We start from the raw sequence: 72089 nt of genomic DNA on the forward strand, positions 1-72089 counted from the left end.
CACCAAAAGAGCCCTCTCCCGGAACTTGGCGGTGATCTCCGCCACAGTCTCCATAGTCTGTCTCATGTCTAAAAACTCCCTGGCCAGCTGCTGAAGCTCTACAGCTGGCGCGAACTCCGCCCTGAATCTGGTCACAAAGTCTGACCAGGTCATAGCCTTGACGGCCGGGGCTCCCAATGAGTCACCAACCGACTCCCACCAATCTCTAGCTCTGTCTCTCAAACATCCCGCCGCAAAGCGGACCTTCGACCCTTCCGGGCAGAAGCTCGTCAACTGTGCAGACTCAATGTCTGCAATCCATCTTCTGGCAGCAATGGGGTCCTTCGCCCCGTGAAAATCCGACGCACCACTCTCTCTGAAGTCCTTGAAGGACGGTGTGCACGTACTCGCCTGGCCAGACGCCAAATCACTCTTGAATGCTCGGAGGCGATCCTCCATCAGCTCGATGATCCCCTCCTTGATCGACCCGAAAATGACCGGGGTCGCCTCAAGGATGCCTCTCGTAATCTCAGACGCGATGAACTCGTGTAACCCATCATCAACCTGCTCGGATCCCGCGCCCGAGCCCGATCCCGATCCTGACCCAGATCCTGAGCCTCCTGCTCCATGTCGTGTGACCACCATACTGAGAATAAACACATAAATGTCAAGGTCAAAACATACCCCGAGAGGTCTCACACATTATCCAAGATTCATGGTTCCATCGCGGCCCTCCTTGACTCGAGTACGGATCCTCTGCTTTCAGTAGTACGGTCCCATACTACCTTCCACATCTATCCGTACTTTCCTCAAGGATTGCTTCGACTTCACCAAGTCCCTTAACCAATATCTGTCACACCTCCAAACCAAGGATGGCGGAAACGTCCGGGGGTGGCGGACTTCATGTGTAGTATCATAACAACGAGTATAATAGTGATCAAAGAAAATACAACCATCATAAATATAATTGAAAAAGTTACATCATAGTATGTGATTACATGTTTCAAAATCAATTACATTATGATGACAAAAATGAAAAGTTTGACGTCTTAACGTCCCATCCCCAAAAGCTGTTGATTACCTGTTTCACTGATTTCCTGAGAATACAAGTAGTTTAAAAAAAAGTGTCAACAATTAAGTTGGTGAGTTCATAAGCTTTTGAAAGTAGAGTTGAAAAGCCTTTGCTTGTAATAGTATTGTATAACCAAGAAAATCCAATATTTTCCTTGAAAAGTGTTACGTAGTCTTAAATCCCAAGACTGAATGTAAGTGTAAGTTTTGTACTAGTAATGATATGTGTAGTTTTAAATAAATAAAACCCATTTTCAATGTAGTATTTCCCCGTAAACTTTATGTTTCGTTAACTCCCTATGTGAGTCGTTATAACCATACTATGACTAACTGAACCTACTACGATGTTTTTCAGGCGTCGGAAAGATATGACATTTGTCACTCCTGTCCTGCCGACCGGACTGTTGTGAACAGCTGGCGTGTGGGGTGTAAGTCCTAATATAGATCTATACACAAACTATCACGTTCTCCCTACAAGAGACTCTGGTTATAACTATCAGGAATTGAACCCGTACTCTAGGAGTACTATGAAGAATGTCTCACAATTTACGTTAACGAGTTTACGTGTGTGTGTATATAAAACCCTTTATGTGTAGTAGAAAAATGAATCCCATTTATGTATGTGTTTGAAATGTGAAAAACCATAACTATACCTAATATAGTTCGTTGGGTGTATTTATAATGTGAAGTCCATAACTATGCCTCTTATAGTTCATTTTATGTGTTTGTAAAGTATACAATACTTATCATGAATAACCACTTCTGTTTAGGATGTTAAACTAACATTAAATACAATCAACATTTAGAAACTTATTGATTTACACTTTGCTCAACATGTTACAAAGTGTTAATAGAATTGTAAACTATTCACTAAACTTTTAACCTTTCTGCACTGTTTTGGAAAAATCACAGGAAAATCATACGGACTCGAAAACTAAATCCGTAAACTCTGAGAGTTTAGAAATTGTGTCTAGTTTGTACATAATTTTTATTATAATTTTTAGTAACCTCTAACTTGTGTGACAATGTCTATATTCACAGACTGGTCCGAATTGTTTTTGAAATGATAGGCTGTTTCGTAAAAATTACCATAAATTGTAGAAAAATCGTATGGAGATGTGCAAGTAGTCATTTTAAAGGTAAAAACTTGAACTATTTGCATGTGAAACAGTTTTGAAAGACAAAACGTTTAACATGTTTAAAACAGTCCGTGAATGAGACCCAACTCTTCTGTGAAGAGCTGAACCATGAGTTTAAGTTGTATTAAGGTGTTTTAACTTGTATTCCCCCCCTTAAAACTTGAAGAAAACATGAAAATGTTGGGGTATGAACTCACCTTTACTGATTTCGTGGGATGGATGATGAAGAAAAGAAGTTTCCAAGTCAAGAACACTTGGAAGATGTTTGAAGATTTGAAGATCTAGGAACAAATATGACGATATTTGTATAAGAATTCCATGATTTAGGTGAAAGATTGTAGAATATTCAAGTGTAGGAGGAAGATACTTACCAAATGTGGAGGAAAAGCTCAAGATCAGCCTTGAAATCTCGAGTTTTGAGAGAGAGGAATTGAGAGAGAGATATGTTTGCTTTTGGTGAAAGAGTGAATATCTTGGAGGAGAAGCTTGAAATGAAGAAAATGAATAAAGGAGAGGCCTTTTTGGCCGTGAATTAGAAGGAAGGGGGAAAGAGGTTGGGTAGGGTGGATGGAACGAGTTATGAGGGGTGGTAATGGGGGAACGTGGATTTAATTAAAGGTGTTCTACTTTTAGGGTTTGTGTAAGTGCATATATGTGTCTTGTTTATGTTGGGGGAACATTGTTTTAACTAGTGACTTTCTATAAAAAAAAGTCAACCCTTTATAATTTCTTGATATTTTTATAAAAATGGTGTTGTTTTATAAAATAAATATGGTATAAAGGACGTATAAAATATTTAATTTGAATTATAAATATTCAAACTTTTATAACAAGCATTATCATCAAAATAATAATACATTATATGAAAGTTAGGTTGAATTTCCAAATTTTGGTTCGTTAAAAGTTTGTATTTAGCCGGGTATAAACTTTGTCGTATTTGGTGACGAATTTACCAAAAGTTTGTGTTTGTAGCCTTTGCTATGATTCTTGCCCCCTAGTGTTAGGTTTATGAACCCTACTACATTGTGTTACGAGTATTATTTATTCCTAAATAGTATATAGCTGAATTATCAAGTTTTTACGTTACTAACCCTAACTAGGGTTTATATTTGATAATTGGTAAAAAGATAGATACTTTGTATTATAATTGCAAGTTGTACATTAGGAACATTAAGAAAACATAGTGCTTATCCTAAAATCTTAATACTAGTCGTGTTGACTTGGTTGACTTGTTGACTTTGTTTGACCCAAAGTTGACAGTTGTCACATCATCCCCCCGTTAGAAGGAATTTCGTCCCGAAATTAGCGTTTCGACTAGGACTTCAATAATTGGGGAAAAGATGTGGGTATTTTTGTTTCATCTGATCTTCGCGTTCCCAGGTGAACTCGGGTCCTCGTTTAGCGTTCCAACGGACCTTCACAATAGGGATGCGACTTTGTTTCGTTCTTTTGATTTCCCGATCCATGATTTCGACCGGTTCTTCTACGAAGTGGAGACTCTCATTGATTTCAATTTCGTCGAGGGGTATTACGAGAGTCTCGTCGGACAAACACTTCTTTAAGTTTGATACATGAAAAGTCGGGTGTACGTTGTTAAGTTCTTGTGGCAGTTGAAGTTTGTACGCCACTGGGCCAATCCTGGCAAGGATTTCGAATGGCCCGATGTATCTTGGGTTTAGTTTCCCACGTTTACCAAAACGTATCATCCCTTTCCACGGTGAGACCTTTAGTAGTACTCGGTCACCAACCTGGAATTCCAAGGGTTTGTGTCGCTTATCCGCGTAGCTCTTTTGTCGATCTCGAGACGCTTTCAGTCTTTCTCGAATTTGTACGATCTTTTCTGTTGTTTCTCTTATGATTTCAGGGCCAGTGAGGGTGCTGTTAGGGACTTGCCCCTTTGCTAGTTGTGTATCTCCCACTTCGGCCCAACATAGTAGTGATCTGCACTTGCGTCCATAAAGAGCTTCGAAAGGAGCGACCTTGATGCTAGTGTGATAACTGTTGTTGTATGAAAATTCAATGAGTGGTAAGTGGGTATCCCACGATTTACCGAAGTCAATCACACAAGCTCTTAGCATGTCCTCCAAGGTTTGGATGGTTCTTTCGCTCTGCCCGTCGGTTTGTGGATGGTAGGCCGTACTCATGTCTAGCCTGGTCCCCAGAGACTTCTGTAAAGATTTCCAGAATCTTGAAGTAAATCTACTATCTCTGTCGGAGATAATGGATATCGGTACACCATGAAGTCGCACAATCTCTTTGATGTACGTCCTAGTCAGTTTTTCCATCTTGTCGGTCTCTTTTATTAGTAAGAAGTGCGTGGACTTGGTCAGTCTATCAACGATCACCCAAATGGTGTCAAGACCACCTACTATTTTGGGTAATTTGGTTATGAAGTCCATGGTTATTCGCTCCCACTTCCATTCGGGTATCACCGGTTGGTGAAGTAGACCCGAAGGTTTTTGGTACTCTACCTTTACTTTGGCGCAAGTCAAACACTTGCTCACGTAGGTAGCGATTTCGGCTTTCATGTTCGGCCACCAGTAGTGTTTCTTCAAATCTAGGTACATCTTGTCTGAACCGGGATGTACGGAGTATCGAGTTTTGTGTGCCTCGTTCATGACGACGTCCCTGAACCCACCGAACTTCGGTGTCCAAATTCGGTTCAGGAGATAACGTGCTCCGTCGTCCTTGGCTTCTAGGTTCTTATCTATTCCTCTTAATGCCTCGTTTGCCACATTCTCTGGTTTCAAAGCCTCCAGCTGGGCATCTTTGATTTGTATGGATAAGTGTGAATGGATTGTTATTGTTAACGACTTTACTCGACGGCCCGAGTATTCTTTCCTGCTTAAGGCATCTGCCACTACATTGGCCTTGCCCGGGTGATAGCGAATCTCGCACTCGTAGTCATTTAGCAGTTCTACCCATCGTCTTTGCCTCATGTTGAGTTCTTTCTGGTTGAGGATGTGTTGAAGGCTCTTGCGATCGGTGAAAATCGTGCACTTGGTGTCGTAGAGGTAGTGTCTCCAGATCTTTAGGGCAAACACTACTGCTCCTAACTAGAGGTCGTGAGTGGTGTAGTTAACTTCATGCGTCTTGAGTTGTCTCGAAGCATAAGCGATGACATTTCCTCTTTGCATGAGTACGCATCCGAGACCTTGATTTGAAGCATCACAATAAACTATGAAGTCTTCCGTTCCTTCAGGGAGGGACAAGATCGGTGCGCTGCATAGGGCTTGTTTTAACGTTTGAAAAGCACCTTCTTGTTTGTCCTCCCACTTAAACACCACGCTTTTCTGTGTCAGCGAGGTGAGTGGTTTAGCTATCTTGGAGAAGTTTTGAATGAATCTCCGATAGTAACCAGCGAGGCCTAAGAATTGTCGGATCTCTGTAGGCGTCCTCGGTGCTGACCGGTTCTCAATCGCTTTGATTTTTGAAGGATCGACATGTATCCCTTCCTTGCTAACCACGTGGCCAAGGAAACCCACTTCTCGGATCCAGAATTCGCACTTTGAGAACTTCGCATATAACTTCTCCGCCCTTAGGGTCTCCAATACTCGTCGTAGGTGCTGATTGTGCTCTTCCTTGCTTCGCGAGTAAACTAGGATGTCATCTATGAAGACGATCACGAACTTGTCTAAGTAAGGTCGGCACACCCGGTTCATCAGATCCATGAATATCGGGGGTGCGTTTGTCAATCGGAAAGGCATTACTACGAACTCGTAGTGACCATAGCGAGTCCTGAATGCAGTCTTTGGAACATCTTCCTCTTCGACTCGAAGCTGGTGGTAACCAGACCGTAGATCGATCTTTGAAAAGTAGTTCGCCCCTTGGAGTTGGTCGAATAGGTCGTCGATTCGGGGTAGAGGATACCGATTCTTGATGGTGAGCTTGTTCAGTTCGCGGTAATCGATGCACATGCGAAAAGATCCATCCTTTTTCTTTACGAAGAGGACCGGTGCTCCCCAAGGTGAGAAGCTCGGTCTGATGAATCCCTTGCTCAACAACTCGTTCAGTTGACTGGACAGTTCTTGCATTTCAGTCGGTACGAGACGGTATGGTGCTTTGGCTATGGGGGTAGCACCAGGGATTAGATCGATTCGGAATACGACTTCTCGCGCAGGTGGCACTCCGGGAAGATCTTCTGGAAATACGTCAGGGAATTTACAGACCTCCGGAATGTCTTTGATTTCTTTCACCTCCTGCTTCTTGTCCACAACATGGGCTAAGAATGCGTGGTACTCCTTGCGGAGGTACTTTTGGGCTTTGACGCAAGAGATGATTTGTAGGTTCGCACTAGGTTTATCGCCATAGACGATGAGAGTTTTGCCATTCGACAGATTAAGGCGAACAGCCCTTTCGTAGCACAGAATTTCAGCACGATTAGAACTCAACCAATCCATGCCAATAATGATGTCGAAGCTTTTTATTGAGATTGGCATGAGATCTATTTTGAATGAATGGTTATCTAGAGTGAGGGTACAACCCGTATATACATCGTTAGTGTTTTCTATCTTTCCGTTTGCCATTTCTACGGTGTATTTGTCTTTTAGTGATTGTGGATTTTGTTTAAGCATATGTTTGAATTGGTGGCTAACAAAACTCCTCTCCGCTCCACTATCGAATAGTATGCATGCATAAGAGTGATTAAGGAGAAACGTACCTGTAACCACTGTAGGGTCTTCCATTGCTTCTCCGTGTCCTATGGCTAAGACCCTTCCCACGCCACCCGTATTGGCGTTCTTCAACTTTGGGCAGTCCCTTTTGAAGTGCCCTGTCTCACCACAGCCATAGCAGGCTCGACTTACTCCAGCATTGGCAGCCTGGTTGGTTGGTTGTGCGGGTGCCTTGCAGAAGCGGGCCGTATGCCCCTTCTTGTTGCAGTTGTTGCAGTGCATTTCCCGACAAGCGTCGTTATGGTGAAAGTTGCACTTGTTGCACTTCGGAAGGTTCCCAGCATATTGCCTCAAGGGCACTGGATCGGCAGGGGTAGTAGCAGCATGAACTGCCACAATTTGTTGTTTCTTGGCGGGATCTTGGGTCGGTTGGTTCTTCTTGTTGTTCCAGACCTTCCTTTTATTGTTTCCCCTGTTTGCTTGTTCAGGGGTGGCCGCAACAGTGATCTGGCTGATCATGTGGTCGATAAGGCTTTGTGCCAGATCCTTGGCACTTTCAAAAGTAGAGGGCCTTGTAGAGACCACGTTCCCTTGAATCTGAGGAGACAGCCCCCAGATGTATCTTTCTACTTTCTTTTCTTCCGGGGAGACCATCCTGGGACACAGCAGTGCCAAATCATTGAATCGAGCAGTGTAGGCAGTGAGGTCAGAGCCAACCATCCTGAGATTCCAGAGTTCTTGCTCCAGCTTTTGCATTTCCCCCCTGGGGCAGTATTCCTTCAACATCATAGCCTTCAAGCTCTCCCAGCTTAAAGAGTTAGCGACTGGGAGTGTCAATGTCTGGACATGGCCGTTCCACCAAGTGAGGGCCCGGTCAGAGAAGGTGCAAGCCGCGAATTTGACTTTGCTTGCCTCGGGACACGCGCAGATTTCAAAGACTGATTCAGTCTTTTCGAACCAATGCATGAGAGTGATGACGCCCCCGCTCCCATTGAAGGGTTTGGTTTGCCATTTGTAAAGTCTTTGTAGGAACATTCCCTCGAACGTCCTTGGCCCTCTCCATGGTTGGAATTAAAGATACCACTTCCAGACCCACTCGTGCCCTGGTGGTTAATCTGTGCTATGGCAGCTGCTACGGTGGCAGCTATCTCCGCTCGTATAGCCGCGGGATCGTACTGAGGAGGCGGCGGCGGAGGTGGTGGTGCGTTGCCGGAAGGCCGGGGATTTTTCCGTGGTGGCATGATTCTGCCACAAGTTTTAAAGATGAAAAGACGGTAAGCCCTTGATAAAAAGTGAAAAGTCAGGTGTTATTGAATTAAATTATCTGCATTCTGATTCCTAACCATCCACCCTTTTCTCGGGTTCGGAAAGTAGGGGTTGCCTGGTAAGTAGAATCTTGCCATGATGTCCGTGCGAGAATAGACCGGGTAAGAGGCATATAATAGTCATATTCCTAGAATTACTTATAAAGGTTTGATCCTCTTTAGTAATTTCTACAATGACATAGTGCATACTAGTTACATATAACAAAAGATATGATAGACCTTCGAATAAGTGATCCTACCCTAAGACCACATCCAAACAAGGAAAAGGAAGTAAAGAAATGATCACAGATTCTAAGTCTATGACCTCTCAGTTATATATAACTTTAGCGTATCCACTTAGTGATTATAGACCTACTAATAAGGATCTCTTTAGTTTTCACATAAGTTACAGTATAACAAGATACTCCTATAGTATTTTAAATGTTATGTTTGGTTCTTAGTAACTTTCTTGTATGGGAAGTTTTTAGGCTTGTTGCTCACTACGACCATGCCCCGACATACATTAGTCACACCTCAGATAAATATAGTTGATCAGGCTATATTCATCCCAAGTCTGATTAGATATCCCAAGGTCTACTCGTAGTGTCCAACTCCTCATTTTGCTTTTGTATTGTCCTAGATATGACACTATACTAGCATGTATGCATGTACTCATACTTTTTAACAAGAAACTATTTCATTTCTAAAAGTATAGTTATTTTCAAAATGTTTAATTAGAGACTTTTAGTCCCAATGCATTTATAGTTGTATATCTTATGTGGTTCGATATACTTAGTTCACTATAAACAATGCTCTGATACCAATCTGTCACACCCCCAAACCAAGGATGGCGGAAACGTCCGGGGGTGGTGGACTTCATGTGTAGTATCATAACAACGAGTATAATAGTGATCAAAGAAAATACAACCATCATAAATATAATTGAAAAAGTTACATCATAGTATGTGATTACATGTTTCAAAATCAATTACATTATGATGACAAAAATGAAAAGTTTGACGTCTTAACGTCCCATCCCCAAAAGCTGTTGATTACCTGTTTCACTGATTTCCTGAGAATACAAGTAGTTTTAAAAAAAAAGTGTCAACAATTAAGTTAGTGAGTTCATAAGCTTTTGAAAGTAGAGTTGAAAAGCCTTTGCTTGTAATAGTATTGTATAACCAAGAAAATCCAATATTTTCCTTGAAAAGTGTTACGTAGTCTTAAATCCCAAGACCGAATGTAAGTGTAAGTTTTGTACTAGTAATGATATGTGTAGTTTTAAATAAATAAAACCCATTTTAAATGTAGTATTTCCCTGTAAACTTTATGTTTCGTTAACTCCCTATGTGAGTCGTTATAACCATACTATGACTAACTGAACCTGCTACGATGTTTTTCAGGTGTCAGAAAGATATGACATTTGTCACTCCTGGCCTGCCGACCGGACTGTTGTGAACAGCTGGAGTGTGGGGTGTCAGTCCCAATATAGATCTATACACAAACTATCACGTTCTCCCTACAAGAGACTCTGGTTATAACTATCAGGAATTGAACCCGTACTCTAGGAATACTATGAAGAATGTCTCACAATTTACGTTAACGAGTTTACGTGTGTGTATATAAAACCCTTTATGTGTAGTAGAAAAATGAATCCCATTTATGTATGTGTTTGAAATGTGAAAAACCATAACTATACCTAATATAGTTCGTTGGGTGTATTTATAATGTGAAGTCCATAACTATGCCTCTTATAGTTCATTTTATGTGTTTGTAAAGTATACAATACTTATCATGAATAACCACTTCTGTTTAGGATGTTAAACTAACATTAAATACAATCAACATTTAGAAACTTATTGATTTACACTTTGCTCAACATGTTACAAAGTGTTAATAGAATTGTAAACTGTTAACTAAACTTTTAACCTTTTTGCACTGTTTTCGAAAAATCACAGGAAAATCATACGGACTCCAAAACTAAATCCGTAAATTCTGAGAGTTTAGAAATTGTGTCTAGTTTGTACATAATTTTTATTATAATTTTTAGTAACCTCTAACTTGTGTGACAATGTCTATATTCACAGACTGGTCCGAATTGTTTTTGAAATGATAGGCTGTTTCGTAAAAATCACCATAAATTGTAGAAAAATCGTATGGAGATGTGCAAGTAGTCATTTTACAGGTAAAAACTTGAACTATTTGCATGTGAAACAGTTTTGAAAGACAAAACGTTTAACATGTTTAAAACAGTCCGTGAATGAGACCCAACTCTTCTGTGAAGAGCTGAACCATGAGTTTAAGTTGTATTAAGGTGTTTTAACTTATATTCCCCCCCCCCCCCCCCTAAAACTTGAAGAAAACATGAAAATGTTGGGGTATGAACTCACCTTGATTGATTTCTTGGGATGGATGATGAAGAAAAGAAGTTTCCAACTCAAGAACACTTGGAAGATGTTTGAAGATTTGAAGATCTAGGAACAAATATGGCGATATTTGTATAAGAATTCCATGATTTAGGTGAAAGATTGTAGAATATTCAAGTGTAGGAGGAAGATACTTACCAAATGTGGAGGAAAAGCTCAAGATCAGCCTTGAAATCTCGAGTTTTGAGAGAGAGGAAATGAGAGAGAGAGAGATATGTTTGCTTTTGGTGAAAGAGTGAATATCTTGGAGGAGAAGCTTGAAATGAAGAAAATGAATAAAGGAGAGGCCTTTTTGGCCGTGAATTAGAAGGAAGGGGGAAAGAGGTTGGGTGGGGTAGATGGAACGAGTTATGAGGGGTGGTAATGGGGGAACATGGATTTAATTAAAGGTGTTCTACTTTTAGGGTTTGTGTAAGTGCATATATGTGTCTTGTTTATGTTGGGGGAACATTGTATTAACTAGTGACTTTCTATAAAAAAAAGTCAACCCTTTATAATTTCTTGATATTTTTATAAAAATGGTGTTGTTTTATAAAATAAATATGGTATAAATGACGTATAAAATATTTAATTTGAATTATAAATATTCAAAATATTATAACAAGCATTATCATCAAAATAATAATACATTATATGAAAGTTAGGTTGAATTTCCAAATTTTGGTTCGTTAAAAGTTTGTGTTTAGCCGGGTATAAACTTTGTCGTATTTGGTGACGAATTTACCAAAAGTTTGTGTTTGTAGCCTTTGCTATGATTCTTGCCCCCTAGTGTTAGGTTTATGAACCCTACTACATTGTGTTACGAGTATTATTTATTCATAAATAGTATATAGCTGAATTATCAAGTTTTTACGTTACTAACCCTAACTAGGGTTTATATTTGATAATTGGTAAAAAGATAGATACTTTGTATTATAATTGCAAGTTGTACATTAGGAACATTAAGAAAACATAGTGCTTATCCTAAAATCTTAATACTAGTCGTGTTGACTTGGTTGACTTGTTGACTTTGTTTAACCCAAAGTTGACAGTTGTCACAATATCCCTTTCCAACTATTCTCATCCTAGGCTTCCCTAGGGCACTCTCCGATCTACTCCCCGCTATCAGCTGCACCAGGAGTCCTTACCATCCTCCCCTAACTAGCTTGCGGATACTGCTACATATCCGCTCACTGGTTAGTTGAAGTTAGCCAGGACCCCTATAGCACAAAGCAAGCAGCATTCGTGCATCGAGTAACCATATCAAGCATTACCTACCCAGGCCATCCTACTGCTGACTAGGTAGTCCTAGCATGCAGCTCATACAGCAGGCATATAAGGCATCATTCCTAGATCCTCAGCCCTAATCTAGCATGCAGTTCTCAGAAACATATATCAGGCATAAAAGGCATCCTCATAGATCCTTAGCCCTAATCTAGCATGCAGTTCTCAGAGTCATATATCACATAACATAACAAGTATGGGTATCTTGGGGAAAACTCACTTGAGCTCGGCCGGTCGCACGCATCACACACCTTGTTCTTTCCCAAACTCATTTTCTTAGATTTAGAAAACCATTTCTTAAAAAAAAACCTTTAGCCCCACGGTCTGAGTCCAGACACCCCTGAGGGTGTGTCCGAATCCATCAAACCAGGGCTCTGATACCAACTTGTAACATCCCAAAATTCAAGGCCAAAAATTTCGTTTTTAAATAAATTATAACATAAAACCACCGGTATAAAAACATTCATAATGATGTCTCATTTCACAACCAACGTGTCAATAATCCAAACCATTTTGTCGAAAGTAAAATAAATCAGAGTACATTCCCAGGAAGCTCCATGCGGAAAACATGTGTGGGTGTGATGCGTTGCTACACCGCCGGCTCCTTCCCCTTAGACGAAGAGGTACCTGAAACCAAAACTGAAACTATAAGCACAAAGCTTAGTGAGTGCCCCCATCATACCCATAGCACATAATCATCGGTATCTTTCAACCGGTAACCGGGAGCTACCCTCCCCTTCGGTATCTTTCAACCGGTAACCGGGAACTATCCTCCCCTTCGGTATCTTTCAACCGGTAACTGGGAGCTGCTCTCCCCTTCGTTATCTTTCAATCGGTATCTGGGAACTAACCTCCCCTTCGATATCTTTCAACCGGTATCTGGGGACTATTTCACCCCTATCCCTATCACATATTACGGGTCATAAATATATTGGTTTCATATTAACACACATAAGCATACTGAGTCACATAACGACATATCATAATCATACTACTATACATGCATGGGTTTTATCCACCCCTTCGGTATCTTGCAACCGGTAATCGTCCTCGGTATCTTTCAACCGGTAACCAGGTCTAGTGTGCCCTACTACTACTTAACACATACTCAGCACAGATATAGCAACCAGACAATTATCACAAAGATAACTATCTCAACCATAATCGCTTACTGGTGGGCCGGCATTGGTGCCTTAGACCCACCCCTACTGAAAGGTAACTCACCTCGTAAGGCTGACTGCTGAAAAGCTGATCGACAGATGTCTGACAGCTGCTCCGGTGATCTCCGGCTATAATTCCCATAAAACACTTAGTCAGACACTGATAACTGTTCTTAGGGTAAAATGACTATTTTACCCCTGACCAAGTCAAAGTCAAAGTCAACCTCCAGTTGACCTGACTCGCCGAGTTGGGCCTCCAACTTGTCGAGTCCCTACCCTTCATCTATCCTTCTTCACGCTTCTACTCGTCGAGTTTAGCAATGACTCGACGGGTTCTCCTTCTAAAACAACCTCGAATGAACCTTCATCCGACTCGCCGAGTTGTATGAACAACTCGTCGAGTTCATCCTCGTCCTACAAACAAGTCCTGACCTTGACTCGCCGAGTTGTATGAACAACTCGTCGAGTTTATATTCAACAGTTGGGAGAATGCCTTGGACTCGCCGAGTCTAGGTTGTCCAAGTCTCATTTCTCGATTTCTGATGTACAACACTTGTCCAAATGATAGATCTAGGCTCCTAAGATCGATCTAGCACGTAAAGTTACGAACTTTACGTGCATGCATGGGATTATGAGCTAAAAAGATCCTAAAAGAAGCTCTTGAGTTGCATGGGGCTTTCCATGGGTGCAAAGGCAGTCCCTTTCTGCCTTCCAACCCTTTAATGAGCCTGGATCTGAAACCTTAACCCCCACCATGCTTGCAATCATGGTTGGTCACCAAGAATGGCTTATAAAAGCCCTAAATCTCCCCAAAAAAGGATCTAATACAAGAAGGAGCAAGGTGTCGACTTTATACCTTCCAAGAACTGTAGATGATGCACAAGCTTGACTCCTCTGGCCAATCTCTTGTTTCCTCAAGCTTCTCCTTCCTTCTTGCCACCACAAACCACCAAGAATCACTAAAAAGGCCTTAGATCTTCACCAAGGACGATTAGGGTTTAATGTGAGGGGGTTCTGAGAGCATAAGAGACGAGGGAGGCTGAATAAGATGTTTAAATAGGGTGCAAACTCTTGGATTAGGGTTTTGTCCAGCCAGAGTCTACTCGTCGAGTCATGCCGCCGACTCGACGAGTCTGCCACTTAACCCCCGGGTCGAAGTCGCTACTACTCGACGAGTTGTCCATCAACTCGCCGAGTCTTAGTCCAAATTGAAAAACACTTGAATGAAATACATACCAGGAACTGGGTGCTATAATTTTAACAAGTAATCCCAAAATATAATCAATAGAGCCAAATGTCATATTTTAACTCTCAAGATTTAATATCACCACCCTCAATATTTATCATTGACCTATGAAATAAAGCGTATCATCAGGCTCAAACTTCGAAATAACACTACCCATTGTGTATTTTTAAGATGATACCAAACATTGTTAAAACCTTATGTGCAATCTGTAATATCATAAAAATGATAGATAAGTAAAAGATTTTATTTAATATGAAGAATTTTAATAATTTATGTTTTATACTATAGTTTGAAGTGATGTCATTAGGGCAAACGTCTAGATGGTGTAGTTTAACATTTCTTTTTTACTATTATTTAACGTTTAAATAAAAAAAGAATAAAGGTTATTATAGGAAAAATAAAAATAACTAAGTGATGGTTTTATTTTTGTCTTGAGGGCCTTTTTGACATTTATCTAGAATAAAGGGTCTATTTGACTATATTTGATCATTTCTGGTACCTACTAATCAAATTCATATCTGCGTATGAAAATATACATCGGGGAAACGTAGTCCGGAAGAATCTACGGCGAAGATGCCGACGGCGTCTTCTAAATTCTCATCGGCCGTTCTTCTTCAACATCTGTTCATAGCTGCTATTGCTTTCAATTGTTTCGTGGTTTATGCTTCTTCAGATCCATCCGTATCACCCGAATTGTAAGCAAATCATTCTCTGTAATTATCATGTTATAGGCACAAAAATGATATAATTCAATGATTATTTCACAATAACCTAGTAATTTTTACTGATCAACAAGTGTATGAGGATTTTGATTCGGTAATTGTGCAGAGAAGGAGGACGAGAAATAGGAGTAGGGCAGAGAGGTTTGAAGACCTTCAAGGAAAAGGCAACTGGCACAAACATAACCTTCGATTGCTCTCCCTTTGGTGCTTGCATACCCTGTCTTTACTCCGAAAAGGTCTCTTCTTAATCAGTATTATTATGTATTTATGTTTGTGTTTTTCATCTATGTGATTGCATATTTTGATGTATGCTAAGGGAAGGTAGCATATAGATGTGATTTTAGTATGTTGATGCATTTAATTGATTAGCAGAATCCAAGATGATACTCTTCCTTTCTAAGAATGATATCTCCCTCCCATAAATTGTTCAATAGATATGAAAGATTAAACCATGTAGATTGCATAGAAAGATTTACAGGTTAGATATAGTAAGTATATTGGCTATAGGCTCCATAGGAGCATTAAAACATCAGTATAATTTGTTGTTCTAAACTACATGCTTGAGGGTCTATTTGGTCATCTCTGCATACTTTTTTTTTTCTCTTTAGTTCTTAATCTTGTCTGTCTTCTTTTGAACTAGTGAATGCCACTACCTAGTTTTATAACTTAAGGTAATGTTGGTTAGCTAAACAACATCATGTTTAAGGCTATTTAAATACTTGTAAGATACATTTGCTAAAAGCTAGGGCTTCAAAATGATTTTACTATATATACATTTACTTATATATATAGTAAAAAATAACTACTACTTTGATCATTTTTCAATTTTGATCATGATAATTTCTAGGTTAATATAGGTTTTGATTTAATGTTGCTCTAAATATTGTAATTGTTAATCAAATTAAAAACTTTTTTTGATACTTTTATCTTTTTAAGAAAATAATATGTAGATATTATTTTCGCTTATTTAACATTTAACACCTTATTGAAATTAACAAATTTAATACATTAGTTTGGAAATTGAGAAGTTATTATTAAAATTTAGGATAAATAGCACAAAAGACACTAAGTTTATACCAAAATTCTAATTTGACACTGTGTTTTTTTTGTCTCAAATTTGACACTGTGTTTTCCAATTTGTTACAATTTTGACCACTTGACCAGTCAAAATTGAATTTTTTTACCACAAAAGATACTAAGTTTTCACTTTTTTCAATTTTGACACTAAATTTAAATTTTTTTTTCAATTTTGACACTTTATTTTTTTGTTCCAAATCTAACATCATTTTTTCCAATTTTGTTTAATGTTGACCATTTTCCATTTGAAACCGTGTAAATATTTTTTATTACATTTTAAACCGTATAAATACATTTTTTTTTCATTTAAAAACCACAGTTTTATATAAATACAAGATTTTTTTTTTACATTTAAAGCATAATGTTATGTATAAATATGTATTAGTCATATCATGAGAACCAAACTAACCATAAGCTTCGAATAAGAATAACAAAATTTTATCAATTATCGCTTGTGAAATATTATTTATTTTATTTTTTGTTGTAGATTTTACACATATTTTATTTACAATTAAATAATTCTATTAGGTATATATTGATGTTGCATCTAACGTTCGTAAGAAGCCTGGAAGAAGAGGTGGGAAATATAGAACAGAATACCAAAATTTAATGAGAATACTAAAATAGATGTAATAATAGCGATATTTATCCTTCATAAATATTTTTGAAAAAATTGAGCTGAAAAATATTATTTAATTGGAGTCATACCATGAGATTCAAGATGTTCCTAATAATATTATGCATATGACATGTCAGCATGACATGTCAGCATGACATGTCAGCATGCCATGTGATCATGCCACGTCAACAGGTAACCGGATTGACCGGTCAAGTGGTTGGAATTGTAACAAATTGGAAAACACAGTGTCAAATTTGAGACAAAACTAAACACAATGTCAAATTAGAATTTTGGTGTAAACTTAGTGTCTTTTGTGCCATTTTCCCTAAAATTTAATTAATAAAGAAGTTCAATGCATTTACAAAAAAAAAAAAAAACAAATTAATATGGTTGATAATAGTCGTTATCTTGAACTTCATGAGAAAGAAAGCCTCTATTATAAGAGATATAGAGATAATTTATATTGATAAATAATACAAGGTATAAATAATTAAATATCAAGGTGTTTCATTATATTTACTTGAGTAAATTACACGAATGGTCCCTATGGTTTAGGGTAATTTGCGCGTTTGGTCCCTAACTTATTTTTTTTAACTCGGAAGATCCCTACTGTTTGTTTTTGTTACGCGCTTGGTCCCTGTCTTACCTAAAAAGACTATTTTCCCTTGATTTTTTAATTTATTTAAATAAACACACCCCCAACCCCACCATCTCACCTTATCTTACCTACCCCACCATTTTTTCCTATTTAAATAATAGTCTTTTTAGGTAAGACAGGGACCAAGCGCGTAACAAAAACAAACAGTAGGGACCAAGTGCGTAACAAAAACACAGTAAGGACCTTCCGAGTTAAAAAAATAAGTTAGGGACCTAACACGCAAATTACCCCAAACCATAGGGACCATTCGTGTAATTCACTCTATTTACTTCTTAAGAAATTTAGTTGGTTATATATTAAGAATCAAGATGCTACATCTTAATACTCAAAATTTTGTTTTAAGTTGATCTGTTTTGTTGTTATTACAGAAAGATGAAAATTTCAGGTGCAGTGAAACTGGGTATCGAATTCCTATAAGATGTATAAAAATTATAAATCAAGCAGATGAAGAAGAAAATGAGGAGAAGAAGAAGAAGAAGCAAAAGGGCCGAAGTTTATTGGAAGATTCCTCTTCTTCTTCCTCTTCATCTTCATCTTCATCTGGATCTGGAATAGAAGTGGGAAAAGAAGTCTATTTAACTTACAGAAGCTGTATACCTGCCATTGATGAAGAAAAGCTCTCCTTCATTGGCTTTGAGGTTTCTTCTCTTCAATTCCTTCTCATTTTCATCAAAATGTTTTGTTCTTCATTCTTGATTTGAGAGTTAAGTGACTGATTTTTATTAAAACTTACAGGCAATAATGTTGGTGATGCTTGCATGTAGTTCATTTGTAATATACAAACGTAAAGGAACACTGGGTATGCAAGGAGGATTCATCAGACTTCCTACCAATCCTCCTAGGTTTTAAGATCTCACATGATTGGGATCATGGACTCAATGTTTTTTTTTTCGTTGTATTATGATAGAATGTAACAAGATGATGATGATGATTCTTTATTATTTTTGAAAGTGAAACAATATCTACCCCACAGAAAAGTTTGTAATTTTGAGTGGAAATTTAAAAGTGTAGAAGAACTATCTTTCACAAAAAGTTGATTTAGTGAATATGCATCTTCTTTCACAAAAGTTGAATTAGTGAAAAGTTTGGATTATGTTTTATATTTAATATGTCAAACGAGTAAAAAAAAGTTAACAAGGAAACAAGTCAAATAGATAGAAAATCACCAAAATAATTTGTTTTGTTTTGCTACTCCTCTATATAGTGACTAGTGTATGTCGCTTCAAATTTGATCATTTTAACCTCACCACATGTTTGTTAATAATATAAAAAATAGAAGTTTTGTGAATTACTAAAATATGACTCACCAAAATAATCGTTAAATAGTGTTCCATAATTATTAAATACGCTACAATGTTTTTTTTTTTTTTTTTGAAGGAGGTGGTCAACAAGAGTTGTGAAATATATATCTTGACGTTCATTAATATATTTATTGCAGCAAACTAATAAGAAAAAACATATTCAAGTACAATAACATGACATGACAGTTTTTAAAAAAAGTACAATGTCTTAATATGAAAATAAAAAATAAAAAATAAAAGTACACTGCTATAATAGAAAGAATGAAAAATACAATACTAAAACAAACTCAGCATAAACACCCTATATCTTTAGTTTCTATTAATTCCCATGCTGAAAATTGCCAAAGGATACACATAACATAGTACATACTACATACCAACTCTTTCTTTTTTCCCACATACAAATTACCATCTTACCCTTCTCTGAAAAACATATACAAAAACTTGTGTTTCTCTTTCTCAACAACACCATGATTCATGAATGATTCCAAACAAAAAAATATGACAACATCGACCATCACAAGTACAAGACCAACTCCGAGGGGTAAAATAGTAATTACAAAAAATAATCAGGTGTCTTTCGAGAAGTATCGGGTTCAATTTGCTTCGGGGCTGGATCAAACTGAAGAAAGTTTTGTTCCATGTTGTCACTAATTTCCAAAATAGCCGCCATGTTTCCACATCGATAACAGTAGTTTGGTGCACTAAATACTGTCACCACATTTTTATCCTAACAAATAACACCAAATATGTAATAAATAAATATTTTTAAAAAAATAATAAAAAAATAAAAAAAGAAATTTGAAAAGACACCTGGCACCAGTTGAAACCCTCCATTACAAGCTGGTGTGCTCTTGAGATGAGAGAGAGGCCATTTGTATGATTAAACTGTGTTGCTATGTCTTGTCCAAATGTATACCCCGCGCCACGTGGCGATATCCCCCACCCACATCTGTCATCTGGATCAGACCATAACAGATCACACATTGGCCCTTCATGTGGGACCTACACACACACACACAAACACACACACTTTAGTTGGAAAATAGCAATGTACTTTCCTAATTTTTAAATAAATAAATAAATTTATGTACCTCTTGGATTCGGTTCAAGGCTCGGATATTGTCTAGAGTATCCAATGATGGGGAAAGCCCGCCATGTAAGCAAAAGATCTAGAAAAGACGTATGACGTGGATAATAAAAAAAATAAAAAAGATGGATGACGTGGATAAAATACAAACATTCTAACCTGGCTTTCAATGAGTGCTGTAAGAGGTAAGTAATCAAAGAGGTCTGTGAAATGCTTCCAAACATTTGCATTTCCGTATTTCCTCAAACATTCATCATAGAAACCATATCTGTTTTTTTTTTTAAAAAAAAAAAAAAACGAAATCAGTATTATAAAAGTTGTTCAAATCTGACACTTTTTAGGTTTAAGGTTGTTACACTTGAGTAATTTGGCGACTTTCATGATTTCCTCTAAGAATTGTAAGCCTGTCTCTATAACGAACTTTTAGAGCCACCAAGAGTGTGACAGTTTCCACTGAATAATACCCGCGATCTGCATCAATAATTTTGTTAAAATGATTACAAAATAAACAATTTGTTTCCTAAACAATCAGTTTTTTCGTTACTTTCTCTCTAATTAAGCAGCCTACTCTTCACTTTTTTTTCCATAAATAAGCTGCCTTTTCTTCACTTCTTAATAAGCAGTCTATCAAGGACTTAACGCTATAAATGCATAAACAACCTCATGGTCTAGGCTCCCCATATTCAAGAATGAGCAGGAATTTCAGTCGATCATAAACTTCCATCAATGGACAAAGAACTTCAATATCTAGAATTCTCTAAGTTCAATTGCAAGAAGAAAAGAAGCGACATCGAAAAAGTCTCATCAAACCCTAAATCCTAACAATACCTCATTAAGCAGACGTACAAAAGTAAAAACAAAAGATAAACTCACCAACATAATCTCCCATGAAGAGATAATTCGTATCGGGGGGATTTCCACCAATCCGGAACAGCTCAACCAGATCGTAAAATTGACCATGAATATCACCGCACACCGTCACCGGACACTTCACCGGCTGCACATTCCATTCCTCCACAAGTATAGTCCTGGCCTGCTCACAAAGCGTTTTTACCTCCGATTCCGTCAGCGGCTTGCACTCCATCAGCTGCTCTATCTGTCGATCTAGATCCGCGTGCGACGGCATTTTCGCCCTCTCTATTTCCCCACCAACTATAGAAGATCTGATGACCAAGGACTAAATCAACACAATACTTCTAACTCCTATAAAATCCCACAATCTACCAAACCAAAGCGAATCAACATTGAACAGAAAATCTAGGGTTTGAATTCAGTAAAAAAATTAAATGGTTACAGAGATGAGAGATTCCTCCTCGTTAATTCAAACCATCAAATATTCCTCCCACAATTTGATGTTGATTAATCTGTTTGTAGATTGTAGAATGTGTGTATTGAGTGCGGTGTTCAAAGCAGGAGTGAAATGAAACTCAAATGAAATGCAGATTTTAGGCGCGTCGATTTTGACCGGCTCAGGTGACGCCCTCGAGTCAAAGTCATTTCGGAGATGGTTTCCACGTGGCATTCAAATGCTAACATGCACCGCTTCAACGATTCAAATAACGCACACACGATACGATTAGTTGAGTCAGATTAGGTTTTTAATAATAAGTATTAATTTATTAATTTATTAGTTTATTAGGTTAAAACCCATGAAACCATGGTGTTAATTTTAAATAGAATTAAAAAATTAATTATGTAATAAAATAATATATCATTAATTTATAAAAATTATGAATTATAATATTGTATTTTTTTTAATAACTTTGTGATTTGTAAGTATTTAATTACAAAGTAATTTGGTGAGACAAATAAAAATTGTTGATATATAATAACTTTGTGATTTGTAAGTATTTAATTATAAAGTAATTTGATTAGACAAATAAAAATTGTTGTTTTTGTCAGTTTTTTTCAAAACTTACCTATTTATTTACTGCGCCATGTGTTTCTTTTTTATCTTTTTGACCATAACCTTGAAATCCGTGCAATGGTGGTGTTTTTGTTAGGATATGTTCCCTATTTTAAGTAACTTTGTAAATTGTAAGTATTTAATTGACAAACGGAGATTTTTAAAACCCTTCCTTTTGTTGCATGATTCTTGTTGAATATACGGAGATGATGATGCAACCACAAGGGAGCACATGGAAAGAAAGTAACTTTATAAATTGTAAGTATTTAATTGACAAACGGAGATTTTTAAAACTCTTACTTTTGTTGCATGATTCTTGTTAAATATACGGAGATGATGATGCAACCACAAGGGAGCACATGGAAAGAAAAAACGTTTGTTGGGTAAAACGTCACTTTTGTTATTGTAAAGTGAATTGGAATAATTCCATAGAAAAACACTATTTTTATTTATATTTACTTTTTTTATTCAATTTTTAAGGATTATCGTGTTTAAATTTTCATTTGAACTAAATCTGTTCAATTATATTAGTCGGTTAGTTCTCATCAATATGAACTTCAATTTTATTAATCAAGGCATCAAATTTTATGTAACATTATTATGTTATCATATTGCATCAAATTAGACATTCATTCTAAACGTTTTTTGTTATGAAATTTTAATAGATATTTTGATTAATTCGTTAATGTTTATATAACAAAAATCAAGGTCGAGATATATAGTATTATAAAATGGCAAACTTTTGAATTAAACCCACTATTGAATATGATCTTGAACATAATTTTAATATTAATTTGTGACTGTAATGATAACATGATAATTATTTTATAAACAAAACAAAAATCACGTAAACAATAAAACATATATCTTAAAAATATATAAGCTACATTACTAAAAGTTATAAAATAAAACACTTCATCCATGTAAGTTAAAACTTTATACTTATTTAAATATACAGTACAATAGCGACAGAAGCCAGAAAGGGCGGAGGCACAACACTTCTGAGCCACAACAGCACCACAATGCTGCCAGGAATGGCAATGAACTTATTGGAGTAATATGAGCATATAACTTCTTTAACACAACAACACCAGAAAAATGCATTCTACCAATAATCAATTGTAAAAAAGTAACCACAAACTTGTATTCAACACAACGTAGGACTTCTACATCACATAAGAAACATAAAAGAAAAAAAGACATATTTGCCTCTATGTATAGTTACACACTGTAATTGCTTGAATTACCTCTTTTACCCCTTGTAGAATATATCAATTTTAGTAGAGGCATAACATAAAGTTTATCTGAGAGACTAAATTGCGATTTTTAGACAAAATATTTGAGCTTGCCTTTGAAATTAAATAAAATGTAAGCAAGGTTGTAGAACTCGTTACTCGGTACCTGTTCGGCCGACTACCGAGTAGCGAGTACTCGAGAGTACTCGGGAGTACTCGGGGAGTACTCGAATTCGGTATTTCATGTAGAAATATTTTTAGGGAAATTATATATGTCAAAATCATAAGTTAAAATCATAAGTTGATAGAAATATATAAAAAAAATCAGATATATGTGAATACACAAAAACTAAAAAACACATAATGGTCTCACTTCATGAATAATTACTGAAAAATTTAAGATATATATGTAGTAATAATCACATGTGTGTGTTAAATAATAAATCATTAAGTATATTATACATATTAATCACTAAGTTGACCGAGTTTTACAACATTGCTCAGTTCAGTAAGGGACCGATCGGGGAGTACTCGGGATTCTGTAACTCGCCTCGGTAAGGGGCCGAGTAGCGAGTACTCGGAGGAGTACTCGACTAACTCGGCGATTTTTACAACACTGAATGTAAGTAAGATAAAAACAAAGTTCTTACCAAAAAATTGGAAGAATTCCACTTCGAAAATTAAAAGCTTGTTGAACTTAAAAGTCATAGTTGGAACACGAAACTTGAGAAAATCTACACAAAGTGTGTTACCAATGTCCAGTTCACCACTTACATGTATATGGAAAGTTGCAAGCAGAATATGAAGATGAATTTAATGGTTATTTAAGGATATGAATAGTTGTTTGTTGGGAATTCAAATCTTTAGAAAATAGGATCTTTTAGTTTTACATAAACCAAAAAACCAATAAGAATGGCCCATCTTTGAAAGACTGAAGTATCTAATTTTTAGGTAGAAAAGCTAGCTGACTACTTAATTTAAGTGGATGACGTAGTTGCCTTGACCTTCCCATAACGTTTAACACTGACATAACATGCATTAAAAAGCTCCATCAAACATACCACCAGCATCAACAACAAAATCTAATTCCTATTGGCAGAATTGTAAAGCCAACAACAATAGCAACAACCATCAGCGACAACATTCCAACATCAAAAACTAAAATAGGCAATAGGCACAAAATGTAGCAACAAAGCGCACACATGACACATCAACCAGTTAACCAGTTTCCATGAAACCTAAGAAAAACTGGCAATCTAAGTCAATATAACAAAAAAAAAATACTAAAAGTAGTAACAGATCCCTGGACTTTAACTGAGAACATAAATATAACTAATCTTTATAAAATATAGCTAGTGATCTTCATTGCCTTAAATTCTCTTTTATTTCTCTAATATTACACACATAATGAGCTAAAATGTCAAGAAAAACAAACCTTTATACCAAGATGTTTCCATATCAATGGACCAATATAACACATGATGATTGCCGATTGCCATTTGTGGATATCGATTGCTCATAAATCTTTAGGGTAACTATCATGGTGATGGTCAACGGAGAGGGAATTCAAATCTTAGAAGACTCATTTGTAGATCAAAATGGGAAATCAAAAACCATTCTCTAATGAGAAATCGGAAAACAGAAAAAAAACAAACAAACTTTAGACTTAACATGGAACAAAAAAATGTCTGCTTTATTTTCTCCTACCAAAAAATCATCAATGCCCATACATATTCAAACCCCTACAATAAACTTCACAAAAAAGACACGTCATTTCAAATAATCAATGACATAAACCTTCCTCTCATCAAAATATAACAAATTAATGGATCAAATGTGAAGGAAATATTTGTTACCTCATTGAGTAGTTTCATCGAACACTTGGTGTTCGACTGAAAGCCAATGAATCTCCTCGAACCTTTTCCTAAAATTTAAACCTTTTTGAGAACAATCGTAGGGGCTTCTTATGGTGTGCAAGATAGGTCAAATGGAAAAAATATTTCTCTACATATCTTTCGGTGCATCAAAACCCACAGACAAAAAGAAAATGGAGAAAAAGTTAGAGAATGTTCAAGACATTGCATGAAACTACATAATGAAACCTGATTTTCACTTCCCAATGGTTGAAGCAAGGCAAGAGAACACGATTTTTTGAGTAAACACCTGAAATTATAAGTGATTTCTTGGCACATTCATTTGATTTGATGCTTCCATTCTTATACCACTACTACGAAATCCCTGCAATTTGCTACTGAAACTCAACCTAAATCGATTGAAGATGTTAGCAATTTTTTCAAGTCACTATAACATGAAATTAGATACAAAAGCCAATTAGGGAAACGAAGAACCCTAGTAATTGGAGGAGCAGAGAGAAGCGTACTGTGATAGGGGATTAGAAGAGAGAGAAAGTGATGGGTGAAGATTGTGGAGACCCAAAAGGGGACTAGAGTATACTAAGATGAGAGACCCATGAACTTGAAATGCGAGAGACAAAGGTGAAGGAGATGCTTAGCTTTATTGGAGACGAAGGTGAAGGAGTGAATCTTTTCTATGGAATTCCTGATTTCTTGCTATAGAATTCAAAACTGATTGTCGATAATTTGGTATATCAATTCAAAAGTAAATGCATACCTATTAAAGCTGAAGCAAGAGGGACATTTGGGGAAATTCACTTGGGTATTTTGAGCGAGAAAAATCGAATTGGGGGGCTTAGAGAATGCCATGTGGCAAAATTGGTTTTATTTATTAGATTAGGGGATTAGTTTATTAGGCGAATATCCGCACGTTGCGCAGAATACAATTATAAATTTAAAATGTATGTTGTTTAAATATAAAAATGTCGTAGTTAACTTTGATATAATAATTCTTATACTAATTTAGTATAAATATTGATTATTTTAAAGTATATGATCATATATAAATCTATTAAAACTATATAGTCTCTGTCGTCTCAATGACCTTTACCAACATGTTATTCATAAATAAAATTAAATAGAGTATATAAATTAATATTATTTATAGTTGTTATGATTAATTAGTTTAAAAAATAAATTTTAAAAAGTATATTTGATTAACTTTTTAATTTCTATTACTTTAGTTATTGAAAGTATCAAACATTGTTTTTGTTTTTAAAGGTAACAATATTACTTTTAACTATTATCGTTGTAAGTTATTTGTAAGCTACTTATTTAGAAATTATTAATGTTTATCAAAATAGTTTTAGGAAATATTTTAATTGATTTGGTATTACAATTTAGGTTTTTCGTTTAACACTATAATTTATAATTTATAACTATTTACAAAATAGTCATTGATTTTTCTTTAAGTTTAATTGAAATTTCCATTTAAGTTAATACTTTAACACTATATTTAAATTAAGAATTTATGTATTTTATAAATATTATTCAAAAGTTGTGACTTTAAACTGACTATTTAAGAAATAACATAACAAAACTAAGAGTAGAAATAAAATGTGTTAATTTAATATTCAAGTTTAGTTAATTTTAGGATTACAATTTAGGTTTTGCACCTATTTAACATTATTAACCAATTTATAATAATTATTAGAATGAAATTGAAAAGTAATGGGGGTTTCAAATACATGTGGTAAAAAGAAAAATATATTTTCATATTTACATGGAAAATTTAAAATATTCATGACTTTTAGTTAGTTACTTTTTTGAAGCAGAACAAAACAAACAATCATATTTAACAGATCTAATTAAATATTATCCACATCACGGTATATAGCATATGATTGGTAACATGTATCTGGTTTAATATATATTAGCGATTAAAGCACAACATACAACAATTGTATTAAAAGAATCCAAAACCAAGAAAAATATAAAAATAATTAGTATATACCAAACTTCCAAATTAAATGCTATAACATAATAACATATCTCGAAAAGTGGTCATAAGACCTCAAACCAACACAAAAACCTTTAAACTTGTTTTCTTTGTGAAGTTTGTATGTGATTTGTATGCATGTCTACCCAAAAGATTGATCTTTTTATAGTAAATGTTTCCTTAAATGCTTATTAAACATAATATAAGTTATAAAACATTTGTTTGTTAAATCATTATTAAGAAGACTTTTGAGTTGTATTAGTTAAAAGATGGAGGTTTCAAATGAATGTGGTTTGAGTAAAAATACTTATATTATAAGATATATAGATAGATGATGATTATAAATTGATGTTAAAATGAAGTTTTCTAACATGTGTTTAGAGGTTTTTGATAAGTTAGGAGGAAAGTAATTTATCAAAAATAAGCTTTTTTTAGGGATTATGTCTGTAATAGCCATATTTTGGATATGGTTTTCAAATTATAGACATAAAGAAATATGTTTATACAAATTGACATTGATTCGACAGAGGTGACCTCCGAGGTGTTAGGGTCAGGATCCTCAAATGTCCAGGATCCTCAGCTACCTCAGGATCCCGATTATCACCGTTATTATTTTTATTAATATTTATAACGGACATTCTTTTATCCATAACTAAAACGTGTACATAAGTAATCAAGGGAAGACCAATTCTCAATGAAGAATCATCTCAACTATGCTGAAGACCCGGAATACTTGGTCAAATAACGTTCGTGAATCTGGTCATAGAAGATCCCAAAAATATTGGACATCTTGTTGGCTGGACTAGACTATAAATTGACACTTGTATTCTGCACACAACACACTGTTTTTCACTAGAAGCTTACTCTACGAAATTGTTTACTTGTTCTTACTTAAACATTCTCTGTAAAAATCATATTTCATCAATAAAATCATCAAGGCAGGTGATCATTATCGCATCCCAAGGTTTTATGTCGGAGATCCTAGCAAGGATCAAGGGCTTTCCTTGTAAACCATTGTGTCACTTTCTTTTATCATTTTGTATTACACAATCTGAACATCACAGCCTCTCATTCAATTTGGTTGATTAATACTTGTGTAATTTTGACCAAAACAATTTGGCGCCCACCGTGGGGCCGTGGTGTTCAAAATCCTCAAAAAAATCATGTCTACACAACCGATCCTCTCTTCGTCCTCTGTCCCTTCCATTCCAACCAAAAACTTACCACTTCCTTCGAGTAGGCCCCCTACTCAGAGGAAAACTCCCGACACTTTCAAGAAAAACACCCCCTCGATCACTAATCTAGGAAGCTTAGGATCCTCCCGGCTCCAGGATCCGACTGCCTCAGTCACTATTGCAGAGCTTTTCGCTATGATGAGGAAAATAACACAGCAGGTGACCCAACAATAGGAGAAGAATAGAGCACTTCTCAAAGAAGTGGAGAGGATGAATGCGGAATTTCAGAAATCCCAAGAAACAACCCCCACAGTTGTGCAACCAAGGATCCTGGAGTTCGATAATGCAAGATCCTCAGAAAATCGCCAGAAGAACACGGTTCCTACCACTGTGGCGTCACCCTGGGGGAAAACTATGGACAACCGAGCATCTATGATCAATGATCTCAATGAGCCTTTCAATACTCCTAGAAACCTTGATTCTAGTAACTTCTTAAACAACAATACTACTAATACTAACTATACTAACGTTGATGCAGGAATAAATCCAAACATGGTCAAGGAACTTCAGCAGTTGAGACAAATGATCTCAAGCGTACCTGGTGTGGTCCAACCCATACCGGAAGCGTCTCCAACAAGTCACATGATCTCAAGATTCGCTCCCGCAATAGCCGATACCAAAGTTCCTAAGCGCTTCCAAACTCCTAGCATGAAGCTATACGATGGAACTACGGATCCTGAGGAGCACATAATGCAATACCGAGAAAGGATGGAGATCATTCCCATTCTAGGGCACTTGAAGGAAGCTTTCCTATGCAAAGGATTTGGCTCAACCCTTACATGATCAGCTCTCAAATGGCTGCTAAACGTTTCCCCATACTCTATTACTTCTTTTGTGCACTTAGTCAATATTTTCAATAACCAGTTTTCTTGCAGCAGAACCTTCAAGAATATCACTAGTGATCTCTATCGAGTGGTCCATGATCCTAAGGAAAGACTTAGGGATTTCGTTAACAAGTTTTTCAGGGAAGCTCTGAGCATCCCCAACATCGACATGGCTACTGCTGTATAGGCCTTCAAGATGGGACTAAGGAAGGACTCACCCTTCTACGAAGACCTTGTGATGACCCCATGCAAAAGATTGGACGAAGTCAGGTACCGAGCGTTAAGGTTCATAAGGCTTGAAGAGGAAAAAGAAATACAGAAGAGAATCGACCCCTCAAGTCTATATGAGAACCCCAACAGGAAGGTCGAATCCTCGACCCAAAGATCCTACAAATCGAAGCCCTATTCCAAACCAGATCATCACATGGTTTTGCCCTTGAAGATGAAGGAGAAGAAGAGGAGATTCCTAAGATCACTGACTATTGTTTTTTTGTGGATGTTTCAGGTATAATTCATGCTATGTAGGATCTTGGAGACAAAGCGAGATGGCTAAAGAGGGACAACAAGTCCACCGCTTGGAAAGAAAAGTCCGAATGGTGTGCTTACCACGAAGACTTTGGCCACATGATGGAAGAATGCATAGCCCTAAGAAAAGAAATCATCTACCTCCTTAGTAAAGGACACCTCAAAGAGATCCTCAGGAGAAAAAGAGAAAAATCCAAGGAGAACAGCCAGGATGGTCACAGGATCCCAGAGAAACTAGGATCCCCACCCTCTGACGCTAAGATAATTAATGTTATCTCAGGCGGATCTAACATATGTGGTACTTCTTATTCCTAGGCGAAAAGACACGCCAAGATCTCTAAAACATAAAAGGAAGAAAAACCACGAAGGAATACCATGATCAGCAATGAAAATTAGATCACGTTTGACGAGACGGACATGGAAGGAATTCAGGATCCTCACCATGACAGACTCGTAATAATGTTGTATATGGCGAACCATTTCGTCAGAAGGATCCTTGTTGACGGAGGATCCCCTGTCAATATCATACTCCTAGACGCACTAAAAAGGATGAACACCCCAGAATCAGAGATAGTCAATAAATCCTCGATCCTCATAGGATTTAGCGTGGAAACGAAACACACGATTGGATAGATAAAGCTACCAATATACATAAAGGGGGTAAACTCTATACAAAATTTTTGTGTTATCGACACCTTATCTTCTTACAATGTGATATTAGGTAGACCATGGATCCACGAGATGAAAGTAGTTCCATCAACATACCATCAATGTGTAAAATTACCTACTCCATGGGGAACAGTGAAGATCATGGGAGATCAACAAGAGTCGAAGGAATGCTATAAAACCTCTATGAAATCTACGACCAAACCTCAGCAAGCATAGCAATTAAGGCAGGGGGCACGACATGTCGTAGAAAAAAAAGGAACAAAACGTGAAGGAAGTGCCCCTGGGCATTGAGGATCCTGAAGCTAAAGTCCTCATAGGATCCTCAATGCCTAAGTAGATCGAGCAGGATCTACTGAATTTCCTAAGAACCAGAAGGAAGATATTCCCATGGAAACACGAAGATATGACAGGTATAGACAAAAATATTATCACTCACAAACTTAATATTAATCCTTCTTTCAGACCAATACATCAAAAGAGAAGGAAGTTTGCACCTGAAAGGAACCAGATCCTCCAAGAAGAAGTAAAGAAGCTCCTCAAGACAGGAATGATCAAGGAAGTGAAGTTCCCAAGGTGGCTAGCTAACATGGTTGTCGTACAAAAGAAAAACGGCAAATGGCGAGTGTGTGTAGACTACATGGATCTTAACAAGGCTTGTACTAAGGATCCTTTCCCTCTACCGCATATTGACTCTATGATAGATGCGACGGCTGGCCACGAACTCCTGACCTTCATGGATGCTTCAGCAGGATTCCAACAAATCCAGATGGAACCGTCAGACCAAGAAGATACAACGTTTATAACACCAATAGGTATATATTGTTACACCACAATGCCTTTTGGTCTTAAAAATGCAGGTGCAACATATCAAAGATTGGTGAATCAGATGTTTAAAGACAAGATGGGGGATACCATGGAAGTCTATATCGATGACATGGTGGTGAAGTCAATGAAAGCTGAAGATCATCTTAGGGATCTTGAAGAAGCATTTGACATCCTAGACGAATACAATATGAAGTTAAATCCACTCAAATGTCACTTCGGGGTGAAGTCGGGCAAGTTCCTCGGATATATAGTAACCAAGAGAGGAATCGAAGCAAGCCCATAACAGATCAAAGCAATAATCAAGCTGAAATCTCTGATATTGCCATATTTATACATATTTTTAGGCAATATTTAATTACATTTTGATTAATATTTTGGTTATTTGCATAGATAAATGATACTTATATGGTTACATTATATTTTACAGCCAAAAGAAGACATTTTGAAGAAAAGGGACTGAAAGTGTTAAAGATCGGAACTTTGGAGGATAATAGATTGAAAGATGAAAAATCCAGCAAAAACACGTATTCACGACGTGAGGAGTTATAGCTCACGACGTGAGCTCGGACTTTCTAAAAGATAGACATCGCGAAGAAAGAGTCCTTGTTGAACACGGATAATTACTAGACTCACGACGTGAGACATCTATTCTCACGACGTGAGTAGGGATATTTCGAGAATTATATAAATCCTTGATCCCTACGACTTTTGAGAGGTTGGTTGGTTAGAAAAGGTTTCCAGAAGTCGAAATCAGAGGGTTAGAAGGCTAGGAAATTGGTTTGAATACCAAGGAAGAAGAAGAAGTTCATAATTACTTTCTAGTTTTGGTACTTTACAATGTTTTTGATTATGACTTGTGTTAGTTTGTTTGTTAGTATGAGTATCTAAATCTAGCTGCTTCTGTTAGCTAGATGAAGCTGGAACTCATGGTTTGTTTATAATAACTTAGACTTTTCTTGTTGGTTAATGTCTTGTGTTTGATTGATTATACCTAGCATGCTTAATTTGATACTAGATTGCTTTAAAATCCTATTTTATGTAGTTAGTGACCACTAATTTGCATGAATTTGATTACCTAGTAATTTAGTGAACATTAGATTATTAGAGCTAAGATTGAACCAATCTTAGATAAGTAATTGAAATATTGAATTTGGCTGTGCTAGAGAACTCATATTATGAACATAATTGTGTTTGTTAACTCAATATTACATAGCTCCAACCATATCTAATAATTGATCTGTGTTAAATTATGTGTGACTATGCATAGATCTACATGAATTAATTCAACATTAGTTAATTTAGAATTGAATTGCTAATTATATATTAATTGATAACCAACAGGAATTGTCATAATTAATAGCTAAACCATTGAGGGAAAGTGGATTCAAACTAACAAAAGTGTCTTTGTTAATCAGTTGAATTGTGTTAAGAAATTAAGTTTATCTAAACTTGCAAAATTAGATAAAAACCTTTTAAATTATTGTTTGATTTTAGATTAATTTAGAGTAATTATTTTAGCTAATTAAATCCGTTCCCTGTGTTCGACCCCAACTTACTTTACTACACTACAATCCGGCTAGGTACATTGCCTAGGTGCATATTAGTTAGTTAAGTTAGTTAGGATATAAATTTAAAACTAGTAGGTAGATATTTGCATACATCAATCTCCATCTTCAACAAAAGACATCCAAAGGCTAACCAGAAGGGTGGCGGCACTCAACAAGTTTATTTCAGGATCCTTAGAAAGATGTAAACCCTTCTACGACATCTTGAAGAACAACAAAAGGTTCGAATGGACTGAAGATCACGAAAAAGCCTTTCAGGAGCTCAAAAAATACTTGAGTTCCGTACCGTTACTGGTAAAGCCCATAGACGGAGAACCACTCCTCTTCTACCTCTCAGTATCCTCAAACGCAATAAGCGTTGTCTTGGCCAAGGATCTCAACGGAGACCAACATCCTATCTACTATGCGAGTAAAAGTCTCCTGGATCCTGAAACCAGGTACTCTCACCTCGAAAAATTAATTCTTGCCTCAGTAACTGCTTCTACTAAATTAAGACATTATTTCGAAACACACATTATACATGTAAAAACTAATTATCCTCAGTAACTGCTTCTACTAAATTAAGACATTATTTCGAAACACACACTATACATGTAAAAACTAATTATCCTATTAAGAATGTCACGAGAAAACCAAAAATGTCATGAAGGATGGAAAAATGGTCGGTGAAGTTAAGCACATTTGACATTAGATACGAACCAAGATCCGCCATAAAATCACAAGTGTTAGCAGATTTTGTGGCTGAGTTTAGTGATGATTTACAAAACGAAGTAGACATGGAAGCCAAGCAACTCCTAGAAGATGAACACATGGGAAAATGGACACTGTTCACAGACGGGGCTTCAAATAAAAAAGGAACAGGGCTAGGGATCATACTAAAGTCGCCACAGGGGGACATCATACCCCAGACAATTAGTTGTGAATTCAACACTACCAACAATGAAGCAGAATACGAAGCACTCATCATGGGACTACAATTGGCTAAGGATCTTCAAATTAGGGATCTTAAGGTATTTGTTTACTCTTTATTGCTAACCAATCATTTCAATGGATCTTATGCAGTGAAAGGTGAAAGATTAGCATTATACCTAGATATCCTCAAAAAATTAGCTTCTGATTTCAAAAACTTCAGCCTAACCCAAGTTCCCAGAGAAGAAAACACATAAGCAGATGCATTAGCCAATTTAGGATCCTCCCTTAGAATCCCACCAGAGACAAAGATTCCTATAACCCATATAATAACCCCATCCATAGAAACCCTCTCCGACAAATCAGAAGATCCTAAACATCCGACAAGCATAGCAGCTATTGAAGATCCCGACCCTAGGATCCCTCCTCAAAGGAACCCTGACGAACAGGATCCTCGAAGAAGTTCGCGATCATGGATCCAAACCATTATGGAGTATCTCCAAAATGGCACGATCCCGACAGAAGAAAAAAGCAAAAGAGCATTCAGGATGAGAGTGTCAAGATTCATGTTAATCCAAGGTAAACTTTATAAAAAATCTATGGCAGGTCCATACCTTAGATGCTTGGAAGATCCTGAAGCTGCAAAAGTCTTAAAGGATATACACGAAGGAGATTGTGGCAATCACATCGGGGGCAGATCCTTATGCTCCAAAATACTAATAACAGGATACTACTAGCCAACCATGAAGAAAGACTCCTTTCTACATGCTCAAAAGTGTGATGCCTGCCAAAGACACAGTAACATCCTACATCAACCGACAGAACCTTTACACCCGATTATCTCCCCATGGTCGTTCATGAAATGGGGGATGGATATAGTAGGAAGATTACTAGTGGCCCCAGGAGGAAAAGTCTTCATGCTGGTGATGACCGATTACTTTTCCAAATGGATCGAAGCTGAAGCTTTCGTTCATGTAAGAGACAAAGTGGTAGTATCATTTATTAAACGTAACATCTTAACCAGGTTCGGGATCCCGACTGAAATCATATGCGACAATGGATCCCAATTTATAAGCAAAAGCACAAGAGACTTTTGCACAAGCTGGGGAATCAAAATGATAATGTCCACTCCTTTTCATCCCCAAGCTAATGGTCAAGTGGAATCTAGTAACAAAATCATAGTAAATAATTTGAAGAAAAGGCTGGACAAAAAGAAGGGAAGATGGGCAGAAGAGCTTCCTTTCAGTTTGTGGACAGATAGGACCACTTCCAAAGTGGCCACATGTCAAACCCCCTATTCTTTGGTGTTTGGGACAAAAGCAGTAATCCCTACTGAAGTAGTAATCCTGACCGCAAGATACTTGGTGCAAGACCAAGAGAATAACGACAGGATCCTAGCACAGGATCTTGACACTATTGACGAGCTTAGGGATCTTGCCAAAATACACATTGTTGCTCATCAACAAAGGATCACCAAGGATTACAATAAGAACATAAGAATCAGAAGGTTTCAAATAGGATACTTGGTATTAAGGAAAACATTCCAAAAAACCAAGGATCCTAGTTCAGGAAAATTAGCTCCTAAATGGGAAGGACCATATCTTATAGATGCTGAACCAGGAAAAGGAGCATATTGGCTAACAACTGTAACATCCCAAAAATCGTGACCAAAAATTTCATTTTTAAATTATTAAATAAAACCATAGTTATCAAAATCTTCTCATCAAAATGTAAATCATAGTATCTCAAACATCATATCAAAAACACATGTCAACATGTCAGAGCAAAACATCCCAGGCTAAACAAAATGGTGTGTGCACTGCAGTCATCCTGAGCTCTTCCCTTTGCTACCGGAAGTACCTGAAACCAAAACTGAAAATTGTAAGCACAAAGCTTAGTGAGTCTCCCCAAACTACCACATACCATACACATAATCACATAATAACATAACATGGGCCTTGCCCTTTACATCGGGTCTCACCCGGCATCGGACCGAAGTCCGGCATCGAGCCCCGCTCGGCATCGGGCCCCGCCCGACATCATACCAAAGTCCGGCATTGGGCCCCGCCCAGCATCGAGAAAAGCTCGGTATACATATAACATATCAACAAGTACACATAAATAATCACATAACATAAACATATAAACATTCCTCGGGCCCCGCCCAACATCGGACCGAAATCCGGAAGCATACAAACATTCCTCGGGCTTTCCCCGACATCGGATCGAAGTCCGAAACATATAAAACAAGCACATGCAAGAATCACGAAGACATCAAGCAAACAAACATTCCTCGGGCACCGCCCGACATTGGATCGGAATCCAAAAACATAATAACCTACATCGGGCATTCCCCGACATCAGACCTTAGTCCGGAACATACTAACATACATAAACAGGCCGACATTGGTGCCTTCGACCCATTCCTACAGGAGGAAAACTCACCTTGCAAAGCTGAATGCAAAATCTCACGGTAAGGAATCTCTAAGGGCTGCTCTGACGGCTCCCCGAGCTATCATAACCAAAATAACACTTAGTCAAAAACCAATAATCCTTCTTAGGATAAAATGGCTATTTTACCCCTGATCTAATTTGGTCCATGACCTAGGCCCAAATCCATAACATGAAGGGCCCAATTCCATATAGTCTTTCCAAGCCCACTAATGGCCCACTTATGGCCAAATTTTCTAAATTGGGTCTAACTTCTCAAATGGGCTGTAACGCTTGTTCCAGGTATCATTTTTTTTAGTTTTTAGGGTTTTGCACTGGGACTCGAAGAGTTGGGGAGCCCAACTCGACGAGTAGAGATCGATATTGGACGCGGGACTCAGGGTCTACTCGATGAGTTGGAAGGCCCAACTCGACGAGTAGACACTGTAAAGGAAAACCCTAATTTTCCGGGTTTAGTACCCTATTTTAAGAACTTAACCATTAGGGATGGCCTCCTTACCAGCCTCCTTACTCAGAGAAACCCTAGAACTGCCTCCCCCTCTTGTTCATTGAAGTTTTGAGTGTTGTGGTGTGATTTTCGAAGGAAGTCTTGAAGAGAGAAGTATCAATCTTGGAGGAGTGATCTTGGATCCAGAAACTCTACATCAAGGGCTGCATTTTGAAGGTATAAAGTCATAACCTTGACATGTAGTGTTTTAGATCTCATCTTTTGGTAGTTTAGGGCTTGTTTTGGAACTTTGGGTTGGATGTCCCAAGATAAGAGGTTTCCAAAGGTTAGGAGTGTAGATCTGGCCTCTATAAGACATCTAGAGGATTAAAGTTGCAAAATTTAATAGCCTCTATGTCCCATTCATCAATTATGTCCACAATGAAGGCTAAAATGGATCTTGGAGAGTATTTCATGCATGCATGGAGGTAAAGTTAGAAACTTTACGTGATTTGTCCGCCCTTGGACATCAGATCTATGTTTTGGGTCGATGTGATGAGAGTTTAAAGGCTTAATGAGTCAAGACCTTTCTCAAAGGAGCTAGGGTTTAAGTCTATGGCATATTAGATGGTCTTTGGGGGTAAAGTTGGAAACTTTACCCTTCCAGACGTCTCTATGGTTAAGGATCTGTTGTATGGAGCTCTAGATTCGACTGGAAAGGACTGAATGCATGAAGAAAAGGGAAACTCGACGAGTTGCCCTGAGGACTCGACGAGTCGGGACGGGTTTCTCTGTTTCTGGATGCTAAGTAACTCGGCGAGTTGGCTAGGGTTTTACCCGGTTTTCGGAACACTGAAGGAACTCGACGAATTGCTAGATGCACTCGACGAGTGATCTATTTGCACCCGAATATCTTTCGACCAAGCACATGATCAACAAAGTTCCACATTTGGTTATCATATATGGACTGGATCTCACTCTCCATTGTCACTTTCCATTTAGCAACCTCAGGTCCTGCCATTGCTTCCTTATAGTTAGCTGGATCATCCAAATTTACCAGTGTTCTGTCACTGGATAAACGTATCACCATCCGATGTAATATGGAAGCCATAGAATGCAGGTGGCATGGTAACCCTACTGGATCCACAAAGGGGTAATGAGTTATCAACTGGCTCAACTGGAATTTCTTCCTCATGTTAAGTTATAGTGTTGTCTGAGGTTCATTCATTTGATTACTCTTGAATTTCTTCAAGATCAAAAGCACTCACACTTTCCTCTTTGAATATGATCTCTCTCTCGCAAAAGACTCATCTTCGAGCTACAAAGACCACGTTCTCACTAGGCCTGTAGAACAAGTATCGAAAGGACTTCTGTGGGTAGCCAATGAAATAACACTTCTCGACTCTGGGTTCAAGTTTGTAGTGAGTCTCTTGTCTTACGATTTGTTCACAACCCCAGACCTTGATATGTGCGAGCGAAGGAATGTTCCCTATCCACATCTCATGAGGTGCTTTGGAAACCTTCTTTGTTGGAACAAGGTTCACGATATGGGTGCCTGTCTCTAAGGCATATGCCCAAAAAATGAATAGAAAGAGAAACTCGATTCATCATGGAGCGAACCATATCTAGTAAGGTTCGATTACGCCTCCCAGCCACACCATTAAGTTATGGTGTTCCGGGAGGAGTCAATTGTGAAACATATCCACATTCCTTAAGATAGTCGTGGAACTCGATACTAAGATACTCTCCACCTCTGTCAGATTAGTGCATCTTTATCTTCCCGCCCAATTGATTCTAGACTACATGATTAAACTCTTTGAACTTTTCAAAGGTTTCCGATTTATGTTTGATCAAGTAGATATAACCATATATGCTATAATCATTCGTAAACGTTACGTAATATCGATTAGCATCTTTTGTGGTGGATCTGAATGGGCCACACACATCTGTATATATTAGGTCCAACAATCCTTCACCTCTTTGACATGTTCCAGTGAAAGGTGATTTTGTCATATTGCCCAAGAGACAAGATTCGCATTCATCATCTGTCCTCAGATCAAATGATTTTAACACTCCATCCTTTTGGAGTTGGGTGATGTGTTTCTTATTTATGTGCTTAAGATGAAAATGCCACAGACATGCCTTGTCTACACCATTGGACAAATCAATATGAAATACACTATTGCCTAGGCCATCAACACACGTCACAGTTTCATACACACCATTATAAAGTAAAGCTTTAAACATAAAAACACCATTATGAAAAGCAGAAATAGATCCAATATCACTATCAAATGAATATCTAAAACCTTGTCTGAACAATACATGAAATGAAATAATGTTTCACGTCATATCCGAAGAATAACAACAAATCAAACTAACCCTAACACCACTTCCGAGCATAAGTTCGTAAGTACCAATCTTGGTACTCAGTGAAGATCGCAAGTTCCCTATGATCAGGTCCAACCTTCCATGCTCCACTTCCTCACTTTCTCTTAGCCCCTGCAAATCAGAACAAAAATGGAAACCACATCCTGTGTGAAGGACCCAAGAATGAGAAAGTTGTGTGATATTAACTTGAACAGTGTAAATACTTGAAGAGGACGTGTCAATTTTACCATCCTTCAAGTCTTGCAAGTATTTGGAGCAACTTCTTCTCCAATGATCTTTTCGCCACAATGGAATCAAGTGGCTTCTTTTGGATCACTGATTGCAGGGACATCAAAGTTGGGGTTCGTCTTGGACCCAATGCTACACCCTCCAACATGGGACTTCCATTTCCTGTTGGATTGGGAAGGAGCCTTCCTATTTTTCCCTTTTTCCAGACCCAATGGCTAGGATAGGATCACTTGTTGTAGAAGGGCATGATTTTTCTTCATCCCCGAATCAACAGTTTGCAACAAGTTATGGAGTTGGGTCAATGTTGTTACCGTGTTGTTCAAATGATAAGTTAGAACAAACTGATCATAACTAGGAGGCAAAGAGTTAAGGACCATGTAAATGACCAACTCTTCGTCAAACAACACATTGAGCCTTTACAGTTGCTCCACGTATCTCTGCATCTTTTGTACGTGAGCACAAACAAATTCTCCTTCCTTAAGTTTGCATGCTATAAGAGACTTGACCACTGCGTAGTGCTCTTGTCCCGCCTTTTGGGAACTTTTCCGCAAGGTCGAGGCTCATTTCATATTGCTAGTACTCCTCATAGAACTTGGTCAGGTCAGTGGCTACCATGATGCAAGAAACCTTAGTGGTCTCATCAGAATGCTTGTTGTATGAAGAAATTTCCTCAGGAATAGTGGTAGAATGATCGATTTCAACGAGAGGCTTTTCGAGAACATATTATTTACCCTCGTATCGAAGAGTCATCTTCAAGTTCCGCATCCAATCCATATAGTTAGGACCAACAAGCTTCTATTTTGACAAAATCGAGAGTAGGGAGAAGTTTGAGTTGGAGGGGGCAGTTTGAGTAGTAGCGAGATCACTGGTTCCATACATCTATATAAAGAGACATAGTTTTAGTTAGTGATATAATTCCTTAATATTTTAAACCAAAATAAATATTTAAGGATAAGATCCAAAATACAATTCACAACATAGAAGAGGGATGTCGTAATCTAATTGCAAATTTATTAAGGTAGGTAATACAAATTTACCAATTTCAATCTAACATGAAATTCCTAGATCATTTGAGATTCATTGAATCTTATCAATGGCATGTTTAGTCTCATATTTTTCTCTTCATTTTTTGACTGAGATGTTGAGGATCACAAATAAGATGTGAATAACCATGCAAACCCACTTGACAACATCGATATCATTTACCATCTCAAATTGATGTGTTGTTAAACCACACAAGCTCCATCAACAATGATAATTTTTGATTTGTCCATCACTCAACTTTATAGTCCCAAATTAGTGTGCTGGTTAACCATACACACCCCACTAATGACATATAAAGAGTAATCTGCGTTTTCATGGATTAGCATACACTTCACATTTTTTCCTAAAGTAACCAAAGTTAGGATTTATAAAAGGTTCTGTTACTTTATAGTATCATACTTTTAGAGGTTATGTCCTATCAAACCCGTTCGACTAACGAACCTTCACCATACCTCCCTTAGAGTATGACTTCGTGAATGAGGCATACTATTGATTTGTCTGACTTGTGTTATACATATGATATATTAAACATTTAATCATATATAGTATAATGTGTATTTTAAAACTTTTAAAATACTAGGGTAAAATTAATTTTCGAAATTAACATTTAACTAATTAATTTCAACCAATTAATGATTTACCAATTATCCTTTAATTAACCAATTAAATTAATTTAAATCATTAAATATTTAAACAATTATCTTCAATTAACCAATTAATAAAATAATTCAAATTTAAATCATAAGGGGTTAAATAATTATCTTCAATTAACCAATTAATAAGATAATTCAAATTTAGTCCTAATCCCAAGAACCCTTCTAATTTTTTCGAAAAAGGGATTTGGGTTACTAGGTTTTAATTATCGAAATTTTAAGGAATTTCAAATTGTAATTAAGGAAACTAGATAAACTGTAAGGGATACCTATCATTTTCGAAAATAAGGGGTGGAGGCTAAGGTTTCAAGAACCCTATCCATTTACAAAAATTTTAAGCCTTTAGGGTTTAATTTCCATAAACCCTAATTTTGATCAATTCACTTTTATACACAGTCAAATAGAAAACTAAGGCTCTGATACCACTGATGAGTTTTCTTGGTTATAAAATTACATATGAGCAGAAAAACACTTAACCCTTAAGTTCACATGTAACCTAGTTTGGATCTATGTTTTCTCTATTGATAGCAATAAACAATGAATATCAAGAAATCCTAGAGAGAGGCTATGAAAATAAAAAAATCACATAAAGATTAGAATTACATACCTTTTGATTATTATAGCAAATAATCAACTTGATTCCTCTTGTAGTTACTTGGAAAGCAAGCACCAAAAACTTGGATGCCTATAATGGCTTGTACCCAAAACCCTAATAACAAGAAGACTTGACGAGAGGGGAGACTAGAGCAAAATTTTGACTCTTGAGAGTTAGAAGGATTGGACAAAAACTAAAGACCCTAGGGTCCTATTTATAGTTGTTAAGGAAGCCTTGGATAACCCTAATTTGAATATAATAATAATATCTTGAATTAGGTAATTTTCCTACTCTTTAATTATCCAATAGGATTAATCTAGAAACCCTAAAAGTCGTAGCCAAAATCGGCCATTCTTAGAGGATTCTAGAAACCCTATTTTGGTCAACTATTGAACAATTACAGCTTTTGGCCATAACTCTACCTAAAAAGACGCAAAAAGGATTTTGACCATATCTCATGAATCATAACTCTGATTGATGAGATTCAAAATGATCGGAATCCTAGACATAATTTCGGACGACTTTTGGGTTCTGAGAAAATACTGATTCCCAATTACCGCGACGTGGTAAATCGAAACTTCGAGACCGTTGAGACTGACTTAGAGAATACGACATATACACGAGGACCATGGCGTGGTGCCATTACCACGTCGTGGTGATCATATTTTCGGGAATCTATATATTTCGAGCATCTGGACGATTTTTAGTGGGGATTTACGATTTTTATTGATCCTAGGTCAACAAGAAACCTCAGAGAAGTTGTTTTGAGGGTTTAGAAGGCGGTCGTAAGGCCGTTAAGCTGACAGGAGCGAATATCTGAAGGATTAGGGAGCAGATTCATATCTGAGATCATGTGGTTTGTTGTTATGACGATGATTATCATTCCACTGTGATTCCACTATGTGCTTACTTTCTGATTTTGGTGTTACAATCTTTTACTTTGTGTTTATGATTGAATGAATCTTTGAGTTTATGGTTTAATTGATATTTGGATTGTTGATTCTTATTTAATTTATTTTTTCAAGTTTGATTTATAGATCCATATATGTTAAAGATTGTTACTTTATTTATTGCTGAATTAATATAGTTGAGATGACCATTTTGACTGTGTTAATTTGAATCATAGTTGTCAATGACCACTGGTGATTATGACTAGAGTTGGACCAAAATCTAGGGTTAGGAAATAAAGTGGTGAACTTTAATGTGTGTGCATGAGTAGATGACCATTCTATGCATGATTTAACTCCTATGACCATTAGGGTTAAATAAGATCAAATCTTGCTTAATACGAACTAAATGCTGATTTTCATGATTGTTTGTTCACTTCATCAATGAATTAATAGTTGTGTTGAAATCAAAGGATTAGTTGTATGACCATGATCCTAGTCATATTAGGAATCGATGAATAATGAATGAATATGCATTGCACTTGAGTAATTAACCATGATTTTGAGATGCAATCTAATCTAAACTAAAGTACCTAAAGTGATTTATCTTCAGTCAGTTTATTGATATTTGCTGTTTAGTTGTTCATTCAAGATTAAATTCCATAAAACCCCTATTAACTACTTTTATGTGTAACCTATAATCAAAAACTCCAAATTAATTCACCACCGCTCCCCTAGTATTCGATACCTAGTTTTACCTTAACTATACTATTACACGATTAAGTTCACTGCCTAGTGTGTTTAATAGTTTGGTTGTGATGAAATCAATTTTATAAATTTAAAACTTGAGCAATTAAATTATACACATAAAAACACACATCAAACACATTGGTTTAACTTGGTATTCCTGGGTCTTTTGCCTGATTCAAGTGTTTCTTCGTTGAGGATGAGTCTTATGTTGACTAATTTTGCACATGTGTGAATAAAAATAGAAATATATCTATTAGAAATGTTAGGAAATAGTAATAATAATAATGGTCAGGATCCTGAGGTATGATCAGGATCCTGAAAGTCGTTCAAGATCCAGGATCCTGAATAAGGTTGAGGATCTTGTACCTAACAATTGCCCCTAAATGATACCTGCGAAATATTAAGTTAGTTTCTGAATATTTAAAGGTATAACTTAAATTAAAAAGAAAAGTAAAGATTTGAAGTTTTAACGGACATGGAAATTTGAATCCCAACGGATAGATTTTTAGCCATTGAAATATGCATAATTATCTGTCAAATCACCCTTCTTTCCTTCTGTGATTCTCGCATAAATAGGGCATTCAGGTTCTTGATTCTACCTTACTCTTTTAGATCCCTTCCAGATGTTATTGAATATCTTCAAATGTACTTTACTTGTTCCTTTTCTTCTTAATTTTCTTTGTCTTTAGTCATGGGCAAGAAAGCAACTCGCTCGCGCACAATCATCATCTCCGTTCCCGATGATGATTTTGTGGATCAAAAGGCCTTGTCTTACTAGGAAACTTTCTCCTTTGATGATAATGACATCGAAGTTCTGAAATCGGTTGGGGCTTTTCCTTTTGGCACCATTTTCAGACCCTTTGATGCAAATATCTAGCCATATTTTGTTTCTTCCTCTTGGGTTTGCTTTCCCAAATATCCTTTCTCCCTAGGACTTTCCTGGAATCGTTTCTGAGTTCTTTGAGATTACCAAAATTTAGTACTTTCAAGCCATGCCAACGGTTTGGAGGATCCTCCACTGGATCGATCGGTTTAACCGCACTGTGGGTCTTAATACCAGTTTGAACGAGTTAGATTATGTCTATGATCTTTCGACCTTCGGGAATTCTCTTTTTTTTTTTACTTAAAGTCAAAACTAATTAGTCATCCTTAGTTCTGAAGTCCAAGGATAATGATGACACTTGGAAAGGAAAATACTTCTTCATGAGAAGCGACTCTATTTCTAATGGAAATATCTTACCAATGTCTTGGGTTAAAAAGGGTAGGGTTTCATATTATTATACTAAGGATCGTGGAATTCACACTCCTTACATTGTTTGATTTTTTGTAGCTTTCAAGTTTGAAGAGCTCGTCCCTCCCGCCGAAGACACTGAAGATAGCATTGAGAGTTTCTTTGCTCTAGCCGAGATTAAGGGATCATTCAAGCTCCATCATCCTAGCCATCAAGAGAGTTCAAATGCCATTATACCCATGTCAATTGGCAAGGATCCTCAATTTTATTCCATTTTTTATAAAGAATCCTGAACTAATAAAACTTTTTTCCATGTTTAGGATTTAAGTCAACACGTTCTGGTGCTCGATTTATCCTTGCCGATATTGACTCTGCTATGTCTAGTGACCAACTGGTGGCCAAGTAAGAAAAGAACTCATCCTCTCTCCTTCCCAAGAAAGCTCCCATAGATATGACTATTAAAACTCCAGGATCCCGAAAGAGGAAATCACCCGAGGTTTTTAACCTGGAGATCCTTGAAGCGAATGAGGCGTTGAAGAAGTTGATCTCCTTCTCACAATATGTAAGTATCCTTGTGTTTTCTTATACCTGCCTTTAGTTTCCTCACCGTTGTCTTTTATAGGTGGCTGACCATATTTCTCATTCCACCAAGGATTTTAAGGCCAAGCTTGACTAGGTGGAACAAAATTTAAAGGAACAAGAAGCAACCAAAAAGGAGCTTTTACAGAGTGTGGAGAAATTGGTCAAGGAGAAAACAGAGAAATAAGAGGAGCATGTGGTGGAGATTAAAGAAGTAATTGCTGAGGTGAGGAGCAGTGATATTGAGGTGGTTTGGGAGGCAAAGATCAAGTTGGCATGGGATCTCGAGAATACGGGGTCCTGGGATGTAGCTAGGTGGGATGAGGCCCTAGCTAAGTTGATCGGTAGGCCTGTCAATGTTGGTCAGGTTTCTGCAGAGAAGAGGAGAGAAAAAGAAGATAAAAAGGAAGAGGAAGAGAAGAAGACAGAGAAGGCCCCGGTCGAGGGGTGATTAAGCCTAAGATTAGGTTTGATTAGTTAAAAACATTTTAATAATTTTTGTGTAAAACAAAATTTTCTTTTTAGTTTTTGTGGGGTTGATGGGAAACCCCTTTAATGCTATGGTTGTTTATATATATTACTTTGCATGATTGATGTGATTGTAGAATCAGAACAACTTAGGTTTTCATAAGGATCCTCAAACTATTAGGATCCTAAAAGGTTTAGGTTTTACAAGAACTTTTTGGGATCCTGATAATATAAGATAATTAGTCAATATTTTAAAACGGTTAGGATCCTTAGAAAAGACAAGCCTTTTATTATAGCACAAGAGAGTCTTCCTGTAAGAACAATAATAAGGATAGATAAAACATGATGATCTATGGTGTCGTCTTGGCCTTTAGAATTTTCCTTTAGACCTTTATCTTTTAGAGAAGTTTTGTGTTGTAAGTCTTTTAGTTTCCTGAGTTGTTATATAGGGAGGATCCTTCTTTGGATGATCCTACTTAGGAGTTTGTTGAAGAAGATCCTTACTTAGCTTTCACTAGAGAAAAACCCATTTTAGAAAGTTTTGGGACAAATCCCGACTTACGATATTCCGGGGAAAAATCCCAACTTAAGAAATTCTGGGAAAAATCCAAACTTAGAAAATAATTGGGGAAGATCGCACCTTAGAAAATAACCGGGGAGGATCCCACCTTAGAAAATAATTGGGGAGGATCCCAACACATAAGATTACATGATAATGTTGTAAGCCTTAGGAATTTTCTGGGGAAGATATCATCTTAAGATAACATGATAGTGTTATAAACCTTTGATTAAACGCTAGGATCTTAACATATGTTAAGAAATAAGAGGGTTTCCACGTCACTAAGCGTGGAATGATCCCTTTATTCACATCTCATAGTTAGATTCCGTGCGTCCAAGCAAGGTGTAGAAACTTAAACTTGTGAGAAAGAGGTCATTATCTCTTTAAATCTTAGAGGGGATTAAGTACCCTTAATCATATGAGAGATGATCAGTCTCTATTCGTTGTTGTTGGGATCCTTGAGCTTCTGTATGTTGCAAACGTTAGCTTGGGGTGGGCGTTAGCTTGTCTAACGCCCCTCCAATGCTTAAGTCAGTAATGTTTTTCAAAAATAAATAAAATAATTCAAACAAAAGAAAAGGGTAAAGAATGAGTACCTTAGATCTTGTTGGAGAACGAAAGATCTTAACTTACAAGAAATATGCTTTCAAGTGTATGACATTCCAAAATTGTAACACCGTAAAATTTCAAACAAATTTTTCATTTTAAAAATCACATAATTCTCATAAACACGGTTCACAAAAACCCAAAGTGTTAAATGATCAAAAACACATGTCCATAATTGTTTGAATAAAATCTAGGATCCTCAAAAATATAACTCCATCCCATATGTAAAATCAAGCCGGCGCCTTCCCGCGATCCTGAGAAATACGTGAAACACATATCACAATACACGGCAAGCACAAGGCTTAGTGAGTTCCCCAAAATACCACACATCTCATTAGCCTCTCATGGCTATATCTCGAATAAGACCCTCCGGTCAATGTGTCTCAGTAGAACCCTCCGGTCCCACAACTTGGGTGAACCCTCCGGTCCTAACTCAGTAAAGCTCAGAATAATACACAACATAAATCACAAAGACATAATGCAGGATATCACAATACTCAATATAAGCACACAAGACCCTCCGGTCACACAAAATTACCACTCAAGGTAAGTAGAGTGAGAAGACTCACCTCGTAAGCAAGCAAATAAACCTCGTCCACGAATCACCGATCTAGCCTCCGCCTAACACAAACGATAATTATCTCTAATTAATACTTAAATCACAACTCAAAATAAACCAAGCTATTTTCTCTCTCTAATCTCTTGGGATGGGTAAAAGACAATTTTACCCCTTCATGGTCTCCATAATCCCTGACTTGACCAAACCCTAAAGTCAACCGAAGTCAACACTCGAGTCAACAGTCCATGTTGACCCGAATCGTCGAGTGCATCTATGTGACTCGTCGAGTCCCCTCGTTCCTTTAGAAATGTCGCGAAAATCCAACTTAACTCGTCGAGTTGTCTCATCAACTCGCCGAGTTACTCATGTCCAGACTCGTCGGGGAAAACCCTAGCCGACTCGTCGAGTTGGATCAACAACTCGGCGAGTCCCTTAAGTCTATTTTCTCATTCATATGTTTTAAGGCAGAGTTACAACCCCAAACTCTAGATCTGGCCTCCCAAAGCTGAGATACCACGTAAAGCTGCAAGCTTTATGTCCATGCATGACACTTAGGGCTTGAAATGCCTAACCAAGTTCCATTTTTTGTTGGATGCACAAAAGCTTGCCTCTAGGTCAATAAAGCTCAGATCTTTGGGCTCACCAGACCTCCTACAGTCCAGATCTGAGGTTTCAACCTCATGATATGCTCAAGTGACTCAATAACACAAGATGGATGGGAAAAAACCCTAAAAACTCCCTAAACTAAGATCTCAGAAAGAAATGATCAAGATAGAAGCTTTTTACCTCCACACAGAAGCTAATCACTGAAGAACACTAGATTCACAGCCCCTCCTTAATCCAATCCACAATGCTCTCCAAATCTCCTTCCAAAGATGCACAAGAACACTCAATTTAATCTCTCTCTCTCCCTCACAACGAGTGGAATTGGTCTAGGGTTTCTCACAGAGCTCTAAGGTGACAAGGGTGGCGGAAATGAGGGCTTAAGGCCCTTTAAATAGGACACAAACCTAGAAAATTAGGGTTTCCTCTCATAGTGCCAACTCGTCGAGTTGGTCGATAAACCAACGCGGCCAAAACCCTTCTCTACTCGACGAGTTGGGGCCTCCAACTCGTCGAGTTGCTCAATGAAAATCATGAAAACTATAAATATATTATACCTGGGAGTCGGGATGTTACAATTCTCCCCCACTAGAATCAGACTTCGCCCTCGAAGTCATGCTCCAGAAACAACTCTAGGTACTGCTCCCGCATCTCGGACTCCGGCTCCCAAGTCCACTCCGATCCTCTGCGGTTCTCCCACTGCACCTTAACTAGTCGGACCTCCTTGTTTCTCAAGGTCTTAACTTTTCTATCCAAAATCGCTATCGGTCTCTCAATATAGTTCAGGCTTGCATCAACTTGAATGTCCTCTAAAGGTACCACTGCCGTCTCATCGACTACATACTTCCTCAGCTGAGACACGTGGAAGGTGTTATGAATCTGGCTCAACTCTGCAGGTAGCTCCAACCGGTAAGCTACTTTACCCACTCGGGCGATCACCCTGAAAGGACCAATGTATCTAGGGCCCAGCTTGCCCTGCTTCCTGAATCGGATCACCCCTTTCCATGGGGATACCTTCAGGAGGATAAAATCTCCAACCTGGAACACTAGCTCGGATCGTCGTCGGTCTGCGTAACTCTTCTGGCGACTCTGGGTCATCAGTAACCTATGTATGACCTGCTGAATCTGCTCAGTCGTCTTGAGCACTATCTTAGTGCTCCCCATCACTCTCTGCCCTACCTCACCCCAAAAAATGGGAGTCTGACATCTCCTCCCGTATAGGAGCTCGATGGGAGGCATACCGATACTGGAATGATGGCTGTTGTTGTATGAAAACTCAACCAAGGGCAAGTAAGTGTCCGAACTTCCACCGAAGTCCATAACACATGCACGGAGCATGTCCTCGAGTGTCTGAATCGTCCGCTCACTCTGCCCGTCTGTCTGTGGGTGGTATGCGGTACTGAAGTGCAACCGGGTACCCAATTCCTCATGAAACTTCTTCGAGAACCTGTAAGTAAAGCACACATCTCGATCTGACACTATCGATGTCGGCACTCCATGCCGTGCTACCACCTCTCTCACATAAATCTCGACTAATTTCTCTGCAGAACAGTTCTCACTGATAGCCAAAAAGTGAGAACTCTTCGTCAACCGGTCCACAATCACCCATATGGCGTCAACCCTACGCGCAGTCCTTGGTAACTTGGTGATAAATCCATGGAAATCTGTTCCCACTTCCATTGGGGAATCTCTAGAGGCTGCAACGGGCCATGTGGACACTGGTGCTCCACCTTAACCTGGCGACAGGTCAAGCACCTCTCAACTACCCATTCCACATCCCTCTTCATACAGGGCCACCAGTAACTTCTCTTCAGATCCAAATACATCTTAGTGGACCCTGGGTGGATCGAGAATCTCGATCTATGTGCCTCCTCCATCAGTGTGCGCCGAGCTCCACCTGTACAGGGCACCCAAATCCGCCCACGGAAAGTCATAAGCCCCAGACTATCCGTCTCAAACCCGAACACCTGTCCGATCACTTGCTCCCTCTTGCGGTTCTCTGGCCTCACAGCCTCTACTCGAGCCTCTCAGATGGTATCTAGGACTAGAGTCATCACCGTCATCCTCATACACACGTCTCGAATCGGAGCACTCTCTGCTCTACGGCTCAAGGCATCAGCTACCACATTAGCCTTGACTAGGTGATATAAGATCTCACAGTCGTAGTCTTTCACTACATCCAACGACCTCATCTGTCTCATATTCATGTTGGGCTGATCCATGAGGTACTTCAGACGCTTATGGTCCGTGTATATGGTGCACCGGACTCCATACAGACAGTGGCGCCATATATTGAGGGCGAACACCACCGCCCCCAACTCCAAATCGTAGGTGGGATACCTCGTCTCATGAGGCTTCAACTGCCTCGATGCATATGCTATCATATGCCGCCTCTGCATCAACACTGCACCCATCCCTGCTATAGATGCATCACAGTAAACTACAAAGTCCTCCACTCCCTTGGGAAGGGCTAACACTGGAGCTTCGCACAACCTCTGGCGAAGAGTCTCGAATGAGGCCTGTTGCTCGGGCCCCCATGCAAAAGTAACACCCTTCCGGGTCAATCTAGTAAGAGGAACAACAATCTTGGAGAAATCTATGATAAATCTCTAGTAGTAACTGGCCAAACCTAGAAAACTCCTGATCTCGGACGGGGATCTCGGCACCTCCCATCTCATAACTGCCTCAATCTTGGCCGGGTCGACCAATATCCCATTCTGATTAACGAGGTGTCCCAGAAACTGGACCTCTCGTAACCAGAAGTCACACTTGGCGAATTTGGCGTAAAGCCTCTCCGCCCTCAATACTCCAAGAATCTCCCGAAGATGTTCCTCGTGCTGCTCTCTGGACCTTGAGTATACCAAAATATCATCGATAAACACGATCACCGACCGATCCAACATGGGCCTGCACACCCGGTTCATGAGATCCATGAACGCTGCCAGTGCGTTGGTGAGTCCGAAAGGCATCACCACAAACTCGTTGTGCCCATAACGAGTCCTAAAGGCCGTCTTCTGGATATCCTCCTCGCAAAATCTCATCTGATGATATCCAGATCTCAAATCAATCTTGGAAAACCTAGATGCCCCCTGCAACTGATCGAATAAATCATCAATCCTCAGTAGTGGATAACGGTTCTTGACCATCAGCTTGTTCAACTCCCGGTAATCAATGCACATTCGGTGTGAACAATCTTTCTTCTTGACAAAAAGGATTGGTGCTCCCAACGGTGAGCTACTCGGTCTAATAAAACCCTTCCCCAGCAGCTCCTGGAGCTGTGAGGATAAATCCTGCATCTCAGGCGGCGCAAGGCGATAAGGTGCCTTGGCAATAGGCGCCGCACCCGGGACCAAATCAATCCGGAACTCCACCTGCCTCTCGGGAGGCACTCCCGGCAACTCCTCGGGGAAAACGTCTGGGAAATCACACACTATCGGAACCTCGGAGATAGAACTCGGCCTCTCTGTAGCAACCTGCGTATCCATCACATATGCTAAAAAGCCCATACAACCCTGCTGTAGACTCTGTCTCGCCCTGACAGCAGAGCAGAAAGCTGATCCAGATCTGGTAACCTCGCCATACACCGTAAGCACTCCCCCACTAGGGTCTCGTATGGTCATTATTTGATGCTCACAGTCGATCACAACTCCAAACCGACTCAACCAATCAATGCCCACTATGACACAAACATTACTCATCACTATCAGCACCAGGTCTATCGGGAACTCAACACCAAAAATCTCTAGTACACATCCCCGGAATACATCAGTGGCAAAAACCGCATGCTCGTCGGCTATAGAAACCCTCAGAGGTCGACTCAACGCCTCACGTCTGATACTGATGTGACGACTAAAAGCTAAAGACACGAAGGATCGACTCGCACCCGAGTCAAATAACACCAAAGCAGGTACAGAACTCACAAGAAAAGTACCTATATACAACACAGTATAAGCACAACAAATCTCACAATAATATAAATAAGGAAATACGTACCAGCCATGACATCAGGTGCTGTGCGGACCTCCTCCGCTGTCAGCTGAAAAGCTCTCCCACGAGCCGTCGGTGTCTCGACCTTTGCTGGGCGACTATAAGTAGCACGTAAAGCAGCAGGAGTGGAACCATGGGCTGATCCCTGAATGAGCTGAGGGCACTCGACCTTCTGATGGCCGGTCTGGTTGCAGTGAAAGCAAACTGCAAACCCCTTGGGGCAATCCTTCGCCATGTTCCCCTCTTTGCCACATTTGTAGCAAATCCCTGTCCGACACGATCCCTCGTGACTCTTGCCGCACTTGCCACAAGTGCGGCCCTTCTGGCCCCCAGCTCTCGCATCAGCGGGCTTTGCCCACTTCGTCGCCGGCTGCGACTGTATCGGTCTCCTATCTCTACCACGGGACTCCTCCTCCTCTCTGGTCTGCAACTCTAGCTTAATCTCCCTCCTCATGGCATTGGTCTGAAGCTCATCCAAAGTCCGGTATGATGAGTTCACCACAAACTCCTGTATATCCCTCCTCAGTATGCTCAGATATCGACTTACACATGCCTGCTCAGGGCAAAACAACGCCCTCTCATGGAATATCCTTGAGATCTGAGTCACAGTTTCTGTCTTCTGCTTGAGAGACAGAAACTCCTAGGCTAACCGTTCCCTCTCCACTGGGGGAACATACTCATCTCGGAACAATTGTGTAAATCTCTCCCATGTCACTGCAGCATGATCTGCAGGAATAAAGTTGGCTGTCACGAACTTCCACCAGTCCTTCGCTCCCAAGCAAAGTTGGTTCAGTGCAAACCGAACTCTCAGGTGTTCGAGGAATGAACACGTGTAAAAATACCCCTCAATGGCAGAGATCCATCTCATAGCAGCAATCGGATCATGTGTCCCATCAAACTCCGGTGGCTTCGTGTTGCTGAACTCCTGGAACAACAACGAGTCACCTCCCTGTGGCCTAGCAGCAGCTATGGCTGCGGTGGCAGCAGCAGCAGTAGCCTCAGTAACAGCAGCATATCGCTCATTGAATGTCTTAATTAGTGTGGTCTTAATAGACCCAAACATCTTTGGTATCGCCTCTCGGATAGCTACGGCCACCTCCTCATGAATGATCCTGCGGATCTCCTCGTCACTGGCACTACCGCCCTCGGGTTTGTGGCGTGTACCCACCATGATGTCTCTGAAACACAACTCAAAAATCATCAGAGACTCATTCGAGCATACTCACACTCGATTTCGTGCCCCTACATGATTCTTAGTACCCTAAGGATTCTTACTTGGGTTGCATACAGATCCGGTGTTTTTAGTAGTACAGGCCCAATACTACCTTCCACACCAACCTGTAGTCACCCCAAGTCCTCCTCCTAGGGTCCCAATTCACAAGTAATCTATATCTCACGAATATCAGACTACTCTCTCAGTAGACCTCTCATATGCTCATCTAGGTATCTCTCCTAGATTATCCCTCGACTCAGAACTCTTTCTAAGTTTATTCCTGCTAGATACTCCTACTCAGCACATACTCAAGGCAAATAACAGATAACATCGATCAATAGCATCTCCTAGGCTAAGGCATCACAAATCAGGCAACTCTAGTACTAAAATATGAAATACCTAGCCTATCCTCTAGCATGCATCCCGAATATCTCATGAATATCTCATAACACAAATAAGTAAGGGTATTTTAGGAAATCACCGTTCGGGCTTTGGTTGATTGTACACACTGCTCCAACTCGTTTTTCTCTTAAAACTCTTTCTCATTTTGGAAAAATCATTTCTTTTGAAATTTTTTCTCAAATCCTCAGTTTGAGTCCAGACACACTCGAAGGTACATCCGAATCCCTCAAACAAAGGCTCTGATACCAACTTGTAACACCGTAAATTTTCAAACAAAATTTTTCATTTTAAAAAGCACATAATTCTCATAAACACAATTCACAAAAACCCAAAGTGTTAAATGATCAAAAACACATGTCCATAATCGTTTGAATAAAATCTAGGATCCTCAAAAACATAACTCCATCCCGTATGTACAATCAAGCCGGCGCCTTCCCACGATCCCGAGAAGTACCTGAAACACATATCATAATACACGGTAAGCACAAAGCTTAGTGATTTCCCCAAAATACCACACATATCTCATTAGCCTCTCATGGCTACATCTCGAATAAGACCCTCCGGTCAATGTGTCTCAGTGGAACCCTCCGGTCCCCCAACTCGGGTGGACACTCCGGTTCTAACTCAGTAAAGCTCAGAATAATACACAACATAAATCACAAAGATATAATGCATGATATCACAATACTCAATATAAGCACACAAGACCCTCCGGCACCACAAAATTACCACTCCAGGTAAGTATAGTGAGAAGACTCACCTCGTAAGCAAGCAAATAAACCTTGTACACGAATCACCGATCTATCCTCCACCTAACACATACGATAATTATCTCTAATTAACACTTAAATCACAACTCTAAATAAACCAAGCTATTTTCTCTCTCTAATCTCTTGGGATGGGTAAAAGACCATTTTACCCCTCCATGGTCTCCATAATCCCTGACTTGACCAAACCCTAAAGTCAACCCAAGTCAACACTTGAGTCAACAGTCCATGTTGACCCGACTCGTCGAGTGAATCTATGTGACTCGTCGAGTCCCCTCGTTCCTTCAGAAATGTCACGAAAATCCAACTTAACTCGTCGAGTTGTCTCATCAACTCGCCGAGTTACTCATGTCGAGACTCGTCGGGGAAAAACCTAGCCGACTCGTCGAGTTGGCTCATCAAATCGGCGAGTCCTTTAGTCTATTTTCTCATTCAGACGTGTTAAGGCAAAGTTACAACCCCAAACTCTAGATCTAGCCTCCCAAGGCTGAGATACCACGTAAAGCTGCAAGCGTTAAATCCATGCATGGCACTTAGGGCTTGAAATGCCAAAACAAGTTCCATTTTGGGTTAGATGCACAAAAGCTTGCCTCTAGTTCAATAAAGCTCGAATCTTTGGGCTCACCAAACCTCCTACAGTCTAGATCTGAGGTTTCAACCTCATGATATGCTAAAGTGACTCAATAACACAAGATGGATGGGAGAAAACCCTAAAAACTCCCTAAACTAAGATCTCACAAAGAAATGATCAAGATAGAAGCTTTTTACCTCCACACAAAAGCTAATTACTGAAGAACACTGGATCCACAGCCCCTCCTCGATCCAATCCGCAATGCTCTCCAAATCTCCTTCCAAAGATGCACAAGAACACTCAATTTAGTCTCTCTCTCTCTCTCTCTCTCTCTCTCTCTCTCTCCCTCACAACGAGTGGAACTGGTCTAGGGTTTCTCACTGAGCTCTAAGGTGACAAGGGTGGCGGAAATGAGGGCTTAAGGCCCTTTAAATAAGACACAAACCCGGAAAATTAGGGGTTCCTCTCATAGCGCCAACTCGTCGAGTTGGTCGAAAAACCCACGTGGACAAAACCCTTCTCTACTCGACGAGTTGGGGCCTCCAACTCGTCAAGTTGCTCAATGAAAATCATGAAAATTATAAAAATATTATACCTATGAGTCGGGATGTTACAAAAATCTTGGTAAGATGTACCCTTCAAGGGTAGCTCGCCAATATGCCCCCTTTCATGCTCTCGAATCTATGAGATATGGCCCTTCCCATTTGGGTGCCAACTTTCTTGCATTAGGATCCTTGGTATTTTGGTACGCTTTCCTAGGAACCAAGTCACCTACCTGGAATCTTTTGACTTTTATGTTTTTGTTGTATGTTCTGGCGATCCTTTGTTGATAAGAAGCAATGTGGATTCTGGAAAGATCCCTAAGTTCATCAATGGTGTCGAGATCTTGGGTAAGGATCCCATTGTTTTCCTCTAGATTTTGGAGTTGACATCTGGCCGTTGGGATCACTACTTCAGTCGGGATCACAGATTCCGTTCCAAATACCAAGGAGTATGGGGTCTAACCTGTGGTGGTCTTTGATGTGGTCCTATCTGCCTATAAGACGAAAGGAATTTCCTCATCCAATCTTCCTTTCTTTGCATCTAGCCTTTTGTTTAAATTATTAACTATGATTTTGTTGCTAGGCTCTGCTTGACCGTTGGCTTGAGGTTAAATTGGAGTGGATGTTAATATTTTAATTCCCCAACTTGTGCAAAATTCACTACTTCTTTTACTTATGAATTAGGATCCGTTATCACATACGATTTTCGCCGAGATCCCAAATCTGGTCAGGATATTACGCTTGATAAACGAGACTACCTCCTTATCTCTTACCTGGACAAAAGACTTGGCCTCAATCCATTTTGAGAAATAGTCTCTCATTACTAGCATGAAGACTTTTCCACCTAGTTCCTTAGGTAACTTTCCTACTATGTCCATCCCCTACTTCATGAATGGCCAAGGGGATATGATAGGATGTAAAGGTTCTGCCAATTGGTGGAGGATTTTGCTATGTCTTTGACAACCATCACATCTTTGTGCGTGTAAGAAAGCATCATTTTCATTATTGGCCAATAATACCATGTCCTTAACACCTTGGAGTATAAGGATCTGCCCCCAGTGTGGTTGCCATAGTCTCCTCCATGTATATCTTTTAGAACTTATGTAGCTTCGTGATCTTCCAAACATCTAAGGTATGGGCCTACTATGGATTTCCTGTATAGTTTCCCTTGGACCATTACGAAACGTGAGACTCTCATCTTGAAAGCTATGTCGCTTTTCTCTTCTTTTAGGATTGTGCCATATTGAAGGTATTCTATGATAGGTTTGATCCAGGATTTTGGAGGATCCTGATCATTTTGTGTACTAGTGTTACATCTCCAAATTTACGGTCATTTTAAAAATTTTATTTATGCTTATTTAAAAATCAGAGTACCCATTTTAAAGAATAATATTGCGGAACTTGTTCCCAGAAAACATGATAAATATATTATAAAAGCATTTCTGAAGAAATGTATTTTGTTTATATTAAAACTTTGGGATGTCATTGTCAATACATAAACACAAGCATAAACAGACCTTACATTCATTTACACTAATGATTTACATCTCCTTTCATCTCTTAGTGTAATGCGTCTTCGTATCGATACCTGTGATACAAATAAACTGAGTGGGTCAGGTTGGGAAACCTCGTGAGTACATAGGGTTTTTAAAACACAATAATATAATTATTATGTTTCATCGTCAAACAATTAACCCAATTACCCATCCCCATTATCTTCTTTATTCTTAAGTATCTTCCCTAAGAATCATCTATTTCTCAATTTTTATTCCTAAGGATTGTCCTAAGGAATAGGCACGAAGTCCATCGCTGCCAATGTTTATATAACAGGAACTAAGTCCATTGCTGCCGATGTTATTTGTTAGGCACTAAGTCCATAGCTGCCAATGTTCATCTATAGGGCACTAAATCCATAGCTGCCAACGTTTATTTGTAAGACACTAAGTCTATAGCTACCAACGTTCATTTATGAGGCACTAAGTCCATAGCTGCAATGGTTTTTAGAGTACATCTGGTGAACATATCGTTCACAACATGTTGGTGCATGGAAATGCTCCACAAATAATGAGTGTTTATTAGGTTGTATTTTCCCTTTATTGTATTTATGGTGTAAATACTCTCCCTTCTATATAAAGGGAGAGTTGGTCATTTATTTAAAAAAGCTAGCTTATCTTTTCCTTAGTTAGATGTTACTTTTCTCACAATGTAATTCTAGAGAGAGAGAAAGTTGGTGGGTTCTCCCACCCAGAGAGAGTTTCTCTCCCACCATGTTCTTCATGAAATATATTATTCTCTCTTTGTTCTTAGTCTTTTCTTATGAACTCATAATATGTTGATGGCATTTGCCCAATACTTACCCAGTAGCTTGGAAATCTTCTTGAGGTATGAAGACTTTTATTCCTCATTATTCTTGCTGTAGATCTTTAATTGAAGAAATATTGGACGTATATTGTGTTTGCAAAAAGCACTTTGTCCTTTTTGCTCTTTTGGGTAAAGAGTAATTCACTCTTATTTTCCTTCCCAAGCAAAAACCATGTGACATTGTCCTTTCCCATCACCTTTTGTCCCCTAAAAACCCCTTGTACACTCTTCCTTTTGCCTTCCCAAGACCACATGTTGACTTAAAATGCTTTATAAAAAGATTCCCTTATTAAAATATGAATAAATGGCCTTTGCGGTACCATTTTTCATGAAAAAATAGCATTTTTCGTCACCTGTTCAGCCCTTGCCGGACCCCCGAACCGCAGCCAAAAACTGCCTACCGGAGTCCCCTGAGAAGCCTCTCAGCAGCCCTTCTTAGCCTTGGTACCGCAGCCCCTCTCAGGCCTAAGTACCGCAGCCTCTTAGTCCAAACCAAGGATCCGAAGCCTCCCCTGCTCGAAGTCACTTCCAGCCTTTCGGACCGCAGCTCGAATACCGCAGTCTCGGACCGCAGGCGCGCCTACTGCAGCTCGCGTCCGCAGCCGCTTGCCTCCTTCTAGACCGCAACCTTCCTGGCTTCGGTACTCCATTAGCAGCCACCTCCAAGACTCCGCCTCACCCCCTCTCATCCGAACCCACCATCCGCAACCAGCCTAGCCTCCCACCGCACCCAGCCTAGACCCGCAATTCCCTCCTCAACTTCGGATCCCCTCCTTCTCCTTCAGCTCTTCAGCCTCATTCCCTTCTCCTTCCTTCTTCCTTCCTCCTCCTCCTCCTCCCCCCTCCTTTCCTCCTTCTTTTTCCTCCCCTCCCCTCCTTTTTTTTTAAAACCCTCTTTTTTCAACTTTTTTTTATTCAGATTTTTTTTTTCTGCATTATTATTATTATTTTTTTAATTAATTTTTTTTTTCACCAATTATTTTTATTTAGCCATTTTTTTATTATTAAAACCAATTTTTTTTACACCAATTTTTTTAACACCAATTTTTGCCACAACCGAACCTTGGATTGTCACATTGGTTCATTTCATGCCGGTTATTATTGGAATAATACTCCTACCGCAGTCGGACTTCATATTATTTTTGTGATGCTTGCACCGCAACGACGATTGATCAACAAAGTTGTTTCGCATTCTTCACATTATGGAATTTTATGACTTCTCGCTCTTGATTTTTGGTTGACGAATCATGTATCTTGAGCATGTGGACTTTATTCTCTATTGAAGACCACTTCAAGTGTTCCGGCACCGCAGTTTGGATATTTGGATATATTTTTGGCACAACAGATTATTCTCAGCACAGCTTCAGCAACTATGTCACCTGCCTCCTCATGACCGCAAGAGTATCTCTTTTACTCTGTCTCGTTTCTTATCGAGACCCTTCATACATCTAGGGAGAGCTTCTCTATTAGCTCTTGGTATCCGACACTCTTCATCCGATGATTTGTTGATTTTTGATATCCGATCATTGGTTATCAAAAATAGGGAGAGAATATCATCCGAATTTGGTTATTATGATTGTTTGAGTTTGGATTTTGAAAACTTCTGAAGACAATTATTTATTTAGTGATGTGATGTGGCACTTCTTTTTGGTCCTTACAGATCAAATTTTTGGCATTACTCGATGTTTTCCGATTCAGATTATTTATTATTCGGACTCTACCACAGGATGATTTTGTGTTCGCATCCGGTTCAGATCTTATTGTTTCACGAGGTTGGATTTGTGATATGTTGAAGACGAAGATTATTTTGGAAATGTGACGTGGTACTTATTTTTGGTCCTTGGATCAAATTTTCGACATTGCTGGACCATGTTTTTGGACTCACATTATTTTTATCCGGACTTCATTTTATGGATGCTTTACATTTTTAGTAGGTAATTTCGGTGTATTATGATTCGAGAACTCGAGATGTTTTTCAGACTTTTGAAGCCGAACTGTTTCTTTTATTGGATCTTCTACATGCTCAAGGTGACCTCCTTCTTCGGGTGATTATGACTGGTTTGAAGATTTGGATCTTATTTTTTCTGCTTCATTGGTTGTGCTTTGAAGCCGAAGACCTTCATTTCAGAGATTCATGACCAGTTTCAGACTGCACAGCCACTTCAGAGTTTCAGAGACATTTCAGCACTTGGTTTCATTTTATTACCACACTTGCTAGTCGGATTACTGTATTATAGCCTTGTATCACTTATTGGATCTCTCATCATTTGTAAGCATTTAGGGAGAGAATGTTGGTGCATGGAAATGCTCCACAAATAATGAGTGTTTATTAGGTTGTATTTTCCCTTTATTGTATTTATGGTGTAAATACTCTCCCTTCTATATAAAGGGAGAGTTGGTCATATCTTATTAGTTAGCTAGCTTATCTTTTCCTTAGTTAGGGATACACTTCTTACAATGTAATCTCTAGAGAGAGAAAGTTGGTGGGTTCTCCCACCCAGGGAGAGTTTCTCTCCCACCATGTTCTTCATGCAATATTATGATTATTCTCTCTTGTTCTTGGTCTCTTTTTATGAAATCATAATATGTTCTTCGTGTTCATACTTCCAAAAACACGATTAATCTCGAGATATCTTTCTTCCGCACTCACCGTTCGCTATAAAAATGGGTCTCTACACAACACCTAAAGGTTGCGAGTCTACTAACGTTCCACTGGACTGTCTAGAATAGTTCATGGTTGTCATCTATACTCTGCTAGATGTCTGGGCCATTGCTTGGGTCAAGGGTTCTCATCATCTTTCACCTCTCATAATCTATATCATCTTTCATATCTCGTCATTCATCTCATCTTTCATCTACCCATCTTTACCCATCATAATTATAGGTATAAAATACATATACAATTTAAATAAAGTAAAACGTGTATATTTTGTTCATCTAGCATAGATATCAAGAACACAAATAATATGCACACATAACACATAATTTATATTAAATACTTCATATCTATGTGTAAGATGAAAGTAACTATGCACTCACTTGTTAAAGTGACGATTCGCAATTCAGACAACACTTAGCTTCTAACAACTTTATTTTCCTTTGACGAAACCTAGTATCATTATTATTAGAATTTAGTCTAATTTTTATTGCGACCAATTAACTCAATGTCTATGATCGATATTGTTTTATAAGTGTTAAACAATACTTTTCAACTACTATCTACAGACAGGGGCCAAACATGAAACACCGGAGGGCAGGACCATTTTGGCATTTAAGTTGTTCTGAAATCCAACAACCCTATGCGACCCTTCAAACCAGATTCCCCGTACCGCGAGCAGTTAAAAGGTATTATAATAACACTTTGTATATTTTATAATACTTACATATATTGTTTATAGGTTCATAATAACGATAATGAACTTAAACATAAGCTATACTTAAAGTACGGTAAGCATAACTCACTTACAGGTGGTTTAGCGAGAAACTGGACTTTACGCGGGGCAGAACTTCATCGCTGAATGTTTCTAAAAATATTCTTGTAGTGCTTCAATGCTCACCTGACTATAATAAAACTGTAGAAAGAGAAGTCGAATCACGAGGGACCGAAATGCTCGGGGAATAAGAAGAGAAAGACTCTTGAATCAAGAGAATGGTGCAAAAAATATGAGAGCGTAGAGGCTCTTATATAGTAATTGAATTTTTAAAAACCACTCTCTATAGTTACTTAAATGACCTTATAGTTATTTAAATGACTAAACACCCCTTTATAATACTATTTTAAATAGATTTAATGATATATGTACTAAATTAATGTCGAAAGTACTCAACACTAGTTTTATAACGACCGCATCGTCAATACCTTTCTATTGATATACACATATGTATATATATGTATACGTATATATGATTTATACTTTATTTTAATACATAAATATGCTATTATAAATTATAACTCGTTCATACGAACACTGTTTTTGAAGTTCTTTATATCCAAGAGTAGCTATCGACGAGATCTACAAGTTTCATTTAGACTCCGTCGGCTAATTTTTACTTTATTTTTTGTCCATATTTTTATAAAATTAAATGATTTTGCTAAAATTATAACTCTCTCGTACGGAATCTGTTTTTGGCATTCTTTTTCTCAAAATTCTTATTTTAAAGAGTACTACGATTTTCTTTTTGGTGGCTTTAGTTAAAAATCAACCAATTTCTTTGTAGCTTTTTACGTCATACATTCATTGTGCGCGGCTGACTTTTATATCTTATAAAAATCATATCTAATTCATACGGAGTCGGATTTCTATGAAATATATATTTTCGAGATCGGGACGACGTGTACTTTCTAAATATATAATAGTATATATGTTTTGGCGCACTTATTTTTACGATTTACGGACGATTTGACTGATTTTTCCTATTATATTATATTATAATAGTAATGAAACACATAGTATTCATATAATTATTATTTATTACGTCAAACAGGTTACAATTGTTGACCCTAACTATTACTTTGGTTAAGATTATTTATCCTAGATAATCTTCTTTAAAAAACCATTTTTAACGCTTATTATATCCTAATTGACTAGTCTGAATCTGCGGGTGTTACAATTATCTCCCCCTTAGGATGATTACGTACCAGAATCATCAACGAAACATGCTTGTATAATGACTCTGTATGTTTCCTTTCCATCCTAGGTGGTAATCGTAACTCTTATGTCCTTTCAAATGAGTATCTAACTCTAGGACTCCTTGACTGTTTGCGGTGCTCAATATTGCACCCGCTCTTTATCCTATGTGGGACTTTCAATCGTAACCTTCGAGTTCCAAACTCGGTCTTATTGGAGACTCCTAATTCTTCTTAAACATACTTAACTTAAGATAAGGTCTTTACTTTGATTACCGTAATAGACCGATGGGACATGTTCTAATGACCTCTCGTCGTATGATACAATGCCTAGACTCAGGTCTTTTTGAGTCAGATTTCAGAATGGAAGATACCTTTATTCATGTTCTAATGTGGTATAATCACATTCTAGCATGTAACACTTCTAGCTACAAGCTTCTTACTTTCACGGTGATTGTGATACTTCTATTGATCGCTTCGGTTATCTTTCACTTCAATCTTCTGGCTTAAGTCAGATGCTACATCGAACTTGGTTCTCTGAACAACGTAAAATAGTTATCTTAGCCGGTCTCGATCTGATATGACTACTAGGGTCAGAATAACAATCATCTTCTTAGTCATTACCGAAACGATTGTAATGACAGAAACAAAAGAAACAAACTCAACTACTAATGCCTTGTGACCTTGTGACTTTCCTTGATCCAAGTGTGAGCCCTGTGCTTCCGGTAGTATAAGCCTCTACTACCTTTCACACCTACTCATGCTCGTCCCAAGTATTGTCTCTAAGTTCTCCAAGTCACCATACAAGAATTTAACATAGTCATTTAACATATAAGATAACATAAATATTATTTCTTGAAACGATTACATAGGTATTCAAGTTGACCCTACACTGTGCCTCTTATCTTAGGATACACCACGTGATACTATTTGTATGACTACTTTATAGATCCTTACTCCTAATCCTTTGCGTCGTCACCTGCTTCATCAAGGAGCATATAGAATGCCCTTGCCTTTGGCTTTGGAGGCGCATTCATTCTTGCTGCTTCGTTTTTCTTTGGGCAGTCCCTAGAAATGTGCCCTTCTTTATTACATCCATAACACACCCTCTTGTTAAATGTACACTCATTGGCGTAATTCCCAATTTTCCCACACTTAAAACAAGTCACCTTCCTGCCATATTTTCTAGAGTGTTTCTTTTTGCACATCTCACACCATTTTTCTTTACTTCCTCTTCCTTGAGACTTTGAGAATATGTTGTGCTTGTTGGACCTTGAAGATCCCTCAAATTTCCTGTTCTTTCCAACTTCAACCTTGTTGGCGGTTCTGCCTTTGATCATTTCTTCAACAGACTTAGCAACCAAGATGGATGCCTCAAGAGTAGGTACCTGACACACTGGCACAGTAGGTTCGTCCTTATTTTGTTGAAGTAAACGCCTTTTCTCTTCCATCTGAAGATCCAACATCATCTGCATCATTGCTTGTACTTCTGGTGCACGATTAACTACTTGTGGCTCAGGCTGCGGGTTACCACTTTCCAATCCTTTTTGAGTTCTCACCATGTTGATCTATACACCAAATCAGACATTTGGTGTGCAGTGACGAGAATTTAGATAGGGAAATCTTTATTTACGACAGACGTATAGATCTCTTTATCACTCCAAAAAGTTACATGTCAGTTCTAATACCGTAATTAAACGTTTAGAAATCTGAACACATAATGTTTCTAGATCCGGTCGGCAACAGACCATAGATCCGATCAAATAATAGCATATAAGGCATCTTTATAGCTATAACATAATTCATTTAGCACATAAAAGCAATTTAGGCGTCTTTCCTAAAATAAGCTAGTGCTTGTGACTATTTAGGTGTACTACCTAAAATATATTAGACACACTCCTCACGATCATCTCTTAGCATTCTAAGTTTAAGTCTAGAAATAAATCCTTACTCCTAGTTCGCTTAAACTAATGCTCTGATACCAACTATGACATCCCCAAATTTACGGTCATTTTAAAAATTTTATTTATGATTATTTAAAAATCAGAATATCCATTTTAAAGAATAATATTGCGGAATTTGTTCCTAGAAAACATGATAAATATATTATCAAAGCTTTTCCAAAGAAATGTATTTTGTTTATATTCAAAATTTGGGATGTCATTGTCAATACAGAAGCATAAGCATAAACAGACCTTACGTTCATTTACACTAATGATTTACATCTTCTTTAATCTCTCAGTGTAATGTGTCTTCGTATCGATACCTGTGATACAAATAAACTGAGTGGGTCAGGTTAGGAAACCTGGTGAGTACATAGGGTTTTCAAACCACAATAATATATTTGTTATGTTTCATCATCAAACAATTAACCCAATTACCCATCCCCATTATCTTCTTTATTCTTAAGTATCTTCCCTAAGGATCATCTATTCCTTAATTTTTATTCCTAAGGATTGTGATGAGACAATGAATCAAGTATTGAAAGAATTAGAGAGTAAATTCAAAGTAAAATCAAAAGATTTGAACACCGATGTAAATATGATCTGTTTGGCTCTATTACGCTTTTGCAAATTTTATAGAGTACAATGAATGTTCTGTAAAGACTTCGTTACTAAGACACTAGTAACCACTCCTATTTATAGAAGAGAAAAGCGTACAAAAAATATACTAAGGACTAAACATGAAGCTTCGAATATTATGCCCTAGTAAAATACATTATAAAAATGTTCGAAGACTCTAAATACAAACTTCGACTATTACAACATTTTGACCCTTACAATTACGAAATCAAAGATTCCAATGCCAAATCATAGATCAAACTAGGTTCAAACAGCTGTTCTAACTATGCTGTTCATCAATCTAAAAAAAAACTCAATTGTCAACTTCACGGTTTGAACAAAATCGATTTCTTAGTCATATTTTGACCATTATCGATTTTGAAACACATAAAACAAAACCGATTCACAAAGTTGAAATTATAAACAAGATTAATCGATTTTTAGAAGCACTGAGAAGAAAACGCAATACACGATCTCGTTGAAAAGAATATGAGTTAAGAACATCAGTGATGTACAACTGTTAAAGCATATGATGCTGAACGATGAATAGTAAAGAACGAGATATAATTGGGCTCAAAAGTTTGATTGAAATTTTGGACTCAATTAACAATATCATATTAAACAAACTTTGGGCTCCATCGATGAACAGTAACAACTCAAGATTAATGTTTGGGCTTGATATTTTTGGATCGAATGAACAATAACAAAATTTATTTTGATTTTAGGCTTGATCTTAAAAAAAATTATTGGATTATCAATGGGGTTTGAAACAAATTTAATCCAATGAATCAAAACGATCAAAAATTTAAAAACGCAACGCACGATTCCAATATTACGAGAGATCATAGAGAGAGACTCACCAAAAATGCTCAAAATTATGACAAAAATTTCCAAACCGAGAATCGTTCTTCAAATATCACCTTGATCTTGAAGACCCGCTCTGATACCAATTGTAGTGACAAAGAACATGGTTTGGCATGCGGAATTAAAGTTTGCACAATGAACATGGTGATTTGGGTGTTCAAGAGATGTATTGAATATGTATTGTGTTACAAAAAGGGACATAGATCTACATCTACATAAATAACACACACTCACACACTCAAACTTTACACCTCTCAAGCACACCTCTACATGTGGTATGAACCCACTATTTATAGAGGTGTTTACATGTCTCTCTCTCACTCTCACTAACACATGTATCTAAAGGCTAATGCACCACATGCAAGTGGGTCTACATGAGTCAAATCATTACAAATTCATACATGAAGAACTTTGCACCCCAACAGATTGTACTAAGGAATAGGCACGAAGTCCATCGCTGCCATGGTTTATATAATAGGCACTAAGTCCATAGCTACCGATGTTATTTGTTAGGCACTAAGTCCGTAACTGCCAATGTTCATCTATAGGGCACTAAATCCATTGCTGCCAATGTTTATTTGTAAGACACTAAGTCCATAGCTGCCAACGTTCATTTGTGAGGCACTAAGTCCATAGCTGCCAGGGTTTTTATAATAAATCTAGTGAACATATCGTTCACAACACCTACAGGTTGAGAGCCTGCTAGCGTTCCACCGGACAGTCTAGAATAATCCGTGGTTGTCATCTATACTCTGCTAGATGACTGGGCTATTGCTTGGGTCAAGGCTTCTCATCATCTTTCACCTCTCATCATCTATATCATCTTTCATATCTCATCATTCATCTCATCTTTCATCTACCCATCTTTACCCATCATAATTATAGGTATAAAATATGTATACAGTTTAAATCAAGTAAAACATGTATATTTTGTTCATCTAGCATAGATATCAAGAACACAGATAACATGCCCACATAACACATAGTTTATATTAAATACTTCATATCTATGTGTAAGATGAAAGTAACTATGCACTCACTTGTTAAAGAGACGATTCGTAATTCGGGCAACACTTCGCTTCTAACAACTTTATTTTCTTTTTGCGAAACCTAGAATCATTATTACTAGATTTTTCTCTAATTTTTATTGCGACTAATTAACTCAATGTCTACGAGTGATATTGTTTTATAAGTGTTAAACAATACTTTTCAACTACTATGTACAGACAGGGGCCAAACATGAAACACCAGAGGGCAGGACCATTTTGGCATATAAGTTGTTCTGAAATCCAACAACCCTATGCGGCCCTTCAAACCAGATTCCTAGTACCGCAAGCAGTTAAAAGGTATTATAATAACACTTTGTATATTTTATAATACTTATATATATTGTTTATACATTCATAATAACGATAATGAACTTAAACATAAGCTATACATAAAGTACGGTAAACATAACTCAGTTACAGGCCGTTTAACGAGAAACCAGACTTTGCGCGGGCAGAAGTGTATCGGTGAATCTTTCTAAAAATATTCTTCTAGCTCTTCAGCGTTCACCTTATTATACTAAAACTACAGAAAAAGAAATCAAATCACGAGGGACCTAAATGATCGAGGGATAAGAAGAGAAAGACTCTTGAAGCAAGAGAATGGTACAAGAAATATGAGAGCCTAGAGGCACTTATTTATAGTAATTAAATTTTCAAAAACCACCCTCTGTATTTACTTAAATGACCTTATAGTTATTTAAACGACTAAACACCCCTTTATAATAATATTTTAAATAGATTTACTGATATTTGTACTAAGCTAATGTCGAAAGTACTCAACACTAGTCTTATAACAACCACATTGTCGACACCTTTCTAATGATATATACATATGTATACGTATATATGATTTATACTCTATATTTTCAGGATCGGGATGACGTGTACTTTCTAATTATAATATATATATATATATATATATATATATATATATATATATATATATATATATATATATATATATATATATATATATATATATATATTGTAACACTAGTCAAAATAGGTCAATAGACAATCACATGTGATTATGCCAATCATGTAATGTGATTTTGTTAAACTAGTAATATGATAAGAGTGTTATGTAGTTCATGATAAATTCAAATACAAATATGAACTTTCTTAATGATACAACTCAAAGTATACGTCCATACGATTCCAAAAATATAGAGAATGTCTGAATCTGACTTCGCATGAAGAAGTTATGATAAACCGAACACTATAAATCTCTATAATAAGAGGAATTTAAAATAGACTTAGAATTAGCTATTGGAGTCTACAAGATAGTTGTAGTACTTATAAATACCTACGCGTGCATATAAAGAACGTCAAAAACGGAGTTCGTATGTGAAAGTTACGACCTTCCGAAGATTTAGCTGTCAGAAACCCTAATCTGACTGAGCTCACGACGTGAGCACATAACTCACGACGTGAGGAGTCATTTATCCACATCTTGGAATCTAGATGGTGTGTGACGAGGTTGCAAGGGGATAAGGTCCAAACTCACGACGTGAGCAAGGATATCTCACGACATGATGAGTCGCATGGCCACCTTCTGAAGCTAGGGACGCAAATGGCAAGTCTACGGGGATAAGATCCAAACTCACGACGTGAGCCTTATAAAACTCACGACATGAGGGTCCAAAATCCTTACTATAAATAGCAGGTCCGACTTCAGCCATTCTTACACCTAAAGTTCCTTCTCCTCTCTCCTTTGCTGAGACCATCTTGCATCCCGAGCCCCGACGACCTTGTACGCTGACCGTTTCTGCTTAGATTACATAAAATCACGCTACTAGGGTGAGTTTCACGGCCCCACTTTCTAATATTTCGGGGGAAAACACATGCTAAATATTATATATACATTATTATTATGTCTATATGATAGTATATAGTTATAATAGCCGGGGTATAGTTGTTCTAAATATAATATTTTGAATATATACAACTATTATCAACTTGTCAGCATGTTAATTTACTAATGTAGATCTTGAGTTATACTTAGGATTCTATATATATGTTGTGTGCGATGTAGTTCCGAAGTTATATTCGGAAGTTCTATATGTTAAGCTATAAAGTATGTTGCTATTATTGGTTTTATGTCAAGATAAAACTTGGTATGCTATATGTTGTTATTGTTAGTTTTATGTCAAGATAAAACTAGGAACGTTATACGTTGTTGTTATTGGTTTTATGTCAATATAAAACCTGGTATTACTTCAAGATATAGCTGTTATACTGCCTAAATGTTATGAAGTTAAGAGTAATGTTTAAAAGCATAGTCTAGTAACTTAGGGTTTTAGACATGAAAATGCTTTTGTTGTTAGAGCTATAAGAAGCCGTCGAAGTATACATGAGTAATTGTATTCATCAACTAAGATTGGGGATCTAAGCGGAAATCCTCTGAACTGTAACCGTTAATCCCGTGTGAGCGAGGAAGTCGTGTATAATTAGTATACGGGTTGACCACCCCACTTGTGAATGTTAGCTACAGTCAACCAAAAGCGAGTGATGAACTATCCTTTTACTTGTTATTGTTCCGGCATCAATGAAGCGTACGGTGTTGTTCTCATGGTAAATCATGAGTGTGTTTGTCTCTCATGGTAAGTCATGAGTGTGTTTTATCAGAGGTATTATGTCACAGCCGCGGTTACAGGCTCATGGTAGCAAATTGTTAGAAGCATTATACTTTGTCGTATACAAGTATTAATGTTAAGTATAAGTTTCCCCCTACTTATACCTTAGGGTTAAGGAATGTTTAGGTATAACACTTAATTAATAAGTAAACTATTATACCTAACATACCTACTAAATGTTGGAGAGTCAAAATGATACTTTCAAAACTATACTTTTGAGCATGGAAAAATGTATTATTTTATGGAGTCAAAACCTGTGGACTCACCAACTTTATGTTGACGTATTTTAAATTGCATGTGTTTTCAGGAACTTGAAAAGCTGGTATGTATTCGAACAAAAGAAGTTTTTACTATTACCTTTCTGCTCATTAAGAAGTATGCCATAGTCGAATATTATGTAATAGGTTCTAGAAAAATAGTTATGTAACTTTCAATTATCAATAAAGGTATGTATTTTCTTAGTACTGTTCAATGTATGTTATATAACTGTGATACGAAGAATGACGTTACACTACCCGGTGTTTCCGCCGATGGCTGGGGGTGTGACAGAAATTGGTATCAGAGCTATTAACTAAAGTGAACTAGTACTTTCTTAGGAAATCACGTCTATAGTTTAGGGCTTACTCTATTAGGTTTAGGTATATCCCTTAGCCTACAATAAAAAGTATTATTAATTATTCTACTGAAGGACTACTTACGGGAGCGGTAACAAGGATAGACATGTCGATTTGGGTTGCTGGATTCCAGAACGGCTATATGCTAAAATGATCCTGCCATTTCGACTGTCCTGACTGACCGGAGCCTTATCAGATAGGCCTGAAGTAACAAACAATAGTTAAAGTGTGAATACAATAAATAAGAATATAGAGTCATATATAAAGACTCAGACCCGCGATGAGAATACACCTTAATACCCGAAATGTTTTTGATCTCAAGGATTTAGATCAAATATTCCAACTAAAGTTTATATGTGCGTATATCCTATCACAATTAGGTGTAGGTGCGCAACTAAATTTTATTATGATCAGATCCTATGAACTATTTAATTTGGGAGTAATATTTGATAGACTAAAACTCTTGGTGATCCAAAACGTATAGGAATTCGACATGGCACATTCACGAGAATGGATAATCATCGAGGATACGGATGAAGAAGAGGAAGTTTCATTCCCCATGATGGTAGGCGATCCTTACTACCCTATAAATCCAACCACCTTTCATCCAATACCTTCTGACAATGGAGCACCTTTACCCTCCAACGAATGGGAAGAGAGTGAACCAATGGAAGAAAGCGAACCCATGGAGGAAACAGAGTTGGTGGCATCATATTTACCACCACTGAACACTCTTTACCATAAAGTTCCAGGAGGAGTAAAAATGAAACGCACGGCACGTAAATCCATACCGATATGGCAAAAGATTAAGAAGAATCAGAAGGCGACATCTTGAGGAAGTCATAGAGTTCAAGATGAACCTGCACGGATCGCACAAACCGTTGATAGGTGGGTGGCGGAAGAAAGAGCTGCTAAGATGTATGAGACTGGTCAATCATCTCGACCACATCTCCTACATTCTTCTGAAGATAACAATTTATCTCAATTGTTTGAGAAGAGTGTGAAAATTGAAGATAAAATGGAAATTGTTGAAGGAAGGGCTACTCATCTCTCTGGAAGAGTACGAAGGCTAGAAGGACAAAGGACGCGAGATCAGGAATCGGTGATGGATGTCCATCATCGTATAAATTTCGCCTATAACGACATGATTACTCACGATGCAAGGATTGCAGAGTTAGAACTCTACAATCAAACCTCAAGAAATGAATAACGCACGGGAAGTCTTGAACAGAGAACTCAAGCACTTGAGGAGCAAGTGGTTAATGTCCCTGACGTGCTAGGTCATCATTTAGGTTTCTGGTAGATAAGCTAAAACTAGTGGTTGTGTAAATAGAGAAATCAGACTAGTTAAGGTGAAAAGAGGAAAGTTTATAGCAAGGATGTAGAAAACCTTGAAAATTTTGCAATGTTTATAGAAACGTTTCTCTTATAAACCTAAATAAACTGATGTAACCACTGGTAATAATATGAAGCATATATTACAGTAATCATTGTGTTGTCCATTATGTTTTACACTTTGAAGAATAATTGAAGTATTTAGTACTCGTGTATTAAATAATTAACAAAACTCATAAAAATTCTTATTATTTTAGGAACTATAACAAAATGCCTAGAAGGAGTAATCGGCTAAACCCTAACCAACCATCAGCACCACAACAACCACCAGAACCAAACCCCCCAATAGGTACAACACAACTGGAAGAAATCATAGCTCAAAGAATTGTTGCGGCTCTATCTAATGTCACAAGAGATGGAGTTAGAAATGAAGGCCATGTAGGGACCGCTAGAACGTGTACCTACAAAGATTTTATGAATTGCAGGCCAAAAAGCTTTCATGGAAATGAAGGGGTAGTTAATTTGACTAGGTGGATAGAAAAGACAGAGTCCATCTTTCAAATAAGCTTCTGTCTAGATGATTGTAAAGTACGATTTGCAGCATGTACTTTCGCTGATGCAGCACTCACATGGTGGAACAACCATGTGAATACAATGGGAATTGATACTGCAAATTCCATGAAATGGGAGGAGCTAAAAATGATGCTAGTAGAAGAGTATTGTCCTAGGGAGGAGATATATAAACTGGAACAAGAATTGTGGACCCTAACCATGAAGGGTTCAAAAATAAAAGCTTATACCGCTAGATTTAATGATCTTGCAGTAATGTGTCTAGCACTTGTAACCCCTGAATATAAGAAAATTGAGCGATATATCTGGGGTTTAGCATCACAAATTAAAGGCATGGTGATTGTAGTGACAAAGAACATGGTTTGGCATGCGGAATTAAAGTTTGCACAATGAACATGGTGATTTGGGTGTTCAAGAGATGTATTGAATATGTATGGTGTTACAAAAAAAGACATAGATCTACATCTAAATAAATAACACACACTTACACACTCACTTTTACACCTCTCAAGCACACCTCTACAAGTGGTATGAACCCACTATTTATAGAGGTGTTTACATGTCTCTCTCTCACTCTCACTAACCCATGGGTCTAAAGGCTAATGCACCACATGCACGTGGGTCTACAAGAGTCAAACCATTACAAAGTCATACATGAAGAACTTTGCACCCCAACATTCTCCCCCTCAAAGTTAGGAATGGATGACCCACTTCAAATCTTCCAAAATCGTGCAACTACGCGGTTC

General features: G+C 37.9%; 2 protein-coding genes across 2 annotated transcripts; one reads left to right on the forward strand and one right to left on the reverse strand.

The window, feature by feature from the left end:
- The first annotated feature begins 14706 nt into the window (after nt 1–14706).
- LOC145134703 (structural polyprotein) lies at nt 14707–18262 on the forward strand. Its single transcript, XM_079069547.1, has 4 exons — nt 14707–14896; nt 15030–15159; nt 17646–17915; nt 18013–18262. The coding sequence occupies exons 1-4, from the start codon at nt 14775–14777 to the stop codon at nt 18124–18126; spliced, it is 636 nt and encodes a 211-aa protein (XP_078925673.1). The 5' UTR covers nt 14707–14774; the 3' UTR covers nt 18127–18262.
- Nucleotides 18263–18865: 603 nt separating this feature from the next.
- On the reverse strand, nt 18866–21130 carry LOC145129414 (serine/threonine-protein phosphatase PP2A-2 catalytic subunit-like). The gene is made up of 7 exons (XM_079064112.1): nt 20963–21130; nt 20542–20831; nt 20025–20139; nt 19828–19936; nt 19673–19750; nt 19392–19583; nt 18866–19308 (listed from the first exon to the last, which is right to left on the reverse strand). The coding sequence occupies exons 2-7, from the start codon at nt 20792–20794 to the stop codon at nt 19135–19137; spliced, it is 921 nt and encodes a 306-aa protein (XP_078920238.1). The 5' UTR covers nt 20795–20831; nt 20963–21130; the 3' UTR covers nt 18866–19134.
- Between the last annotated feature and the right edge of the window lie 50959 nt (nt 21131–72089).

Source organism: Lactuca virosa, chromosome 8, assembly GCF_052849685.1.
Source record: "Lactuca virosa cultivar CGN04683 chromosome 8, Lactuca_virosa_CGN04683_v6, whole genome shotgun sequence".
Lineage (NCBI taxonomy): Eukaryota > Viridiplantae > Streptophyta > Magnoliopsida > Asterales > Asteraceae > Lactuca > Lactuca virosa.

Bases quoted from the DNA above. Each gene is read 5' to 3' on its own strand.
- LOC145134703 (XM_079069547.1), top strand. From the start codon at position 14,775: ATGCCGACGGCGTCTTCTAAATTCTCATCGGCCGTTCTTCTTCAACAT. The intron at 14,897-15,029 runs GTAAGCAAATCA...GTAATTGTGCAG, and splicing joins CCATCCGTATCACCCGAATT to AGAAGGAGGACGAGAAATAG. The intron at 17,916-18,012 runs GTTTCTTCTCTT...TAAAACTTACAG, and splicing joins TCTCCTTCATTGGCTTTGAG to GCAATAATGTTGGTGATGCT.
- LOC145129414 (XM_079064112.1), bottom strand. From the start codon at position 20,794: ATGCCGTCGCACGCGGATCTAGATCGACAGATAGAGCAGCTGATGGAG. The intron at 19,584-19,672 runs GTACATAAATTT...GTGTGTGTGTAG, and splicing joins CCTTGAACCGAATCCAAGAG to GTCCCACATGAAGGGCCAAT. The intron at 19,309-19,391 runs GTGTCTTTTCAA...GTTATTTGTTAG, and splicing joins AGGGTTTCAACTGGTGCCAG to GATAAAAATGTGGTGACAGT.